Here is a 68,545-nt window from a genome sequence, read left to right on the forward strand (position 1 = left end):
AAGTCATCCAGCTCATGGCTCTCGGTCACGACAGCCACAGGAAACTCATTATGCCTTTGAGAAGTGTGGCCAGTGGGGTGGACGGTGGCGGTCCTGTCTGGGCTGGCAGCTTTGCCCGGTGACAGGAAAGTTGGCTTGCTTCCGTGGCCCTTGCAAAATTTATGAAAAGGAGGATGTCTTGATAGGGAGAGGGAATGTGAGCTGGGCTGTAAGTGATCCTATGGCCATCTGTTCACTCCGATGCCCGCCTGCCCACAGGGTCATGGGGCCATGGGCACCAGCTGGGATGGAGATCAGGGGCTCTGGGCTGCCCAGCATATCCTGACCAGGGTAGGGGCACAGACCCAAGTCCTCACTCACTGGGGGTGAGGACCCCAGCCCCAGCCTGGTCACGGCAGCAGAGCCTTTCCTACATACAGGAAAGCAGCCTTTCTCACCCAGAAGATTCTTTTTGCTCCCCCCCTCCCCCTTGGATACTGGACCATGCCTGAGGACATTTGTGGTTGTCACACTGTGGGTGTTCCTGACACCAGGGGGCCAGGGATGCTGCTCTATATCCCACAAGTGCCCAGGATGTGCCCCCTCCCCCAGAGAGTAACTGCCCAATGTCAGCTGAGTTTAAATAAAGCCCCTGAGTCCTCTGCAGATGACCCCCCCCCCCCCAAGGAGGTCAGGCTGCACAGTGGGGGGACCTGGAATCCTGGTAAAAAGCTAATTCTGGAAGGATCCGGGCACACTGGAGAGAACGTGCCCCCAAGGCAGGCAGATAGGACTCGAGGACACAAGGAAGAGCGGCCCTTGCATTTCATAACAGCTAACATATGACACCCCAGACAGCCAGCCTTCCAGTGGTGACATTGCCGGCATCAATAGTTTATAGCAGGAACGGACACTTGATCTGGAGTCTCGGGCAGTCTGCTTGGATGGCCTCCGGGCCACCTGCCTGGGTAGGCTCCTGAGGACCCACAGGGGGTCAGGACGGACCCTGTCCCTCATCTCGGGCTGAACACACACGCGTGTGGTGCCTGGTTCTACAGAAGCCACCCTTCCCGGAGTGGAGACACTGTCGCCAGCTTGTTTTCATTTGGATGGGCTGAGGGGTGGGGTTGCTTACTTGCTAATCCACAGAAGAGGGAGGAGAAGGGGCCAAGGCCCCTGGCTCCAAGTTCCTCTGCAGTTCTGAACACACGTTTCTGCAGAGAAGATGGACAAATGACCAACAAGGCCATGAGAAGACGCTCAACAACATGAGACCTGGAGGAAATGCTGCCCAAACACACTCAGAGCGAGACGGTGCCTCACACCCACAGGATGGCCACTGTTCACGTGGTGACCACAGGGGTGGACGAGGACTTGGAGAGGTTGGAACCTTAGTGCACAGCTGCTGGGCTGTGAAACGGGCAGCTGCTGTGGAAGACAGTGGCAGTTCTCCTAAAGCAGCAATTCTCAACCTGTGGGTCACGACCCCTTTGGCAGTCGAACGACCCTTTCACAGGGGTCGCCTAAGACCATCCTGCATATCAGATATTTATTTATTTATTTATTTTTAAATATATTTTATTGATTTTTTACAGAAAGGAAGGGAGAGAGATAGAGAGTTAGAAACATCGATGAGAGAGAAACATCGATCAGCTGCCTCCTGCACATCTACTGGGGATATGCCCGCAACCCAGGTACATGCCCTTGACCGGAATCGAACCTGGGACCTTTCAGTCCGCAGGCCGACGCTCTATCCACTGAGCCAAACCGGTTTCGGCAAATATTTAAATGACGATTCATAACAGTACCAACATTACAGTTATGAAGCAGCAACGAAAATAATATTATGGTTGGGTCACAATATGAGGAACTGTATTTAAAGGGCCAGAAGGTTGAGAACCACTGTCTGGAGTTACTGTCTGACCTAGCAATTTCTTCCTAGGAATTTCACTCCAAGAGAAATAAAAACACATCCACATAAAACTTTCCACGGAAACAAGCAAAACACTGTACACAGCAGCATGATCCACAAAAGCCATAATGTGGGAACAACGGGTGTCCATCAACAGATAATTGTGCCCCATCCACACGCTGGAATATTGCTCGGCCGAGAAAAGGAGTGAAGCCCAGATATGTGGATGGGCCTTGAAACCATGATGCTCAGCGAGAGAAGCGACACGGAAAGCCACAGTGTGTGATTCCATTCATGTGGAATGCCCAGAGCAGGCAGATTCAGAGACAGGAAGTGTGTTAGTAGTTGTCAGGGGCTAGGAAGCGGGGTGGGGAGTGGCTGCCGATGGGGGTGGGATTTCTCTTTTTGTTCCTGAGGCTTTTCTGCACTATTTTTCTTACTGAGTTTTAAATGTGGGGATGTTAAATGCTCGTTGTAGCCCTAGCTGGTTTGGCTCAGTGGATAAAGCACTGGCCTGCAAATTGAAGGGTCCCGGGGTTCGATTCAGGTCAAGGACAAATGCTGGGGTTGCGGGCTCGATCCCCTGTAGGGGGCGTGCAGGAGGCAGCCAATCAAGGATTCTCTCTCATCATTGATGTTTCAATCTCTCTCCCTCTCCCTTCCTCTCTGAAATCAATACAAATATTTTTTTAAAATGAAAAGGCAAGTATTTTTTTTTTTTAAAAAAAGCTCACTGTAAACAATTAGGTAACCAAATAGAAGAAAACTAAAAATTACCTGAAACTCCTTTAACCTCGTAGGCCTTCCTTTCAGGTTTCCTATATCTATTTTCCTTTTTGTTTGTTTCCTAATCCTCCCCCGAAGATATTGTTTCCATTGATTTTTTGTTTGTTTGTTAATCCTCACCTGAGGACATTTTTCCATTGACTTTTAGAGAGAGTGGAAAGGAGGGGGAAAGAGTGAGAAACAGCGATGTGAGAGAGACACATCCATTGGTTGCCTCCCACATACGCCCCAACCAGGGGCTGGATCCAGCCTGCAACCGAGGTGCGTGGCCTTGATCGGAAATTGAACCTGCGACTCTTTGGTGCGCAGACTAAGGCTCCAACTGCTGAGTCATGCCTGCCACGGCTATATCTATGTATGTGGTAAGGAAAGTAAGTGGATATATAAATGTAGATATGTGTATACGTATATACACATACATAATGTCTGTATACACATACATAATCCCAATCATGCTAATACTTTCTAAACATTGGTTAAAAACTAAGTATCATAGTAACCAACTCACCCCCCCCCCCAAATAATACAAAATAAACATGCAGAGCTCCTGTGCCCTGTTCCTCGCATATTCCAGCTGCTCCAAGTTCACACTATTTGCTCCCCGACATTTCCAAGGCCCTATTTTCCACCACAAAATCCGAGCGGACATACAGTCGTTTTTTTGTGTTTTGTAAGGTTGGCATCATGCTCCCAACCCCTATGCATCTTCCATCCTTTGAGTTTTAAATGGTCCTCAGGCCATTCACTTTATATAGATCCCCCCATATACTTTATTGATTTCAGAGAGGAAGGAAGAGGGAAAGAGAGATAGAAACATCAATGACGAGAGAAAATCATTGATTAGCTGCCTCCTGCATGCCCCCTACTGGGGATCGAGCTCACAACCCCAGGCATGTGCCCTTGACCCGAATCGAACCCGGGACCCTTCAGTCCGCAGGCCAACACTCTATCCACTGAGCCAAATCAGCTAGGGTGCCATTCATTTTTTCAAGATGCATTTTGCATTTAACAACCAACTCAGTTTCCCATGTTAGTGTAGCAAAAGATTTAAAAATAGAGTAGAAGAGGAAATAAATGCCCCCAGTAATTCGGAGGGAACAACTGCTAGTGTGTTTGAGCAGGGGCTTTGAATTTTATTTTGTAGTTTTATTGTGTTCACCAAAGTGAGACTTGCTTCCTTGTTCCTTTCCCCTTATTTTATATCCTGAAACTTTCCAGGTGATATTAACATTTCCTCTGAAACATCATTTTTTTTAAATTGTAAAATATTTTTTTAAATTAGTTAAAAAAAAAATGTGTAAAATATGCATACCATCACATTTACCCCTTTTACCGTTTTCAATCCTGCAAGTCGGTGGCATCAAGTACATTCACACTGTAGTGCAGCCATCCATCCCCACAACTCTTTCATCTTCCCAAACCAAAATTCTGGAAACATCTTCAACGTTGGCAGGGCTGCCGGTGCTGACAGCCTTACGTCCTCCTCCTGGTCAGCGTTTCTGGGGCTCCCTCCTCACATGGGCAGCACCTCCTTCCCTGGGCTGCTTTAAACGCAGGATGTGCTGGGGGCGCACAGGCAAGTCCAGCCCTAAATCTGGGTGCCCCGTCATTGAGGACAGGGGTCAGGCACAACGTTCCTGGCAGCCCCACCCACATTCCAGAGCAACTGGGAGCCCTCCCCAGCACAGCTGACCTCAGAACACTGCCTGTCCTGGACCTCTGACCAGCCCACGCCCAGGGTCTCCCTATCAGAACAGCACAGTTCAACAAACCACAAAAAAAACCCAGAAAGACAGAGATGATAGCAATTCTTCGTTGCCTAAAATCGACATCTCCTTTTGTTGTTGTTGTTTGGTTAATCCTCACCTGAGGGTATTCTTTCCATTACTTTTTTTAAAAAAATATATTTTGTTGATTTTTGAGAGAGAGGAAGGGAGAGGGATAGAGAGAAACATCGATAAGAGAGAAGCATAAGAGAGAAGCATCGATCAGCTGCCTCCTGCACACCCCCTACATGGGGATGTGCCCGCAACCAAGGTACATGCCCTTGACCGGAATCGAACCCGGGACCCCTGAGGCCGCAGGCCGACGCTCTATCCACTGAGCAAAACTGGTCAGGGCTTTCCATTACTTTTTCAGAGAGAGTGGAAGGAAGGGAGGGTGGGGAGAAAGAGAAGAGAGAGAGAAACATGGATGTGAGAGAGCCACATGACCCGGTGCCTCCCGCACCAGCAAACCACAACCCAAGTACATGCTCTTAACTGGCAATTGAACCCCAGACCCTTCAGTGCTGGGCCCGCGCTCCAACCACTGGGCCACACCGGCCAGGACTACCTCTTTATTCTTTGAAGAAAGCCACATTTCCCTCCCCTGCCCCAGCTTCTCTGTCCAGCTCGCAGTTTGACCTTCCCTCCTCCCCCAGCGTGATCTTGGAGGAAAACTCTAGAATTTGTTGGGCAGGCACAGGCTCCTTCCTTTTTGCTGAAGATAAAACAGATCCAACCATAAAAAACACACACACACATACCAAATGCTGGTGTTTATCTCCAAAGTTGGAATGTTGTGTCATTTCCAGACATTGTATACGGTTCCGGGAGAGGGGCCTCAGCACACCAGGCCAAGGCTTAAGAACACTGCTCCTCAAATGCCCGCCCCCTGTTCCTCCAGCAGCCTGCGAAGTTCATGCTTATTCCTCCCTGCGAAGCTCTCTGGAAGCTTCCACAGGGTTCTTTCACACCCAAGAATTCAAACTCTGAGGGGTCCCCACTCAGATCCCCAAATGCCCCTAGCAATAAACATGCCGGGAGGGAGCAATCGCAACCCCAGTAAAGACAGCAAAATTCCTTAGTGTTAATAATTTTCTTTGTTCCCTCCCACAGAGCACAGAGGCTAAGGGAGCCTGGGTGGCCGCGGGTCCTGAACGGTCAGCCTCAGCCGCACCCGCACCCGCACCCGAAGCCGGAAGGGGACCTGGCCGCATTCCGAGCATTCCTTCCTTTGTCCCCACTTGTTTGTTTGCTTGTTTTACATGAGATGGCCAGGAACTCCTTTTTCTCTTTGTTCTCTGCTGCCGCCAGCATTTAGGGACTTCGCATGTTCATCCAGGAACCACCCTGGGACAAGCTAGCACCCTTCCATGCTGCACCCCCTCCCCCAGAGACACGCACTGGGGTTATTGCGTCTGAGTGTGTGCAGCCGGCCCTCATGCCCTGGGCCACGCAGGCTGGTCTTCCACGGCTCACTGGCCTCAGGCCACGCCCATCAACACTGTCCACTCTGCAGCCAGGACATCCGTGCCTCCCCACACTTAGCCGTTGGGAAGAGGGAGGCGGAAAGAGATTTCAGCCCCTTGCAGACCAGGCTGGGTGGTGGACACAGGCCTGGACTCAGGGGAGTTTCGGATACTGGTTATGAAACCCGACAACCAATGGGTCCCGGCTGCCTGTCAGTAATTGAACCAACTAAGCAGATATAGGGTTGAATCGTACATGAGCGTTTATTCCGATAATGCCAGCAGTATGGAGAGCAGCAGGTCATCCACAAATATCTGTTCTGCACACCCCGCCCCACCCCACCCCATAAGCCAACTGCTTATACTGGATAGAAGGGCAAAGATTACATGGGAAAGTAGGAATGACAGGCATGGGGAAGTGGACAAGGTGTAATGGTTACAGGTCACAGGCCATGCGGGCTGGGGGCGCCCAGGGCTGGTGCCTCCGGGACCACGTTGTTTCAGCAGCAAGGTTGTTAATCTTTCCATGATGACAGGCAGTTCCTGGAAAAGGAGAACGGACTGCATTCCTGTCCCCGGGCATACAGCTCTCTGCCCAGCTAGAATGTGCTTTCTCTAATCAGAACAGAATAATCCTGGTTAACAGAGCATGATTAATATTTCTTATAATTGTAGCTAGTTCCCACTATTCTGTTTCTGCCCCTAACAGTTAGACAGTGGCCAGCCTTGGAGGCCAACCAGATTCCCGGTGGGGAAACTGAGGCAGGGGTTAACATCACTCCACTCCAAAACTAAACTGATGAACAAAATAGACCCAGAGACATAGAAACATGGAACAGACTGACAAATCTCAGAGGAAAGGGGTGGGGCGAGAGGAGATTAACCAGAGAATTTATATGCATTTATGCATAACCCACGGACACAGACAATAGTGTGGTGAAGGCCCGGGGTGGAGGGGATCAATGAGGTGAAAATGGGGGACATCTGTAAGACTTTAAACAATAAAGATAATTTTTTAAAAATATATTTTTTTTATTGACCTCAGAGAGGAAGGAAGAGGGAGAGAGAGAGAGAAACATCCACCATGAGACAGAATCATGGATCGACTGCCTCCTGCAAGTCCCCCACTGGGGATCGAGCCCACAACCTGGGCATGTGCCCTTGACCAGAACTGAACCTGGGAACTTTCAGTTCGCAGGCCAACCCTCTATCCCAGCGGTTCTCAACCTGTGGGTCACAACCCCTTTGGCGGTCGAACAACCCTTTCACAGGGGTCGCCGAAGACCATCCTGCATATCAGATATTTACATGATGATTCATAACAGTAGCAACATTACAGTGATGAAGTAGCAACGAAAATAATTTTATGGTTGGGTCACAATAGGAGGAACTGTATTTAAAGGGCCAGAAGGTTGAGAACCACTGCTCTATCCACTGAGCCAAACCGGCCAGGGCAATAAAGAGAAATTAAAACAAAACAAAATCATTCTCCCAGGTCCTCAGCTGGATCCACACCGATGGAGTGCGTATTTATGTCCCCCATGCCTGGTGCCCGGTGGGCTCGCACTTGGAGGCAGACTGACCTGGGTGGGGTCCTGGGGTGGGGGTGGGGGATTTCAGGAGCTGTCCACCACCCTGCGCCTCCATGTGTCTCTAAAGGAGGGACCAGGGTTGCCCCGTGTGGAGCTGAGGACTGGTCTGTGGAGACCCTTCGACCCTTAGAGAGGAAACCTCCCTCTGTGTGACCGCGACCTCCTCCGGGAAGGAAAGCAGGACAGACCCGCGAGCACAGGCCAGGCCTCCGCAGGGTCCCAGCACTCAGGGGGCTGCAGCTGCTGCAATGGGACTGTTCTCAGGGTACTGGGGCATTGGGATCTGGGCCAGTCCTCACAGGGCTCTCCTCGGGCCTTTACTGTTACACAGGCCCATCACTGCGGCCAGCACCGGGCAGGCACACAGCGGCCATCACAGGGTGTGAACAATCCGGGAGCAAAGCTGCTTTGAGCACGAATCCTTTTTATAAAAAACAGGCTTTCATTGATTTTTTTCAGGGAGAGGAAGGGAGAGAGATAGAAACATCCATCAGCTGCCTCCTGCACACCTCGAACTGGGGATCAAGTCCACCACAGGCATGTGCCCTGACCTCCTGTGCATGAGATTACGTTCAACCAACTGAGCGACACAGGCCAGGCTCCTTTTTTAAAAATTGAAGTGACTGGGGGGTAGGGGAGGCCAGGGGATTGTCAAGGGCTGGGGGAGGGGGGAAGGACACATCTGTAATACCCTTTGTAATACTTTAAGCAATAAAACAATAAAAAAAAATTGAAGTGAAATTCACATAACATAGAATTAATCATTTTAAGTGACATTTACTATATTTTCAATCACCTCTATCTAGTTCCAGAACATTCCAGCACTCTAACAAGAAGCCCTATCCCTATTAGTAGCCGCTCCCCCAACGCCTCCCCAGCCCCTGACACTAACCCACTTCCTGTCTGTGGATGTGCCTGCGCTGCCATTTCACATAAATGGAATCACACGGCGTGGCCTTTTGTCTGGCTTCTCTCACTGAGCATCCTGTGTTCAAAGTCCATCCACGTTGTAGTGAGTGTCAGCGCTTCACTCCCTTTTAAAAAAATTTTCATTGAATTTATTGGGGTGACACTAGTTAATAAAATTATGTAGGTTTCAGGTGTGCAATTCTATAATACAGCATCTGTGTGTTGTATTGGCTTCGCTCCTTTTTATGGCTGAATAGCACTTCAGTGCGTGGCTGAGCCATGTCGTGTTGGTCTGTTCACCTGCTGTTTTGCTTTTTGGCTGTTGTGAATTGTGCTGCTGTGAACAGTCATACACATATTTTGGTTTGAATAGCTGATTTTGTTTATTTGGGGTAGAGACCTAGCAGTGGAATTGCTGGGACAGAGGTAACTAAGTTTGGCTTTTTTTAAAAATATATGTTTTCATTGATTTTTTTAGAGAGAGAGGAAGGGAGAGGGATAGAGAGATGAAAACACTGATGACAAAGAAACATCGATTGGCCGCCTCCTGCATGCACTGAGCCTGGGTCTGTGCCCCGACGGGGAATCAAACTGGGCAGCTCTTGGTTCATGGGTCGATGCTCAACCACTGAGCCATACCAGCTGTGCCGGCTTTTTTATTATCGTTATTTTTAATCCTGAGGATATGATTTTAAAAAAATGTATTTTATTGATCTTAGAGAGGAAGGGAGAGGGAGAGAGAGATAGAAACATGAATGATGAGAGAGAATCATTGATTGGCTGCCTCCTGCACACCTTCTACTGGAGATCGAGCCTGCAACCCAGGCATGTGCCCTTGGCTGGAATCGAACCTGGGACCCTTCAGCCAATGCTCTATCCATTGAGCCAAACCAGCTAGGGCCTGAGGATATGATTTTATTGATTTTAGACAGAGAGGAAGGGGGGGGGAGGAACATTGATGTGAGAGAGATATATCGATAGGTTGCCTCCCGCATGCACGCCAACTGGGATCAAACCCACAATCCGGGTATGTGCCCTGACCAGGAATCAAACTCGTGACCCTTTGGCGTACAGGACGATGCTCCAACCAACTTAGCCGCACCTGCCAGGGCTCCAGGCTTGGCTTTTTGAAGAACTACTGCCCTTTGGCAGTGGCTGGCTGGTCTTCCTTCATTCCCACGGGTGAGCCGGCTCCTTCGTGGTGTGGTGCACACAGAGCCTGGGTCCGAGCTCCTGCTTTTGGGCCCTGAGGCTGCCCTGGCTGGAGAGCCTCGCTTGGTGAGGCTGTGCGTTACACCGAGTTTGCCTTGTTGTCATTTGAGAGCTGGGGGGGAGGGGGGGGACTGGAATGAAGCCCCCTGCATCCTCTCCTGGTGCTCAGGTGTAGGGTGGATCCAGGTGAGGTTGCTGTTGCCCAGCAGACCTGAGGCACCACAAGGCAAGTCATGGAAGCGAGTCTTCTGCCGTTTTACTAGGAAGGGGGAAACCTGGACCAAACCACCCTGACCTAGTTCTTCGAATATTAGACCCCTCGTGTGCAGGGAGACAGCTCATCAGAGAGCACTGCCTGGCCCTCGGCACTAAGGTCCCCTTTCTGTGGAAACCCTCGCGTTGCCCGCTCATCTTCTGCAGATCGGCGCCCCAGCTCTCCTAGGGGAAGGTTCCTGGATGACAGAATCAAGGCTGAGTCCAGCCTGGAGCTGGTCTCCGCCTCCCATCTCTTCTGCTGAACCTCTGTGCTTGGCCCCACCACGATGACGTCACCTAGTTCAGCACTGCACCCGGTTTTCAAAGCGTTCACACACGTCACCTTGTTTGCTCCCGCCACAGAGCTAGCCAGCGATGCAACGGGCTTCTCTTCCCCCTTCCCCCATGGAAGCTCCGTGGCCCACAGGGAGCCCGTGTCTGTGGTGAGCGTGTCCTCCGCCGCCTCCGCCGCCACCGGGTGGTAGTCTTGCGGCACAGGCACGGCTGAGAGGCTTGCTAGCAGCCGGAAGCCCCATCTCCATCAGCACCTTGGTGCCAAGGAATACATACAACTGTTATAGGTCAATCATGCCTCAGTGAAGCTGGGAAAAGGACTGTGGGAAGGGTTTGCTCCTAGAACGATGAACTGGTGGGATAAGTGAAATGGTGAGCAAGGACAGACTTTTTGTTTTGTTTTTTTAATATATCTTTATTGGTTTCAGAGAGAAAGGGAGAGCGAGAGCGAGATAGAAACATCAACGAGGAGAGAGAATCATTGTGCGGCTGCCTACTGCACACTCCTCACTGGGGATCGAGCCCGCAACCCGGGCATATGCCCTGCCTGGGAATTGAACTGTGACCTCCTGGTTCCTAGGTCGACACTCAGTCAATGAGCCACGCCAGCCGGGCTGGAATAGACTTTTTTAGTAAACCCACCTGCGTTGTATAAATTGTACCTGGAAAATATAGATTTTAAAACGACGCAGAGCCCTTGGCCAGGTCAGTTGGTTGGCGCATCGTCCCTACACCAAAAGGTTGTGGGTTCGGCTCCTGGTCAGGGCACTTACCTAGGTTGCAGGTTCGATCTTCGGTAGGGGCTGGGAGGCAACCAATCAATGCTTCTGTATCACATAGATGTTTCTGCCTCTCTTTCTTCCTTCCCCTCTCTCCAAAATCAATCAAAACGTATCCTCAGGTGAGGATTTAAAAACCCCCACCACTATGCAGAAGAAATAAATTATAAAATTCAATGGTTTGTAGTATATTCATAGAATTGTCAAACCATCAATACTATTAATTCCAGAGCATCCTCATCACCTCCCCCCCCAAAAAATCCTTCCCATTACTAGTCACCCCCATCTCCCTCCCCAGCCTCTGATCACTTCCTGTCCCTGTGGGTGTGCCTGTTCTGGGCATTTCACAGAAATGGGATCACACACTGTGTGGCCTTTTGGGTCTGGCCTCTCTCACTGAGCGTCCTGTGTTCAAGGTCCATCCACGTTGTAACGAGTGTCAGCGCTTGCTCCTTTTCAGAGCTGAGTATTATTCCAGTGTGTGGAGGGACCACGCTGTGTTAGTCCATTCACCCATCGACGGACACTTGGGTTGTGTTCACCTTTGGCTGTTGTGAATTGTGCTGCCGTGAATGGCGAGTTGTGAACATGGGTGTACAGGTTGTTGTGTGTTCATATGTTTTCAGTCCTCATCTTCATTTCCACCGAGGAGGGGACTGGCTAGGTCACACAGCGATTCCCTGTTTGAACTTTTGGGGAATGGCCTGGCCAGCAGTTTCGACATCCGACGTGTCTCACCCAGGGCATGGAAAGGGTGAGGCGGCCGCCTCTCTGCTGCACCCTGGGGAGGAATCATTCATCCTGCCAGTGACTTATTGATGAGAGCAGCTCACTGGGACCAGGAGAACTTTCCATGGGTTCCTGTTATCAATAGGGCCGGTGTGAGGGCGCAAGGGGGGAGGGTCCTGGCCCCACTTCAGACCCTGCCTGTGCCACCTTCCAGCCACCTGGAATCAAGAGAGAGGTGTGGTCAGGGCTGACTTGCCCCTCAGGCACCAGCCAATTTTCAATTCTTTTGTGAAAAATTGCAAGACCCCAGCCCAGCTGGCGTGGTTCAGTGGCTGAGCGTCTTACTATGAACCAGGAGGTCACGGTTGGATTCCCCATCAGGGCACATGCCCAGGCTGTGGCCTTGATCCCCAGTGTGGGGCGTGCAGGAGGCAGCCGATTAGTGATTCTCTCTCATCAATGATTCTATCTCTTTCTCCCTCTCTCTTCCTCTCTGAAATCAATAAAAATACTAGAGGCCCAGTGCACATTGAAAGAAAATTAATTAGAAAGTGGCCAGCGGGGTGGGATGGGCGAGAGGGCCAGACACGCCCTGGAGCCAACCTCCCGTGGGTCCCTCCCCGGCCAGCTCCAAGGGCGCCTGCAGAGTGAGCGAGGTCCCTCTGGCAGGTGGGGTCCCTCTGGCAGGTGGGGTCCCTCTGGCAGGTGGGGTCCCTCGGCCTGGCCCGTGAGGATCGGGCTGAAACCAGCTCTCTGACGTCCCCTGAGGGGTCCCAGAGTGTGAGAGGGCACTCTGCAAAGTTGCTTTCGCTCCGCAGCTCCTGCGTTGAGCATTTGCCCCCTGGTGGTCAGTGTGTGTCATACCTACCAGCTGGTCAGATGGTTGGTCAGACGGTCGGTCGGTCGGTCGAACGGTTGGTCGGTCAGACAGTCGCTTAGCCTTTTATATATAGAGATATTTTTTTAAAAAGAAAGAAAAGAATTGCAAGACCCCAGACATTTAATGCCCAGAAAAGCTGGGCACTGATGACCCAGGGTGAACACACAGCTTTCAGCTGCCCGCTCTGGCACCTCCCAGCACCCATGGCCCCTTGGGGGACCTAGAAGTGGACAGGGATGGGGCACATCCTCAGGGAGCCCCTGTGGGTGGCCATGTCCTCATTCCACACCACATAGTTACACAAATGATTGACCTACGAGGCAGCCAGCCAGAGCAGACAAGACATAAATAGTGGCCTTCCGTCTCCAGCCCCTTCCATTACATTTGGCAGGAAATGAGGTTTTGTAACTTGAAACTGGGGGTTTCATGCCAAACCTGCAGATTTGCTAGAAATATACTAACGTGGGCGGCAGCGGTGGCGAGGGGGGCGCCTCTTCCAGAAACATCCGTCCCAGGCTTCTACTCAGATCAGGGGCTGCTGCCTCAGGGGACCCAGGTTAAGTCAGAGTGCTTCTGAGAACCTTGGGCTCTTTGTGAATGAAGCCAACCTCATTTTCTCTGCCCTTCACATGGAAAAGCTGATGCTGCTGTTGGCAGACTATCTCCTCAGTGACTCATCTGCTGAGCCTCCTTGCCTGTAGAATGTATTTCTAATTAAAATATTTACTATTTTATTTTAAACAATTTGGTTTATCCAAATACACCATTAGGGGAGTCAAAAGGCAAAGCACAGGCTGGGAGAAGGTATTTGCAGTGCATAATGCAATGAAGAACTCAGGTCTAACACATGTAAAGAACTCTCACAAATCAATGACCTGAAGTCAGCCAACCCAAGTTAAGAAAATGGGCCAAGGACTTGAAAAGGCGGGTCCTGGGGAAGGACCCCCAAAGGCCATGAGCATGTACTTGACAGCGCCAGTCCACAGGGAAGCGCAGATTAAAATGCCAGGGAGGTGCCGAAGCCGGTTTGGCTCAGTGGATAGAGCGTCGGCCTGCAGACTGAAAGGTCCCAGGTTCGATTCCGGTCAAGGGCATGTATCTGGGTTGCGGGCACATCCCCAGTAGGAGATGTGCAGGAGGCAGCTGATCGATGTTTCTCTCTCATCGATGTTTCTAACTATCTCTCTCCCTTCCTCTCTGTAAAAAATCAATAAAATATATTTAAAAAAAAATGCCAGGAAGGGACCATGGCCATAGGAGAACGGCTAAAACCAAGATCAGTAGTGCCAAGTGCTGGCCAGCACCTGCCAATGGGAACCTCTGATGTCACAGCAGACGCGAATACAAAGGAGGCAGCCGCCTTCAGAAAGTTCTAGAGAGGTCTTCTTTCAATTGAGATGTAATTGCATCCCATACAAATCCACTATTTTAGAGTGGACCATCCAGTGGTTTTTAGTACGTTCACAGACTTGTGCGACCCTCACTACTGTCTAATTCCAGAACATTCTCATCATCTCACAAAGGCCACTCCATGCCAAGTTGTCACTCCTCGCTCAGCAGGTCCCAGGCAGGAAACCCACACAGGAAACCTGGTTTGCAGGAGCAGGACTGGGAGAAATGCATGCATTCTGTTTGGACTATAAATACAAAAATATATATTTAACCCTAAAAATATGCCATGAGGTGTGTGTGTGTGTGTGTGTGTGTGTGTGTGAGAGAGAGTTTGCCATGAGTTTTTTGTTTTTAATATATTTTAATGATTTTTTAACAGAGAGGAAGGGAGAGGGATAGAGACTTAGAAACATCGATGAGAGAGAAACATCGATCAGCTGCCTCCTGCACACCCCCCACTGGGGATGTGCCCACAACCGAGGTACATGCCCTTGACCGGAATTGAACCTGGGACCCTTCAGTCTGCAGGCCGACGCTCTATCCACTGAGCCAAACCGGTCAGGGCTGCCATGAGTTTTTGTTTTTTTTTTTTTTTTTTTTTAAATACGTTTTATTGATTTTTTAGAGAGAGGAAGGGAGAGGGATAGAGAGTTAGAAACATCGATGAGAGAGAAACATCGATCAGCTGCCTCCTGCACACCCCCTACTGGGGATGTGCCCGCAACCAAGGTACATGCCCTTGACCGGAATCGAACCCGGGACCCCCCAGTCCGCAGGCCGACGCTCCATCCACTGAGCCAAACCGGTCAGGGCTGCCATGAGTTTTAATACAGCCTCACTCGAGGATGCTTTATTGATATTGAGAGAGAGAGAGAGAGAGAGAGAGAGAGAGGAACATTGATTGATGTGAGAGAAATATCAATTGGTTGCCTCTTGCATGCACCCCAACTGGGGATTGAACCTGTAACCTAGGTATGCGCCCTGACTGAGAATCAAATCTGCAGCCTTCTGTTGTGTGGGACGCCGCTCCAACCAACTGAGCCACCCAGCGAACACATACTTTCTTAATTTTTCAAAAATTTTCAACTACTTTAATGTGCTGGGGAAGAAATCCATTAAAATGTTTAAATACATTAACATGTATTAGAGGGCGTGCGTTTTTCTCTGTAATATGGCTTGATGGACTCCATCCACCGCCCCTCCCTCTGTTGTTCCCAGCAGCCCAGGGGCCTTTTGCGGGGCTGGGGCTGTGCTTCCTCCAGCCTGGGCGCTAGGCGGCGCTGGGGAGCCTCGGCCAGGGAGAGGACCTGGAACTTGCAAGATGCAGTGGGCAGGCGTCTCTGGGCGGGCGGGAGCGGAGATCACATTGCTGGTGTTTTGCTGCCCTCTGGTGGCAGCATGCAGTTGCTCCTCTCGGCCTCAAATCAGGAAGTTGCTTTAAGTCCGTAGTTGTCTGGTGAGGATTGGTGTATTTACTTACCTATAGCAGCCAGAACCGACATCTATTCAGCACCGACCGACCGCGCGCCAGGTGCCTGGTAACCCTCATAATGCCCCTGGGGGTCAACGAGGCTGGGAGAGGAATGGGCAGTGATGATGGACACCTGAGCCAGCAAGCCAAGGAACCCAGCCAGGGGGCACATGGGCTCCATGTCCAACGTTTGGCCGTTGGGAGCCACTGACAAGCCAGCGTGTCACAGATAAGCGCACGGAGGGCCAGAAACCACTGTATCCACCTACTCGGTCTGTCCTCAGGCCTGCAAAGGCCCTGTCTCCAGTGACATGACATTCGGGAGTTCCGAGTGGACACGAGTTTGGGGGGACCCTGTTTAACACGAGACAGCAATTGCCTTTGCAAAGCAGGGCACCGGGGCCCTGCAAATGACCTCATATTTCAGATCCAGTTTTCACCCCAAGGTAGGTCCTACTGGAAAGACACCTGGAATTTGCTTCAGGGACCGGGCTTAACCCGCTCCCCACCTTACCGTGTATTTTTATTGATCTTAGAGAGGAAGAGAGAAGGAGAGAGATAGAAATATCAATGATGAGAGAGAATCATTGATTGGCTGCCTTCTGCACAGCCCACACTGGGCATCATACGCCCCACACTGGGGACTGAGCTGGCAACATAGGCATGTGCCCTGACCAGGAATCGAACCGTGACCTTCTGGTTCATAGGTCAACGCTCAACCACTGAGCTATGCCGGCCAGGCTAGGAGGATATAGTTTTAAAGAAACTGTTCTCACTAGGCCATTGCTGGTTTTTATCCAATTATAGTTTCTTCGGCCCTCTTGTAAAAGAGGAAATGTGGCAAAAGAGACAGGTGTTCTCCCTCATGGGCCCACTCAGAGCCCACCTGGAGCGAGGTCAGGCGGGACCTCGGGGGCCAGGGGCCTGCCTGTAGCGTGGATGCTGCTCTCCTCTGGCCCAGTGCAGCTCCATAAAGCCCGGCCAGCCTGGCCAGAGCGTGGGGGCTTCTCGAGAGAAGTGAGACATCCAGATTTTAAAATATGTCCTGCTTTTTCACTGTTGGCAACTTCTTTTCTTTTCTTTTTTGGTTAATCCTCACTTGAGGATTTTCCCCTATTTATTTATTTAAAAAATATTTTATTGATTTTTTACAGAGAGGAAAGGAGAGGGATAGAGAGTTAGAAACATCGATGAGAGAGAAACATCGATCAGCTGCCTCCTGCACACTCCCTACTGGGGATGTGCCCGCAACCAAGGTACATGCCCTTGACCAGAATCGACCTGGTGACCCTTCAGTCCACAGGCCGACACTTTATGCACTGAGCCAAACCGGTTAGGGCCCCTCTATTTTATTTTTAAGGAGAGTGGAAAGGAGGGAGGGAGGGAGAGGGAGAGAGAAACATGTGAGAGAGACATATCGATTGGTTGCCTCCCGCACACACCCCAACTGAGGCTGGGATTGAACCTGCAACCCAGGTACCTATCCTTGACCAGCAATCGAACCCATGACCCTTTGGTACGTGGGCCAATGCTCCAACCACCGATCCACACCAGCCAGGGCTGTTGGCAAAATCTTTAAAACAAACAAAAGTAAAACACTGATGGCCGAGGAAGAGAAGTTTGTGTTCTGAATGTCAAGGGCAAGTAACTATCATTCACCTCATTTCATGGACCCATCAGTTCTGTGGGCTAAGGGGTCATCTCCCCTTTGCTGATAGGGAAACTGAGGCTCTGAAGGGGAACATAGCTGGTTAACTTAAGCCAACCCAATGATTAAGCACTAGGGATGCGGTTTGAACCCCATTCACCCCACCAGAGCCCATGCCCCAGCCCCACTTTAGGTCCTCCCAAAATGGCGAGAATTCCGAGGTGGCCCCAAGAATCTGGCCCCCGTGTACACACCCCGTGTAACCCCCTTGAGTGTGTGTAGACCTTATTTGGTAAAAAGTGGAGAGGGCTTTTTCAGATGAAATTAATTTTCCCAAATCAGTTGACTCTGAGTTGACCCAAAAGGAGATTATGGCGGGTGGCTGACCTAATCAGGCAAGCCTTTTGTAACGGCCTGGGGAGCAGCAAACAGCCCTGAGCGAACTGCTCATGGAGCGTGCCATGTGGCAAGAAAACCGGGAGCCACAGGGCCATTGGACCAGGAGGGGTCAACCTTGGGGCTATTTATTCCCTGCCTTCTCTCCACAAACATTTCTCATCCACCTGGGACTCCACCAGGGACCTCCAGGTCTGTCCCCCTATCTAGCTCTGCCCTGTCCTCCACAGTCTGTCCTCCCAAAGTCACCAGAGGGCGCCTGTGAGCACCCACTCTGTTCTGCCCACGGCCTTCATGGCTCCCACAGCCCTGGGGTAAAGGCCAAGTCCTGCCCTATCCATCATCTCCTCCCCATCACCTCCTCCCTCTATCGCCCTCACTCATTCCACTCCAACCACACAGTTCTCCCTGCTGTTCCCCGAACGTGCCGGTCATGGCCCAGCATGAGCTGTGCCTTTGCATGTGCTGTGCCCACTTCCTAGTTATGTTCCTCTGGCTCATTCTTCCACCCGATTCTGGCCTTTGCTCCAAGGTCACGTCTTCCGAGAGGCCTCGCCCGACCGCCCTGATCCAGGAAGCCACCTCATCACTCCCTGCTTACGGTTCTGTTCCTGCTTACAGTTTTCATTACCTTGTTTTATGGCACCAGCCATTACATCACACATCTGTCATTGTTTAATCCCTGTGAGCTCTGCAGCATGGACACCATGCCCCTTGGTCCCGGCTGGGTCGCAGTGATTTGAACAGCACCAGCCACTTAGTAACTGATGAGAAACTGCGATCTTTATTGAGCACCTATGGTTTGCTAGGCGATGGTCTGGGCACTGGGTACATGACAGGGACGAGACAGACACTCCCTTCCCCCTCCAATCAGGTGGCCAGCCTGGTGGGACAATAGATATGAACCAAATGATCACACAACGGTTAATCAGAGCCAACACTGATTTGGCGTTTGTTGTATGTTTACCAGGTAGTAGTACTCTGTTAATCAGTTAGTCCTCACCACTGCCCTGTGAAGGTGATACTATACCATTGATATCCTGTAGTACAAATGGGGAAACTGAGGCACGGGGAGGGTAAGGGTCTCCCCAGGCCCCACAGTCTGATAGATTATTCCAGGAATAGTCCTCGTGGCCTGGCCTCCCATGCTCCTATGTAACCCTCTTGTCCTGACTCAAGCCTGACACATGTCCTGGTCATGTGCCGCATGCAGCTGGAGGGACAGCAGCACGTGTGACACATGCATTTGAAGTGCTCATGTGTCAGGACCTGCCTGCCTGCTGCTCCTGGATGCCCACAGGTCCCTCAGGGGGAGGAGCCGGCCAGTCTGGCAGTCGCCCCGTCAAGGGCAGCCAGATTTAGTAACTACACATACAGGATGGCCAGTTACATTTGAACTTCAGAGGAACAATGAGTGATTTTTTCAAGCATCCATATGTCCCAAATATTGCATGGGATATGCTTATACTAAAAAAGTCATTTGTGCCCTAGCTGGTTTGGCTCAGTGGATAGAGCGTTGGCCTGTGGACTGAAGGGTCCCGGGTTCGATTCTGGCCAAGGGCACATGCCCGGGTTGTGGACTCGAACCCCAGTGGGGAGCGTGCAGGAGGCAGCCGAGCAATGATTCTATTGCATCATTGATGTTTCTATCTTTCTCTCTCCCTCTCCCTTCCTCTCTGAAATCAATAAAAAAAATCTGCTATTATAAAAAATATCATTTGTTATTGGCCTAAAATTTACATTTAACTGGTGTTCTGGGTTTTATCTCACAACCCTGCCCCCTCATCGGATGGCAGCCCTGACTCCACATGCATGAGAGGGGTTCCCTCGAGGCATGACCTCCTGAACACCCCACGACCCTGCAGGAGTCAGTTAAAAAAGAATGATGCTCAGAGGGAAAGGGGGGGTGCTGCAAAAAGTGCTGAGAAGCAGGCCTGGGAGGGAGGGAGGCAGGGTTCTGGCATTTTAGTCAGAAGCTTGGTTTGTATTTCAGCCTTTCTAATGGCCTGGGAGAAAACGCTCCTCCCTTCTCGGATCATAATACAGCGAGCTGGGGGAGCCAGGGAAAAGCATCCACAGCTCCCAGGAATGAGCAAGGGGCAGCCGGGGCCCGCAGACACAGGATCTGAGAAGTGCCTCCCCCTGGGCCGCCCGGTTTCGTTTCACCCTGAGAGTCCCTCCACTTTGCAGACAGACCCGCCCTCCTGTGGGAATTCCACTAAGAATTCATTTAAACCTTTCACCAAATACCTCCTGGGCAGCCAGTCAGGCAGGTGGATAGACTCCTCTCCCTGCTTTCCAAGGGGACTGCCTCATTAAAAGAATTAAAATGAAAAATACATTTGAAAAACAAGACAATTCCAGGGGTCGAACTTCTGGCCTCCTCAGGACATGCCAGTTGGGACAAGTCAAGAGGACACTGCATTTTTAGGGCACTTCAAGTCTGTGGGGTTTTTTAAATCCTCAGCTGAGGACATTCATCCATGGCTTTTAGAGAGAGTGGGAGGGAAGTGTGTGTGTGTGTGTGTGTGTGTAGAGAGAGACAGAGAGAGAGAGAAACATCGATGCCAGAGAAACACATCTATTGGTTGCCTCCTGCATGAGCCCCTACCGGGCCAGGGATCAAACCTGCAACCAACGTACATGCCCTTGACTGGGAATCGAACCTGCGATCCTTTGGTGTGCAGGCTGACACTCTAACCACTAAGCAAACCGGCCAGGGCCACTTCTAATTTTTTAAACCCTCCCTGATGGTTCCCAACAGCCTTCTTATGCCTTCAAGAGAGCCAATACTCCCCCACCGTGTATAGTGGTAAGATACACATAACAGAATTTACTGTCTTAACCATTTCTAAGTGTATGGCTCCATGGCATTAAGCACATTCACACTGCCGTGCAGCCAACCCCACCATCCGTCTCCAGAACTTTCTCATCTTCCCAAACTGACACTTTGACCCCATTAAACACTGACCCCCTCCTCCTCAGCCCACCGCCATCGACTTTCCGGCCCTGTGAATCTCACTCCTCTAGGCGCCCCTGTGAGTGGAATCACACAGCTCTTGCCTTGATCAGCACGGACCGATTGCAGAGCAGTGCCTGACTCAGGGGGATGGGACGGCGTCGAAGGCTGGGCCTGGCGTTCCTGAGGATGGTCACCCCACAAGCACTGATGGGGCACCTACTGCGTGCCACGTGCTGGGGACGCTGTGTGACCCCGACAGCCCCGTGCGGTGGGGTGAAGGCCAGAGGTTCCGGTGGGAGCAGTGAGTGTCACCCAGAGAAATGAACCAGAGGGAGGAGGGTTTATTTCACGGTGGATGTGGACCAGCAGTTTGGGGGGGGAACAGAAGAACCCCTTTTAGCCCACAGATCAAGCCCTTGTTCTGCAGGTCATGTGCTGTCCCCCGGGCTTGGCCGCGCTGGGCGGGGCCTGCAGGGCAGGGCGGAGGCCCTCAGCTGGGCGCTCAGGTTTCCCTCCTCAGACTGGACGGTTTCCCAGGGGTGGGGTGGGGGCGCGTCCCCCTTCTCAGATTGGGACTTAGAGGGGGGCCGAGTGTGCCTCTCCGCAGACCGGCAGCTCCTCCAGGTGCCAGGACCCATGCCTCCCCCCACCCAGCCTCTCCGCCCTCAGGCTAGTGGGAGCAATGACAACTGGAGTGGGGGAGGGGAGCGGGTCTCCTTTCTTCTCGGACCAAGAGCGTTTGGCAAAGTCCTAGAAGCAGGAAGAATTGACAGAGGTCCCGTTTCATCCCCAGCTTTAGACCCAGAAAAAGCAGAACAATTTCTCTAGGAAAATAAAATCAGGAAAGAAAGCCCTCGGGTCAGGGCGCACACCCACACTGGGGATTGTGGGCATGTCATTGTGGTCCTCGGATGGTGGGTTTGAATGGGGGCCTGTTTCCTAAAGCGGGGGGCCTAGGGGATGGTCTTGGCAGTTCCCGTAGGGTCAAGGTGCCCCCGTCTGCAGGCTCAGTCCTCATCCTCACTGGCATAGACTCCGGCTTCCCAGCGTTCAGCCATCGCGTTCTTGTGGCGGGTCACCCGCGTGGCTTCCAGGACCTGCAAGAGGAGGTACAGAGTCCCCATCAGAATCCTACCCCCCCACCCCCGCCAACTCATAGCCTAGGCTTAGAACAGGGGCAAAGCAGGGCCACCCCCTCCTCTGTTTCGACCTTCAACTCCTACTAATAGCACCAAGGGATGTGCTAACCCGTCGGAGCTCCATGGCAGGGGAAATATCTGGGTCTGGCTTCGCAGGCTCAGCTCCAAGATGGCCCCAAATATGTCCCACAAACCCACTGAGGTAGCGGGCCTTCTCCACACTCTCAGATGAACCCCTCCCTCAAAGAAAACGCCCTTGCCTTGGGCCCAATCTGTTCCAAAACCTTCATCATTTGACAAAGAAGCTGCAAGTGCACCCATTTTGCACCATCTGTGCCCATGCAGGCATCACAAGCAGATCCAAGCAAAATCCACCTCGGGAAGACACTGCCAATCAAGGAGCTACCCAGTGATGTTTTCACATCCCAAAGAAAAGCTTTTGATGGCCCTGGTGCCATGGGGCAGGGGGCTCAGACAGGGGAGGAAAAGACAGTCCTGGCCCCCAGGAGCACACTCACCTCCGAGTTGACGTGGTCCAAGGGGTTGATGCCGGCATACTACAGGAAAGGAACATGCGTCAGCGCTGGCCTTCTGGCCCTGCCCCACCCCAGAGCCCGCCTGGAACTCAATGCAAAGTCCGCTCAGTCACCCCTTGAGGCAGGAGGGAAGGTTTCCATGCCCACATGGTCCTCCTGAGTGCCCCTCGATGACCACAGTGCAGCCATCCACCATGCTGTTCCCCCCAGTGCAGCCTCAGGCTACCCCTTGCAGTTTTTTTTCTCTTTCTGTCAACTTCAGCATAATAAAGACAGTCACTATTGATGGAACCCATCCCATGGCCCGGCCCTGCTGTAAGGCTCGGAGATGGCTCATCTCATGGTAATTTCACAAAGGAGGAGATGGAGGATCAGAGAGGGGCAGGGACTTGTCCAACATCACACAGCAGCCAAGTGGCAGAGCTGAGCATTGAACCCAGTTCACGGTGCCCAAACCCATGAGGCCAAGCTGTGAGTTCCAGGTGGGTGAGGCTGGAGTTGGTATTATTCTCCACAGTGTCCCTGGTCCTCCACTCAGGGAGGAGGTGGCCTCATAGTTACAAATGTGTGGCATGGATTCAGGCCTGGGTGCAAGTCCCGTCCCAGCTCAGGAGCTCAGGGGCCATGTGACCTTTGACAAGTCTCACTCCACCTTCCTGTAGGCGGTGTCAGGACTCAGCCAGGCCTCCAGGGGGATGGCCAGGGTTCTAGACTCACCCACTGCTCCTTCTTCTTTCTCTGCCCAGGAGCAGCCTCAGCAGGGGCCTCTGCTGTCCACACCAGGCCCGAGTGCAGGCGGATGGGGGTGAAGACGTGTGACTCTGACACTGAGTAGCTGCCTGTGGTGCCTGCGGGGTCAGGGGGAAGGACGGAGCATCAGGGAGCGTGCCATAGTCCCTTGAGGGCAGAACATCTATCAGACCAAGGCCTGGGAGACACAGACTATCTGGGCCACGTAAGGAGGCAGGTGAGTGAACAGACGTGCAGAGCAGAGAGCTTGCCAGGAAAACTGATAGAATGACCAAAACAGCCTTAGCCGGTTTGGCTCAGTGGATGGAGTGTTGGCCTGCGAACTGAAGGGTCCCAGGTTCGATTCCGGTCAAGGGCACATGCCCCGGTTGTGGGCTCGATCCCCAGTGGGGGCCTTACAGAAGGCAGCCGACCCATGATTCACTCTCATCGTGGATGTTTCTCTCTCTCCCTCTTCCTTCCTCTCTGAAATCAATAAAAAAATATATATTAAAAAAGAAAAGAAAATGAAAAGAATGACCAAAACAGCAAGTCAGAAAGAACTGGGTCGATGGATGGGTGAGATCTCATGCCAGGTGAAAACATTAAAAGTGACACAGGAGATCTTTCATAACAAAGAGGAGCAATTGACCAAGAGGGTGCAGCATCTGTAAACCTTTTATGAGCCTAATAACAAAACCTTCAAACCCATAAAGCAAACGCCGCAGTGCAAAGTGGACATCTCTCTCCAAAGTCTACTGTTTACGGAAACATACAGGCAGAGAGACCAGCCAGTCCTCCAGACGTCCCTCCACGCTCAGTCCCTCTCGATACCCCCAACTCCACCTCCCCACCCTTCTCTGCTCCAGTCTCCGGGGCCAGACCCCAGCAGCCCTTCCCGCCCGGCCCTTCCTCACCCGAAGCCCGGGAGGAGCTCCTGGAGTCGGGGTCACCGTCCAGCGGCGGGGAGAAGACCTCCGGGAAGAGGGCATTGCGTCGTTCCTCCGCCACCTCTTGCTCCCGCCTCAGGACGCTCTCCACCTCCCGCTCCAGCAGCTCAGAGGACTGGGACCTTTGGAGCCTCAGAGGGGGGGCCCCAGCCACTTCCCAGCCCCAGGTTCGGGGCGTCTCGGCCTTCTGGGGCACGTCTGGGACCCTGAACCGCAGGGGACGCAGGCGGAAGTACTCCCATCGCACGACACCCCTGTTGGCTGGTGGGGGTGCCCCCGAGGGCTTCCAGGACTCCTGCTTTGTGCCTGAGGGTTTTCTGGAGGATTCCGAGAGACGCCTCTGAGACCCTGTGGCCTTTGCCACCGCCTTGGCCTCGTCTGCAGCGAGACCGCCAGGCTTGCCCCGTGCGTGGAAGGCTGGGGACCTTGGCTGGGGGGTCCCGGGGCTCAGGTAGGGCTGGTAGGCGTCAGGGGGGATGCGGTTCACCTTCCTCAGCTCTGGAGTGGGGTCGGCCGCCCTGGTGTCTGGGGCCAGGCCAAGGATGGAGTCTGAGCTCAGGGCTCTCCTGAGTCCCGGCTGGGGGCCCCCGGAGAGGCAGCCGGGCTTGGACACCCAGCCCCCCTGCAGGCCCTCCCGCCGGTGGTCCTCCTCGCGCTGCGTCTCCTGGGCAATGTCACGCTGCACATAGAGCGAAGGGCGCCCCCTGTCCCGCCGAGGGGCCGCCGGCAGGCTCAGCTTGGTCAGCAGGGGCCGGGTGGGTATCTCCACCAACTCCTGGGGGCCCGCCGCCGCCCGCAGCCCCCTCTGCTCGCGCAGAGCGGCCTCGCGCTCCTGGGCCACTCGGATCTCCCGCTCGATGGGTGTCTCCTTGGGGGCCTCCGGTGACTCCGCTGGGGACCGGGCACCAGGGTCTCCCATGGCCTGGGCACCAGGCCCCGAGGGCAAACCGCGGACCCTCTTCTCTTCCATGGCCACCTCCTTCACCTGGGGCTTGACCGAGACGGCATAGCCGTTGGCGAGGGGCGGTGTGTTCGGGGCCTGGGGGGCCTGGCTGATCCGGGGTGGGGCACACTCTGGGGCCACCCAGGCTGGCGGGGTCGGAGGGACCCTGGCGTTTGCCTGCTCCAGGCTCAGGAACTGCTGCCTCGCTGCCAGGAAGTTGATCTGCTCCCTGTCGACCACGTTTTCCTCCAGGGGGATGAGCTGAGCTCGTCCGGGGGTCCTGGGGCCCCCGTTGTCAGGGGTGCCATGGAGCGTGGCCACCGTGCCGCTCTTCCTCACCGCTTGGCCCTGGATGACTGCCCAGCGCTCTCGCTCCAGGTCTGGCGGCCGCCTGAGCAGGGTGTCCCTGGTGTCCAGGTGGTAGGCCTTCATCACCTCATCCTCATCGTCCTCCAGCTGCAGGGACGGCTGGCTGAGGAAGGTGCGCAGGCTGCAAGACGCCCCTGTCCTCAGCACGCCCGGCGGGGCCCGGCGGTCACCCACCCACACTACAGTCTGGTCCTGGCCCCAGCTGCTGTCTGAGGGCTCCACATTCACCAGCTGGTATGTGTAACTGGTGTCCCCATTGAGAGCCAGGCCGGCCATGCCTGGGGAGTGGGGGATGCTGAAGATGGGGTATCTGGTCACTCGGTCCATGTTCTGGGGTTTCAGCCACCACAAGTTCTGGGGTGGAGGCGCTCCCAGCTCCCTGAGGATGAGAAGGAAGCACACCATCAGGTAAGAGCACTTGGGGAGGGGCACAATGTCCAGTTCCTCCAAGGGCAAAGTCCTGCCCAAGAGGCCTCTGTGATTGGTTCAGAGATAGAGAAGTGACTCCGCCTGGCCAATCAGAGCACCCCCTCCCCCTGGCCTCTGTGCTTGGTTCCTGGATGGACATAGGACTCAACCTGGTCAATGACATGAAATCCTGGCATTTGACTGTGGAAATTGTACCCTCTTCCTGTGAGGCTTGTTAGGTTGGGGGAATGAAACTGATCAATTCTGGGGGCCACACATGCCCCCTTGTGGACACAGCCTGTTCAAGAGCAACCCCAACCCCAACACAACATCCTAAAAATGTTGTTTGAACTCCTGGATCCAGCCACACGTGAATCTCCCCTGCACTGATCCAACGACTTGCCTCATGCATATCTGCCATTTGCAGGCACCCCTGCTCGTCATCTCCCAGACACTGCACATCCAGTCTTGGGGATCCCCTGCTGCCCTAACCCTACTCCTCCCCTCTTTCACTCAGTTCACCTTGTCTGGACCCAAAACCATCCCTGGGCAACCTCTCTGGGCCCCACCAGGCCCCCTGCCAGTACCTGTCTCTACCTCTCTCCCAGGGCACACACATTCTGAAGTTCTCTCTGTGGTAGTTGTTGTTTTTAAAATATATATTTTATTGATTTCAGAGAGGAAGGGAGAAGGAGAGGGAGAAATAGAAACATTAATGATCGAGCCCACAACCCCGGCATATGCCCTTGACCGAAATCAAACCTGGGACCCTTCAGTTCGCAGGCCGAAGCTCTATCCACTGAGCCAAACCGGCTAGCCCAGTGATGGCGAACCTTTAGAGCTCGGCATGTCAGCATTTTGAAAACCCTAACTTAACTCTGGTGCCGTGTCACATATAGAAAATTTTTGATATTTGCAACCATATAAACCAAAGATTTATATTTTTGATATTTATTTTATATATTTAAATGCCATTTAACAAAGAAAAATCAACCAAAAATGTCATAGGTTCGCCATCACTGGGCTAGGGCTTGATTGCTGTTTTTAATTGATTTCAGAGAGAGAGAGAGAGAGAGAGAGAGAGAGAGAAAGAGAGATTGAGTTGTTGTTCTACTTATTTATGCATTCATTGGTTAATTCTTGTTTGTGCCCTGACCAGGGATCAAAACACAACCTTAGTGTATCAGGATGATGCTCTCTAATCAACTGAGCTACCTGGCCAGGGCCCTGTTGCTGGGGTCCAACCCCAGCAGGTCCAGGGGTCCCCAAAGGTGTCTAGGTTCTGTGTAGGTTCTATGTCTAGGTTCTGAGTCTTGTTGTCTTGTTACATCTGTATTTATACCAGTTGATTCCAATCCTATCAATCTCTATTCCAAAGGTTAGGGCGTTTCTTATCTCCATTCCAGGGAGTAAAGATTATGTAGCTTAAGCATGATTGTTTGTAGTTAAAGTGATTAATTACCCGCCTGGCACTTAGTTAAGGTGTTTTATTCCCTCCCTAACTTCAGGGGGAAATCCCTACCTGGGGAAACAACCTTTCTCAGAGAGGTGACCTTGGTTAAAACACACAGCGCCAAGAAGGTGAGCAAACATATTAAGAACCGTATGCCATATATGCCAGGGCCCTTGAAACAGCAAGGATGGACCGGCTCCCGGCACCCTGTGATTGTTTTTGTGTGTTTTTTTTAAATAAATTGGCATTTATTTTATTTTATTATTATTATATTTTGTTAGTCCTCATCTGAGGATATTTTCCACCCATTGATTTTTAGAGAGAGTGGAAGGAAGGGGGAGAGACAGAAAGAGAGATACATCGATGTGAGAGAGACACATCGATTGGTTGCCTCCCACATGAGACAGGGATCGAGCTTGCAACCAAGGTACATGCCCTTGACCGGAATCGAACCCAGGACCCTTCAGTCCGCAGGTCGATGCTCTATCTGCTGAGCCAAGCTGGCCAGGGCTCTGTGATTGTTTTCATCTGACATTTACAGATGGTTCCAGCAGGCCTGCCTCTCGCGGAAGGATGTCCAGTGGGAAAACTGAGGCCCAGAGCGGGCAGCAACTGGCAGAGACTTCAGCTTCCCAGACGCCACATCCTGGTTCTCTCCTGCACCTTGTCCCGTCCCAGACAACCCAACCCCACCGCACCTCAGCCACATAAAGCCAGGGTAGGCTAGGAATGCCTGGACCTTATCCTGCTAGGCCAGGCCACACCCAAACCCAGTGCCCCAGGGAGGCCCAGAGCCGCCTCCCCCTCCCCCAGTGTCCAGGAGCTTTCTACAAGGTCACACACCGATCTCACATCTCTGTGGTTCCTGGGATCTCCATGGTTCAGTTCTCACTGCTTTCCCCAGGTGCTCCAGGCCTCCATCTGACCTCAGCACAAATTCCCAAACTCTGTAGGTGCTTCCACCTCAAATCTGAACCGCCTCATCCCCCTGAAGCTCCCTTTGCCTGAAGGCCCATCATTTCTGCACCTCCACAGCCTCCTTAGCAGCAGTCCACAGGACACCTCCTCCAGGGAGCCCCCCAGATTGCCCCATTGTTGGCGCTATCATCTAAACCTGGCCCAGCACCTAATGTTAGGCATCGCCTTTTTACAGCTGAGAAAAGGAAGACAGGCTGTTCCCAACTCCTCAAGCAGCTCTTGTTCTCTGCCCTGGACCCTGGTTCCACCAGAGCTGCTATGCACGTCCACTACCTTTTTATACCAACTTGCTGGTAACGCTAAGTGTGGTTCTAAAAGGAAAAACACAGCATGTCCTTGAACTGGGGAAGTGTTACCAAGCAACCTAAAATCGATCATGGGAACAGTGTTACGACTAACAAGGTTATCGATCATGCAATTTTTGTATCCATCAATTGTTGAAACTATAATTAGAAAAACAATGTTTAAAACAGCGGCTTGGACAGTAAATCCCAAGACACTGGCTGAGCCACTGTTCCAATGACGGAGCAGTCGCCCACAGAGATTTTCTCTTTGGAAGTTATTGGGGGTAAATGTGTCTTTGAAAGGGGAATGAGTTGACTTAAGGCCTGTCTTCTCCCACCTCTTGGCCCAGGACCCTCTCTCTCAGGGCCCCCGGTGGGCGAGCACCTCTCCTGCAGCCCAGCCAGAGTCCGGTATTCAGCAGGAATTTAATAATGGCTGGCTGACAGGTTCTGGTCTCTGCAAACAGTACTCACGCCAGGTTCTCAGGATGTGGGGGTTGGGTTGTTTTAGCTGCAGACCTGGCTGCCCCTCTGGGGCTCCCCTGTAGACCACAGCTTGCCCTCTGGGTCAGCTCTGTCCCCATGCCCTGGGGCTCCCTGGGAAGGACAGGCGTGGCAGGGGTGACTCAGAGTGTTTGCTGAGTGAATAGCTAGATGTTCGTTCACCAGGATTTATAACCCACAGGGCACATTCATTCTTGGAAAAGAGAGCTGAGTCTCTCCTCCGGGTGAGGGGAGGGTGGGGCACCCATCCTCCTAGGCCCACTTCTCCCAGGCGATTCACTGAGGACAACAAGGGGTGGGACTCAGTCTGGGTCTTGGGTTCAAGGCCCCAGGGCCCCACTCACCTATGACCTTGGGCAAGTCTCAGCTCACCCCTCATCGTATTTGCTCCTCACAAGATCCTGTGATGAGGGGACCATTCTTGTCCCCAATTTGCAGCAGAGGGAACCAAGGCCCAGAGAGGAGAAGTGGCTCACCTCAGGTCACACAGGAGTGACAGGGAAACAGGTCCTGAAGTTCAAACCCTCACTCCCAGTGGGTCGCTCTCCTTCAGGAAGCCCTCCTGGATTGCTCCTTCCCAGCCCCACCTCCACACCCATGTCAATACAAAACCAAAACGGGGTTTATGGCCCCTGGGGCCACACATTTGCTTGCTCATCACCGAAACTGGCCTCCTGCCATCAGGGCAAAGGCCTGCTGGAGAGGCTGTGACTCAGACAGGGAAGGTCACATAGCAGGAAGGGGCTCGCCTTCTGTCAATCAAGGCTGCAGCCTCCCAGGCCCTGGCTGGGCAGAGCCTCCATCCCTTTGATACACAACTGAGTCTCTGTGTCTCCTGCTGGACAGAGCCTCTATGCTGACAGGAACACACTGCCCCCCCATCCCTCCTCCCCAGTGCCCCCCCCTCCCAGCCAAGTCCCGGACCCCGTGGAGTTGTTATATGCTGTGCCCCAAGCGAGGCTCTGGCTGGTGCTAAGTGCCTCCCCATCGGCCTCCAGGGTTCTCAGAACCCACAGGCGGAGGGGGACGGGGGCCTCTCTGGCCTCTGGCCATGGTGCCAGGCAGGCCCCTCTCTTGGAGGCTCAGGGCTCAAGGTTCTTAGATTTGAGGCCAGAAGCCCAGAGTGGAGATTGCGACCTTAGCAAGGCTCAGGGATGAGCTCTCTGCTCCCTGGGGCAGGGGAAGCAGGGGAGGGGGGGGGGAGGGGGGCGGGGGGGGCAGGAAGGACACAGACCTCAATATTTCAGAGCAACGGGATTGAAGAACAATGGGAGAACCCCACCAGCCCCTGGGACCCCAGCTGGGTCCAGAGGGGTATGGGGTGAGAATGGAGTGCCTCTCCCCCTGCTTCCCCAGGGCCCCACCGATGAGTGGATGATGCCAACTGACACAGGAATCCCCGTTCCAAAAACTGACCCACCCCATGCGGGACCCACCCCACCGTCGCTTTGGGTGCATCCTGCCCCCCCCACCCCACCCCCCGTCTCACCTGCCAGCTCCAGGCCCCCAGCAGCCTCCCAGCCTCGGCTCCACTCTGGCGGCACCGCCCTCCCTTCAGGTTGCCAGGGGAAGGCCCCACCCAAGGGAGGCAGGTGCACTCCCTCCTCCCCGGCCCCACCCGGGATCAGGAAACAAAGGTCGGAGGAGGAGGGAGAAAGCGGACACCCAGGCACCCTGCCCACTGCACTCTGCCCCCAGCCCAGCCCCGGCCCCAGGGCCTCCAGCCCCTGGAGCTGGAATTCACCCGAAACCGCCCTCTAGCTGCCACCTGGCTTTCCCACACCCTCAGTGCCACGCAGAGAGGGGACATTGTACCCGGGGCCACACAGCAGGCACGGGAACCAGCTGCCCATTTGTGGGGGTCTGAGTCCCATACATCCATGGTGCCACCTGGCTCCACCCACCTTGGGGGCTACTCCCCCAGAGTCCTTTTCTGGGACAAGCTCGGCTGGCCGGCGTCTGGGGGAGTCAGCGGGTCCGGGTTCAAATCCCCGCAGCCTCTCTGAGCCCGTTTCCTTCTCATGAAACGGGCCTCACACAGCGGGGAGGATGCCCCGGGCCACTCGGGTCGGACATGAAGAGCCGACTGAAGACCCAAGTGGCAGGAATGGTGGTGAGTGGGCACGGCCAGGTCCCACTGCCACACGGAGCACAGAGGCCCTAACTGGGCGGCGGGTCCTCCCAGGTGCTCAGCTGTCCCGCCCGATTCTTGGTTGAGGTGCAGAGCCTGGCCAGGGCGGCCAGGAAAGTCAGGGCACTGGGACCAGTGGCCAGTCTATGGGGCCGGGGACACAGGAGGTTGGGCTGGGGCTGTGTCCTGCCCTTGGCTGGCTGCAGGGTCCCTCTCAACCTGTCTCTTCTTCCGTCGAGTGGGCCTGAGCCCCACACCGGGCTGGCCTGCCTGGGATGAGGGTGTGAGGCAGGTCCAGACACAGGGCAGCTTGAGCGTTCCACATGGGCCAGTTCTGGCGAAACCTGGGGCGGACAGCCTTGCTGTCTTCCCTCCGCACCACTCACTGCGCGTCCTCCTGTCTGTTCTGCAGCCACAGAAACTGAAGCCAGCGGCTCCCAGGCCGAAGGGCCCAGTGCTGGTGGTGGGGCTGGGATTGGAACCTCCCCACCATCCTTACCGCCCTGTTGGGGAAACTGAGGCCCCGAACGGCAGAGACTGTCACCCGGTGTGCTGGGGGCACTGTGGGGACAAGCACCCAAGGTCCTGCTCCCAGGCGGGGGGCCCACTCAGGGTCCAAAGCATTGAACAGGTGGGCAAACTGAGGCCCAGGGGCACAGCGACTTTCCCAGCCAGTGAGGTCAAATGGGGTGGCAGCCCCCATAAACGCGTCCCCCCCAAGGCCCCATCTATTTTTTCAGGGGCCGGTTCTCTACAGAACTCGGGGGTGTCTATGGGATCCTTTCAGTTTCTTGGGGTGCTGCGTGCCAGCAAGGGGCAGCCTCCCCGCCAAGGGATGAGAGGGGCAGGGCGGGTCTGGAATGTAGGCCTCCGCAGGAAACAGAAAGCAAGTCCTGCCACTGGCTGCTGCCCCTTTACCTCCAGGTCTTACCTGCCCAGGTGCTGCTCAGGTGTGTTCAAGCGTAGGTGTGGCCTCCACCAATGTCCCCACCTCAGTACCAGGTGAGCTGGAGGAGTGCAGGGCCCCACGCAGCCTCCCTTTAAGGCCACCCAGGCGGGCCCCACCCACCCCCTGGCTGGCCACATCCTCCCGGCCCCAGAGAAATCAAGAACTCCAGGACCCAGGGCGTTCACGGGGTTTATTTGCTTCTCTGGGAAAGTCAGGAACACGGGCCTGTCACACATCGAAAGCAGAGGGGGCAGCAAGGGCACTTCAGCGTAGGCTCTCGGCTCCAGGACTTGGCGGCTTGAGGAGGGAGGGGGTCCATGCCACTGCTGGGGGCCGCCTCAGAGAGGGCCTCTCCTCCCACCCCCAAGGGGCAGAGCTGAGACAGGCCGGGCTGGTTTCAGGCAGCCCTTGCATGGCTCCTCGGAGGCAGTGGTGAGGGGGCTGCCTCAGCCTGGGCACCAGGAGTGGGGGCCCAGGGGAGGGGCCCAAGATGGGGCCTGGTCATCCTACAGCCTACACAGGAGAGGGTGCGTAAGCGTGGGCATGAATGTGCCTCTGAGGATGAGTGTGGCTGCAACCTGGGAGAGGTGTGTGCACACCTGGGTGTCCGCTACCCAGAGGCGAGTCCCTCACCCCTCACCCCTTCCAACGAGGTGGGGGGAGGCTCACACTGGGCTGGGTAGCCAATGGGGGTCTCCTGCTGCAACCAGGGGACGCTCCCTGCCCCAGGCTGTGGGCCCCTCCGCTGCCCAGAATGTGCCAAGCCTAGCAGAGCCGGCAGTCGGCCTGACCTCTGGGGTATGGTTAGGGAGACCCAGGACTCTGGCCCAAGTAGGCTGGAGAATGGGCTGGGGCAGCCCCCCAGGGTCCTCAAATTAGCACCAGGAGGAAGGAGGGCCCAGTGAGGGTGGGAGCTCAGGACAAGAAGTGGCTCACATGGCCCTGCCCTGTGCAGGGTGCAACTCGAAGACCCTCACCAGCCCCATCCAGAAGACAGCACAGGGGTCAGAGACTCCCCCAGGTGGGGTGTGCGTCCTCTGGGCTCCCCCTTCCCAGGCCCCATCGTGCACTGGTCACGCCCATGGAGAGCATCAAGGGAAGGGCACATTGGGCTGGGGTGCCGGAGGGGCCCCCGCTTTATTCTAAGAACCGGAGCCTGGCCTCCGACTGAGGCTCCCCCATGAGGCACAGCCTCACCCCAACTGCCCAAGATCCCGACACCAGCGCCTTTGCCGGGGAACCCCACTTCCAGGGGCTGAGTGGGGATAGAAGAGGCGCCCAGGACCCCTGGCTCTCCAGTCCCTCTCTGCGATGTCCCCTCGGAGACCTCACCGGAGGCAGCAGAAAGGCACAGGCAGGAGGCCCGGAGGGTAGCGGGCTTGCCTGGGGCGGCAGAGGCCTGGGTCCCACCAGCCAGGAACTCTGTGGGCAAAAGCCCGTCTGTGGAGCTGCCGTGACACGTGGGGGATCCTCGCTTTGGGAGAAATGGGTCTGTCCGTGTCTCTGTCCTACCAGGCACACAGCTCAGTGGTTTAGGGTGTGTCGGGGTGGGAATGGGCACGGGACCCCTGACCCTCTCTTTCCTGTTCTCAGAAGGAAGATGTGACAACATAGCATGTCCTGGGGTCCATGACTGTGGGTGGAGGGTGGGCAGGCCCCGGGGCCGGGCTGTGGGTCTCTGTGGTGTGGAGGGTGGGGCCGGGGTCTGGGGCCTGCGGCTCACATGATGGAGCAGCATTTACAACGCTGCTTCTTCATGTCAAGGTCCTGGGTGTCGCTGGCAGGGGCCTCAGGCCCCACCTGGTTCTCCTCCCTGGAGCCTGAAGTGGTCGGGGGCTCGGCCGCACTGCCGTTGGGTGGGGCGGCCTCCTTGGGCTCGGCCTCGTCCTCGATGACCACCAGCTCCGCCGTGATGGTGTCCTGCAGCCCCAGCACTTTCTGGCTTTCTGCCTCATCCTCCACATTCTGGTACCCCATGAAGATCATGGTGACCGGGGGCTCCTGGCCAGGCTGGATGCCCGGTGGGCCGGACGTGGCCTCGCCAGGCTGCGCCTGGACTCCGGTGATCTCCCGCCTGGAGGGTGTGGTGGTCCGGACGGCCTCCTCCGACGTCCCCCCGGTCTCTGCTGCCCCAGCCGCGGGCCCTGCCTCACTCAGCGTGACTTCATCTGCCTTGTGGATGAGATCGTCCACCTCCGAGGAGCTCAGTGGCTGGATCCCGTTCACCGCGGTGCCGTCCACGGCATGGACCACTGGCGGGGTGAAGAGAGAGAGTGAGACCTGAGACCGGAGGGAAGGCCTGGCAGGCCTGCGAGCCACACTCCAGGCTAAAGAGAAAATCATAGCCCGGCCGGTGTGGCTCAGTAGTTGGGCATTGACCTCTGAACCAGGAGGTCATGGTTCGATTCCTGTCAGGGCACATGCCCAGGTTGCAGGCTCAATCTCCAGTAGGGGGTGTGCAGGAGGCAGCTGATCAATGATTCTCTCTCATCACTGATGTTTCTATCTCTTTCTCCCTCTCCTGTCCTCTCTGAAATCATAAAAATATATATTTTTAAAAGAGAGAAAACCATAAACCAAATTAGACGGACATCTAAGCTCCCTGTTGGGATCTGTGGGCACAGCCAAACTGCAGTACACAGGAAAATTCCTGGGCACAAAAGCGCTTGTTATAAACAAAGAAAGACTGGAATTCAATGAATTGGGATGTTATTGTCTTGCATTTTAAACTATTTGTGCTTCTGTTTTTTGTTTTGTTTTGTTTTCTATTGAAAAGATGGTAGAAACAGAAGTTCAGAGAAGGGAAGTAATTAGCAGGAGGCTACATAGCTGTTTAGGTGGCCCCTGACCCTGGTCCAGGTCTGTTTCCTGGCCCTGAGGAGTTGCAGGGATCCTTTCTCCCTTCCTCTGGTTTATGTGGTTGATCCTGAATTAATTTTAGTTCATTCACCCAGTCTTTCTTGTTTTCCTGTAAATGCCCAAAGGCTATACCTCTCCTCTGAGTTCAGCTTTGGCTGCAGCCCATGTATTAAATTACTTTGTCCTTTTTCAAGTTTAAATATCTTTATAACTTCCATTTTGACTGATTGTCTCTCTAAGCCAAGATTTATTACAAAAGATATTATAAACATTGGGGAGTGAGGGACTGTGGACTGGGGATACAGAGCAGAAGATATTACCGACACCTTCGCAGTTCAGAACAGGCCACTTTCTGAAAATGCTTTACCTGTGTTTGACAAGAACATTCATTCTCCATGGGGCAGAGTTTTATTCCTGCAGTCAATCTTTTTCCCCCAACGCCCGCCATCAATCTGTTAAAAGCATTTTCAAAATCTCTCCAACCGTCCTGCTCCGTGTCTCTCTGATCTGTCGCTTTCTGAACTGTGTTGCAGTCTCTAAGGATGGGGTTTCAGCACCAAGAGGAGTCTCGGCCAGTTTGACACCAGCCCCAGAAGCACAGCTGCCTGGCTGCCTGGGGAAGAGGGAGGGGCTTACAGAGCCTGAGGACTCACTCCTCCCTGGCCAAGGGTCAGGGCTCCGATTTCTGGCTTCTGGCCAGAAGAAAAGTGCTCTCTACTTTCAGTTTCGGGGGGGGGGGGGGGGGGGGGAGGTCCATGCTTCAAGGCTTCAAAGTGACTTTGAGCTGGAGGCCCAGAGGATGGGTATGCCCAGGTAATAAAGAATCCAGCTGAGTATTTCCCAATGGCCATTGCCCCAAGATAGGAATCTGAGCCCTCAGCTGCCATGGAAGTGGATCACCTTCCCATTGCTAAGCAACCAGAGTCCAGTCTGGAGGGTCCTGACTCCCCAGGGGCGGGGCCGGGCTGGGCAGAGGGGCCATGGTGAGGACCTTTTGCCAGCACAGAAATCTCTGCCACTCAGCCTCATGCGGTCATTTCTGCCAAGACCACACAGCTGATGAGAACTGGACCAGAATCCTACCTGGGTCTATGCTCTAAAGCAGTGGTCGCCAGCCTTTCGGACCTCACGGGCCACCGGGTGGCGACCGCTGCTAAAGCACAGCAGAGCTGGGCTACAGCGGGACCCCCATAATAGCATTCTGGGCACCCCAGAGACTCAAATAACAACTAAGAACAGGAGGCTTTGGAAATCAAAACCACAGTGGAATGTCACTTCACATCCAACAGGATGGCTATACTAACAAAGAAAAAACCCCACATTAACATGTCAAGGATGCGGAGAAATTGGACCCCTCATGCACTGCTGGTGGGAAAATAACATGGTACAGCCACTGTGGAAAACACCCCGGCAATTCCTCATGCGGTTAAAGAGTCCCCATATGACCCAGCAATTCCACTCCTAGGTATTTGCCCAAGAAAAATGGAACATTCACTCACACAAACTTATAAAACCATAGGGTGGAAACAACCTAAATGCCCATCAACAGATGGCGGGATAAACATAATGTGGTCCATGCAAACAACAGAATACAATCCAGTCATAAGATGTGAACATGGATGGACCCTAAACACATGACGCTCGGTAAGAAGCCACGCAGCGTGCGATCCCATTTGTGTGAAATGTCCAGGACAGGAAGCAGGTCAGTGTCGTTAAGGGCTGGGGGCTGGGGGGGGGGGGGGGGGCGATGATGGGGTTTTATTTGGGGAACAAAAATGTTCTGGAAGTAGCTAGTGAGGGTGTACAATGTGGTGAACACACCCAAACCCACAGAATTGTGCACTGAGCACCTTCTATCATTTCCTTACAAGGGAAATGTTGTGGATGTGCTAATGGGCTCTGGAGCTGAATTGTATTCACCTTTTACTTGACTCAGGGGACTGGTCCTGTGAACTCCATTCCATCAAGAAAGCTAATGTTTGCCTTGAGATATATATATAAATAAAATATGGAATGCTTCACAAATTTGTGTGTCATCCTTGCACAGGGGCCATAATCTTCTCTGTATCGGTCCAATTAAAAAAAAATTTTTTTTTAGTATATGTGCTGCCGAAGCGAACGCTGCTTGATTTTTTAATGTACCTTTTAACATGTCTTCTTAAAACATATTTTGTTTACTAAAGTGGATTTATTTTCTTTTACTAGTATCACAAAAATGTTGCCAGAACTCCGCCTCCCCAGGGTCCTTTAAGTATATCCTACCGCTCATGCCAAAAGTGAACAAAGATGTTTATGGCCTGACCAGGTGGTTGAGCATCAATCTATGAACCAGGAGGCTGCGGTTCAATTCCCAGTAAGGGCACATGCCTGGGTTGCAGGGATCAATCCCCAGAAGGGGGTGTGCAAGAGGCAGCTGATCAATGATTCTCTCTCATCATTGATATTTCTCTCTTTCTCTCTTTCTCTCTCTCTCTCTCTCTCTCTCTCTCCCCCCCCCCTTCTCTCTTCCTCTCTCTGAAGTCAATAAAATATACTTTTTTTAAAAAAAGAAACTTCTCCGTAAATACTGATGGAGTGTACAGTTTAAATAAACATGTTTCTTATTTAAATAAGAGTGAATTTGCCAGAACCGGTTTGGCTCAGTGGATAGAGCGTCGGCCTGCGGACTGAGGGGTCCCAGGTTCGATTCTGGTCGGGGGTGTGTGCCTGGGTTGCGGGCACATCCCCGGTGGGAGATGTGCGGGAGGCGGCTGATCGGTGTTTCTCTCTCATCGATGTTTCTGGCTCTCTGTCTCTCTCCCTTCCTCTCTGTGAAAAATCAATAAAATATATTAAATAAATAAATAAATAAATAAATAAATAAATAAATAAATAAGAGTGAATTTGATGGTATATGAATTATATTTACACACACACGCGCACACACACACACACAGACTTAGGCCTTTTGCCCCAGCTCCCCTGCTCCTCTGTATTCCAGTCTTCCTAGTTGGGTGTCTCCCACAGCCTGTTCCCCTCCCAGTCACCAGGAGAACCCTAGAAAACCAATCAGATATCATTGCCTGCTCACCCCTCCCCAAGTTCTCTAGTTTCCTCCCTCCACTCTGTATCAGTCCACAGGCTCTTCTCAGTTCCTCCAGTCCAGCAAACTCCATCCCACCTCAGGGCCTTTGCACGTGCTGTGGCCTCTGACAGGTGCACTGTTCCCCTACACGGTGCTGTCATCCAATAAGCTCCTGTTTACCTCCCCTGAGGATCCGTCCCTAGCCCCCTCCTGCCTGACCAGCTCGTGGCCCCCCTATCTTTGGGACTTTTTGTAGCCTCTATCACAACAGTCATTATTTCAACAAGTTATTTGTGAGCTCAGGGCTGAAGAAGGGCTTGGCTCACTGGCCAGGGAGTCCCACTGGGGATTTGCTTCCCGGCCCCGGCTGGCACCTGGAGCTTAGCCAGCCTTCAAGGCAAGTGCCTGGAATGTAAGGAGGACTGGGCCACGGGTTCAAGCTCTAAGCAACGGAGCGGGCTGAGGCCCTGTCCCTGAAAGGCATCCCTGTCAGGTCAGATGGGGTCAGGCTCTGGCTCAGGCAGCGAGAGGGGTTTGGGGCAGGGAGTGGGGGTCTCGTACCTTTGGTCTCGTCCTCGTAGACCTTGACGCCCTGAAGGAGCGGCTCCCGAGGGAGCAAGGTGGTGCTGGACAGCACCCGGGTCTCCCCGGTCACCTTGTCCTTCTCCACCGTGATCTCAACCGAGTACATGGCTGGCACGAGAGGCACGGGTTACGCCATGGCCACCCGCCCAAGTGCCCCCCGCTGGGCTGCAGCCAAGCCAGGGAGGGGAGCTGGCAGCACAGAGCCAAGCAGCGGGGACACCTTAAGCGCAGACCTCCCCAGCTCAACATCCTTCTGTGGCTCCCCGGTGCCCTGGCCGCAGGTCTGTATTCCTCTGCTCCACACGAGGCCCATCCTCGCCACCCACCCTATGTGGGAAGCCTTAAACTATCCCACTTGCTCCGAGAGAGAGTGTGTAGAAGGAGGGCTGCCTTGCCCATGGCCACAGCTACCATCGGAACTTGGGTTAACAGGCCAGACGCCCGCATTATCTGTCCACACCTCTCTTTAGTCGACTATGGAGTCTGTCCTCATCCACCTCTATGAAGAATGGATAATTTCCTCTCAAAACAAGTGACTGTCATTACCCCTTAGGGCCACTATTCCATGCCCAGCTTCTCATCCACGTTCTGTAGAAATCATTACCACAACACTACACGGGGAGACCGAGTCCTGGCACTGACCCCCAAGGACCCCACCCCAAATTCCAGTATCACACTGCCTCCCTCCACCCTACCATGGGAACCCCCACATCACCACGTCCAAGAGCCCCTCCCAATCTGCCCCTCCTGGGTCTTGCTGCCCCAGTAAGAGCAGCTCCCACCTCTCCCTCTACTCTGTCCATCAGAACACCCTGAACCCAGTACACTCCTCAGCCCGTCTGCCCCCCACGGTCTGTTCTCCCTAAAGCCGCTAGAGGGCACCTGTGAGAACTCGCGTCAGGATTGGCCCTGGCCTCCCACTGCTTGTTTTCCCTCAGCCACCAGAGGACGCCGGTGAGCACATCCCTGCTCGGCCCAGGCCCTCGCTGGCTCCCAGGCCTAGGGGACCCTGCAAGACCATGACTTCAGTGCGTCCCTCTCCCTCACTTATTCTGCCACAACACGGCATACCCGTCTCAGGGCCTTGGCATGCGCAGCGCCCTCCACCAGGCCCTCATTTAGCCCCGATGTCTGCACGCCTTGCTCCCTCACTTCTTTTGGGTCCTTGCTCGAATGTCACCTAACTTTGGCCTCTCCTGAACCCTCTTATTAAAATTGTCCCCCCTTCAACTCCTCAGGGTCTGCCTTTTCTCCGTAAGTTAATTTTATGGGCTGTGGGCCCATCAGAATACCAGCTCCCCCAAGCTGTGTCACTCAGCAGGGGCTCAATAAGCACTTGTTGAAAGAATGACTCCATGTTATTTAATCTCATGTCCCTACACAGCCTAACACCCCCATCTGCAGACACAGAGTTGGACGGGACGTACACTGCACGAGGTTGCCAACTGAGGGGACAAGTGCTGGCCTCGGGGTGGTCTAACTGGCACAGGAGCCCTGAAGAGGCCCCCCTTCTTCTCTGGAAATAGTACCCCTGCCTCCTGCCCGCCGGGCAGAACTCGGAGACCCTGGGCCTCTCTGCTGCCTTTGCCTCCCGAGTGCTGTCAAGTCCCAGCCACCCTGCCCCTAAGAGGGTCTTCACCCCCTTCTCACCCCAATAACAGCAGGAGTAGCAGGAAGGTTCTGTGACTTTTATGGCTCTCTGCGAGGCCTTAGGTGTGAGGTCTGCAATTCCACCCCTCCCGCAGCTGGAGACTCAGGTGCCAGGTGCTGGGGGCAGAGCAGGGATTTGAACCTGACCTCGTAGAATGCTTAGCACTAACCCTGTCTCTTCCTGCTTCCTAGAAGGAATGCCTGAGGCCCAGCTTGGTCACCGCCAGGGACAGGGCCCTCACGCGCCCTCCTGAGGCAGCCCGAGTGTGGAGGAGGGGGGTTGACAGTGTGCGCCACCCCCTCGGGGCTCCAGGAGCGAGCGAGTGGCGTGGTTAAGGGGATGGAAGCTGTGAGAAAGTGATGGGTTAGAGCAGCCATGCAAGGGGGCCCATCTTCTTGGGGAAGTTGGACCGGCGTGTGACCAAGGAGCCAAAGCACAGGCATCGGCCAGGCCCTACCCCAGGCTTGGAGCTTCAGCCTTGGTCCGGCCGCCACCCCCATTACCACAGGCTCCCCAGGGCCGACACTCGGCCCAGGACAGCAGCTGGACACGGGGGCCGAGGCGGGGGGCTGACCTACCTGCCTTCATCATGGGGGAGCCTTCCACCGTCCTCACGGGGGTGTTGGAGGCTGGCTTCGCTGCTTCGGGAGCAAAGAGTGAAGAGAGAGATGAGGGTCAGAGGAGAGAGGAGACAGAATCCCCAGACACCGGGACAACCACCCAGACGTCCCCCATCACATGGACACCTCCGAGGCACACTTGCCCAGACACGGGGCCCCTCCCCTAGCATGCGCACGCCCCCATCTCCCAGACACACATGGAACCCCTCCCCTCACAGAACACACATGGGCCCACAGTCCATTTCCTGTCTCTCGGCCCAAGTGATTTTCACAAAATCCCTGAGAAGCCTGCGTAGATTTTTTTCAATTATAAATTTTTAATTCCCCAGTAAGACAAGGAGACTCTCCTTATGAATAATTAACACAAAAGAAATCAGGCCAAGACACTTCTGGCCACCACCTTCATTTCTAGCTGGTGACTCTCCTTCCATACTCCCCATTGGAAAGTAGACAAGTTTAAGGTATATTTTAAAAATATAATTTACATTAAATAATTTTAATATAATGAATATATTTAATTAACGATTATATTTATACCTAAGCATATACATTTAAATGTCCTATATACATGTGAAATATTTGCAAATGTGTATACTATACCTCTAATAATTTGGGGGGGAATAAAATGGGTCCCAGAGTTCAAATTTTGGTTGTTTTTTTTTTTTTTTTTTAATCTGTTTCCTTGACTCTTGTTCTTTTAAATGGTGCCTGATCTCCAGGAGAGTGGGGACCTTGTTCTCCCCACCAGCCCCTCTGAACTCTCATCCCCACAGACCCGGTTTTATAGATGTGAAAACCAAGGCACCCCCCCCACACACACACACACCACCTGCCCAGGAGCTCAGAGCAAGTGGACAGAGAGGGTCAGCCAAGGCCAGGCACCCTCAAGTGGGCAGGACGGACCCAGAGCCTCAACTCCTCACCCAGTCACACCCCTGCAAGGCCTCGGTTTCCTCGTCTATGACGGGGTGCGTGTGGGGAGTACTGCAGCAACCCCGCCCCAGGGATGTTGTGAAAACTAAATACAATGATGATGAGGGCTTGGGGCCGGGCTCCAAGTCGGGCTCCTTGGGAACAGTAACAATAACAGTCCTGCTGCCATTATTGTTACTTATTAGCAACAAGGCACTCTCCCCACGATCACCATCCCCACTCTGGGCACCCAGTGCGCTGAGGCCCAGCCAGTCCCTTCCAGAAGCATACCTTTGGGTGTGCCCACTGGGGTCTGTAAGAAAGAACAGAGGGGTTAGTGGTGGTCATGTCCCCCTCCCATTAACCAGGGCCCCGCCCATGGGGGTAGGAGCCTGGGAAGGTCTGACTCAGCCGTGACCCCACCCCTAGCCGTGACAGCCCGGTGTCCCTGCCCGGCTCAGCAGCATCAGTGGCTCCCTGGTGCCCCAGAATCCTTTTGGACAATGCCCTGGGCTCTGTGTAAGCAGACCCCTGCCCACCAGCCTCTCCTTCCTCCGCTGGCTTCCTGGCCTCCTCACTGTTCCTTGAACACATTCCTGTTCTAGGGAGGGCCTCTGTGTGCCCCTCTGCCTAGGAAGGCTGTTCCCTGGATTTCTCTTGTCTGGCTCCTCTCTCAGCCCCCTGACCACCCAATCCAAAGGCAGCCCCCCAAACACTGCAATCTCTCAAGTTAGTTACTACTGCATAGTATCTGTTCAGCCAGTGTTTCTTTTTTTTCTTTTTCCAGCCAGTGTTTCTGTCTCTGTCCCCTCCTCCCCCCAGAATATGGACATCATGAAGGCAGGGATCATGCCAACAATCTACACTCAATCCGTCTCACTGAAAGCCCTCTCTCATCTTGAGTCTGCACCTGGAGAACTCCTACTCAACCTTCAAAACCCACGTCCTTCCCAGAAGCTTGCCCAGCCCTCCCATGAATCAGATGCCTCCTTGGGGTGGCAAGGATTGGTAGAGGGAAAGGAAGCGGGTCCCATAGGCCCCTGGAGTCCTAAGCACAAGTGTGGTCGGGAGGCTCCTGGATTTGCGTGAATGTACTGTGGTGACCACAAGCTTGGGGCCCATTGTTCCAGGGTCTGGGATCAATAGAGCCTGCTATAGACATCAGGCCCTAAAATCAATAGCTAAGTCCAACAAAGACCACACTTCACCGTATGGCCTTGAACCCCTCTCTCAATCTCTCTGGGCCTCAGTTTTTGTCTTCCGTCAAATGGACCAAGCACGCACAGTGCTCAGTAAAAGTAATGACAAAGACGAGAAGGGGTGGCAGTCGTGGAAAGCTCCTTAAGTGTCAGGTCTTGTATGAAGTGCTGGTCGTCCATGGATTCATTTAACCCTCGTGACATCCCCAGCACATGGACGCTCTTATGGCTGGGGAAACTGAGGCCCAGAGAGGCGAAGCCAGGTGTCCCAGGTCCCATGGCTGGGAAGTGGCAGGCCGAGATTTGTTTGTGGTTGTTGTTGTTTTTAGTCCTCACCCGAGGATCTTTTCCCGTTGATTTTTAGAGAGTGGAAGAGAGAGGGAAAGACAGAGAGACATATCCATGTGAGAGAAACACGTCGATTGGTTGCCTCCTGCACATGCTCCGACGAGGGCCAGGCCAGGGAGGAGCAACCGAGGTACTTGCCCTTGACGAGTATCGAACCCAGGACCCTTCGGTCCACAGGCCGACACCCTATCCACTGAGCCAAACTGGCCAGGGCGTGAGGTGTGAATGCAAGCGCTGAATCTGGCCCCCGCAGGGGTGGGGTTTCACTCCGGGGCCGGCAGGGGTGGGGCCCTTGGGACCTCCTTACCTGCTGAGAATTCAGTACCACTTCTGCCTTCTGGGTCTGTTTGGCCGGGCTGGGGGCGGCCACGTTCTCCTTGGCGACGGCTGGCCGTGTGTCTGCGTTCTCCAGCACCTCGATCTCCTGCTCCAGCCTGGGGAGAGGGCGCAGTGCCAGCCTCACCAGGCCCTTCCGCACGCCCAGCACCATTCTGGGCACTTTCCATTGGGGACCCCTTGACTTTGATGTTTCCTAACACTTTGTGAGGTATTCCTGTCACTTCCCCTCGTGATTGGGGAAACTGAGGCAGAGTGAAGACTGCACGTAGCCAGCAAGTAGCAGAGCTGGAACCTGAACCCAGGCTGCTTGGTCCCTTCACCACCCATGCCATTGCTGACTTCATTTGCTTCCAACTGACTCTCCTTTTTCCCCCACTCAAATACATTTATTTTTACAGGAAGCTTTATCTCTACAGGAAAATTGGAAAAAACATGTCACTTTCCAAGTATCAGAAGATAACTAAACATAAACCTGTGAAAACAAAACTGGTATATTAAATCCTGCCCAGCTGCCCCTACCCAGAGGGACAGACAAGGATGAGTCTGCAGCTCTCTAACAAAATGAGCCATGTCAACAGGATGGACACAGCTTGGGTCAGCCTGGAGGGCTTCCTGGAGGAGGTGTCCACTCAGGGGACACCGAATGGGCAAAATTCAGCTGGTAGAGCCACCGTGGAGCTACTCTGAGAAGGAGAAAGCCCAGGCCCCTCCACAGCACTCAGCATGTGCTAAACTCACAGTAGGGTTCAAGCAAGCCCTTCCTTACCCCAGGGCCGCACCCAACAAGGTGTGATGTAAAGAAGTTCACCTTGTCCAGCCAGTAATTCGTGGCCAGTAATTTCCACTGACGTTCCACCCCACCCAGCAAGTGCTGCTCTGTCTGGTCAGTCCTGACTGTCTCTACGTAGGCCCGTCTCAGCCCTCAGCTTAATGTCTGTTAGACTTAAGATGCACAGCCTGGCTGGGATAGCTCAGTGGTTGAGCACTGACCTATGAAACAGAAGGTCAGGGTTCAATTCCTGGTCAGGGCACATGCCCAGGTTGTGGGCTCAATCCCCAGTGGGGGTGTGCAGGAGGCAGCCAATCCATGATTCTCTCTCATCATTGATGTTTCTATCTATCTCTCCCTCTCCCTTCCTCTCTGAAATCAATAAAAATATATTTTAAAGGGGGAATTAAGATGCACAGCCCTAGCTGGTTTGGCTCAATGGATAGAGCGTCAGCCTGCGGACTGGGGGGTGCCGGGTTGGATTCCGGCCAAGGGCACATGCCTGGGTTGCGGGCTCAATCCCCAGTCGGGGGCGTGCAGGAGGCAGCCAATCAATGATTCTCTCTCATCATTGATGTTTCTCTCTCCCCCTCTCATTTCCTCTCTAAAATCAATAAAATAATATTAAAAAAAAAAAAAAAAAAAGATGCACAGAAGGACTTCTGCCTTCTCTGTTCACAGGCAGGAAACTGAGGCCAGGGAGGGAAATTCCAGCCCACTTTCTTCCAAACCAAACACATCAGGACAGGATTCTAAGTCCCCACCATAGGGCCAGCCTCTGTGGGGCGATGGCCCAGTGTGCGATGGGGCCTGGGCAGGTCTCATGCCTCTCAGGCCTTTCCTTGGCCAAGTGGACATTTGGAATGTTGGCTGTCATTTCCCTCCACCCTGACCCTGCTACCCTGGAGCTGAGCCTGGGCCTCTCGCCTGCCCGGAAATTCTGGGCCTTTTGTCCCAGCCCAGGGGGATGGTCACTTTCCCCAGCCTGCCCCTCCCAGCCTTCCTGCAGGCCCAGCTGCCAGTGCCTCTGTGGCCTCCATTAAAACGTAGCTGGGAAGAGCTCGTCAGCTGGGCTGGCGCCAGGAAGCCCCTGGGGAGGCCACTGCTGGCAACTCCCATCCTCAGGGACTCAGGGATCTGCCCTGACTCCCCGTACCTCCTGCACCTGCTTTGCTGGAGTGTCAACAGAAGGGAGGGGTCGAGCAGGGCAGCCGATGCCCCCGACAGCCCACATTGCCTCCCTCGGCCACCTTAAGCCCGGTTACACGTCCCCATTAAAGCACTGAGCTGTGGCATCCAAGCCTGTGCACCCCCATTTCCAGCATGTGGAGGTCTCCCTGCTCCCGTCACACACACACACACACACACACACACACACACACACACACACACACACACGGAGCAAGGCGGCCAAACCCCATCCCAGCCCACAGGGCCCACGGCTCGGGGTTCCCACACCCAGACTTCGTGCAGGTCTGTGTGGCTCCCCACCCACCTGGAGATGGACTCCTCCAGGTGCCGGGCCTTCTGCTCATCCTCCTGCATCTGCCTCCTCATGTCCTTGTCGCCCTCTGAGGCCGAGGACGGAGTCCCCTCCAGCAGCCACCGTTCCCGCAACGCCTTGGACTGGGGGCAGCAGGAGGCGGGGTCAAAATCAGGGTCGGAGTCTGGATCAGGGTCCCCAGCCCCATACCCGACTGAGACTCGGGGCCTCTGGGCACTGCCGCCCGCTCCCGCCCCTCTGCCGAGGCCGGGCCCTGGAGGGGGAGCCCGACGCCGGTACCTTCAGATGCTGCAGCTGCCGCCGGTCGTCCTCCAGCTGCCGCCGCTTGTTCTCGATCTCTGCCTGCTTCTTCCGTTTCTCCTGATGGACAGACGGCCGGGAGGGGGTCAGGGTCAGGCGGGGGCACCACGAAGACCTCACCCACCCACCCAAGGCTCTGGCCACAGCGAGCCTGCTTTTTTCTGTAAATGGCACCCACTTGGGCCACTGGCCTCCGACCTGCCCCCCGACCAGCCCATTCCCCCAGCCGGGGCATCAATAAGGGCAGGATTCTACCATGCCTCAGTTTCCCCACCTTTAAGGGGCTCTAAGAGGGCTAGTGGTCTAAGGTTCCACATTCCAAGGATTAAAGAGGACTTTATCTGTGGGGAAGCACCAGCAGGCACCCCTGAGTCACAGGGTCCCTGTGCTGAGTGAGTGAGGAACCCGTGAGACCCAGGTCCCCCCACTGGCCACACCATCCAAGGGGTAGGAAGAACTCACTGCAATGGCCTGCAGCCGCTCCTGCTGGAATGTGGTCTCCCCTGCCAGGACCCTGCGGGGGGAGGGGGAGGTGTAGACAGACAAGGTCAAGCCAGAGGTCCACCCCACCCCTACTTTCAGCAGATCTGGTTCAAACCCCCGGGCTGTCTTCCAGCTGGGTGATGGTGGCCAAGGGTGCTGGTGGCCAAGGGTGCTGGTGGCCAAGGGTGCTGGTGGCCAGAGGCTTGGCCGGCCTTCCCGAGTCTCCCTTCTGTAAAGCGGGACCTGCCCGCCTCGGAGGCAGCACCATTCTCCCGATCCAGCCTTATTACCTCATTAATTCTCCCCACAGATCCTCCTGCCTTCCCTTCAGGGCAGTACCAAGAGAGGGGAGGGGGTGTCGAGGCTCTGCCTAAAGCCCCAGGAAGGGTTTGGGGAGGCTGGGCTGTAAAGGACAGATCGGGGTCCACCAGGAATCAAAGGCTGAAGGATGTGTCAAGACAAGCTGTCTCACCTCCTTGCCCAGACGGGGAGACAGATCAGGACAGCCCCTGCTCACCCTCCCGCCTAGGGAGCATTCTCCAGGCCTGGGGTGGGGGTGGGTCCTGACCTCTGCCCCAAATCCCAAATGATCCCAGGGCCCCTCTGGGAGGCGTGGACAGGAGGCCCAGTCTTGCTGGGCCAGGGCCGGAGCCAGGGCCAGGGCCAGCTGGCACAGTGGTGGCGGTGGGATCTGTCCCCCTTCCCTGCCCAAAGCCCCTTATCTTCACAGGGACTGAAATTACAGACCGTTCTTTGGTTCTACCGCCACCCCAACACCCCGTGGCCTTGTATCAGAGCCCAGAACCACCCTGTGGTCTCCAAAGACCATCTGCCCCTCTGGGCCTCAGTTTACCCACATGGACAGTTGGAGCAGACACCCAGCTCTATATCCTCCCTGTTAAGCCGCCCCCTCCCCTTGTGGCTCAGCAGGAAAACAGGCTCAAATCACACAGTGTACTGGGCGCACCCTGGGCCAAAGCCCCGCCCCGGCCCCGCCCAGGTGCCCTTGGGGTGATCTACCCTGGACCACAGCGCCCCAGCCGCCAGTCCGACTCAGCTTCAGTTTCCTGGCCTCACCGAGACCTCTGAAGTCATCTGGCTCCCACGCCCCAGCCAGGTGACCCCACTCAACTCTTCCCTTCCTGGCGGGTGGCACCTGCCCCCCCCTGCGCCTCCGAGGGCCCCAGCAGCACCAGCTGCACCCTCTGCGACTTCCCTCTCTCCTTTCTCAGGAAAGCTGCTTTGGCTGAATGGAGTTCAGGAAAAGCTGGGTCCACCTACTCAGCTCACAGGCCCTTCCTGCAGGGCCAGGTCAGCTAGGCTTCTGGGTCTGCCCATCGCCCTGTGTGAGGAGGCCGGGTGCCACCCTGTGTTCCCATCCCCTCACTTCTCACAAACCCCACATCTCCCACCACAGCCCAGGACTCGACCACTACCTGCCAGCTCCCTGGCCCCTGACAGCCTCTCTCCGCCCCCCAACCAGAGGCAGCACCTCAAAAGGAGAATCAGACCCTGTCACACTCCTGCTCTAAGTCTCCCTGGCTCCCATCACCCCTGGAGAGAAATGATGAAACCAGCATAACCCAACCCCCACCCACTGGCCTGCCCTCACCCCCTCCTCTCCTTCCTCACTCTGTTCCAGCCAGCAGGACCTCTTGGCCGTGCCTCGTCTACACCAAGGTCCTTCCTCCCTCAGGGCCTCTGCACGTGTTGTTCCCTCTGCCTGGTATGCTCTTCCCATGGCTGGGAACTAAGCCCAGAGAGGGCAAGTTCTTTGCCCAAAGTCACACAGCTAGGAAGGGGAACAGCGGCCCAGCTCTGGACCACACACAGGCCGGCCATCCCTTTCCCAGCTCCAATCAAGCCCCCAGGGGTCCCCCAGGAAGGAGGCGGAGCGGGGGAGGGGTCATATAGCAGCTGAGACCCCAGTGCGCGCAGGGCCCGCTGGGCAGAGGGACCAGCCACCTAATGCCATGTTTCTACCATGGTGGGCAGGTGGTCATTCAGACCGGACACGGGGACACAGGGACGGCTCCACGGGCTGCAGACAAGGCGGGCGGTGTCCTGCCTTAGGCGGCCTGTCCCTGCTGGCCGAGCCAGGGCAGGGGAAGGGCAGGTGGGCCGCAAGAGAATTCTCATCCCTCCCCATTCCCGTCCCTGTCACAGCCCAAGGGGCGCAGGCTGTGCACCCTTCTCATGGCCCCTCCCCAGGCCTGGGGGCGCCTCTGCCTCCTGGTGATGGATGGCAGGCCCGTGGAAGGCGGTTGCCCTGGCAACCGCGCCATCCCCAAGGCAACTCGGAGGCCTGCACGAGGGTGTGGGCCCCGCTACGCAGCTCCCGCCCCCAGCCCAGTGCTGGGGGCAGGGGCTTCAGGGGCCTAAAAAGGATGGGAGGCGGAGGTAACTGGTCTACCCCGCCCCCCACTGCTTGGGGGTGGAGTCCCCTCTGGGGTCCAGGGGCACCCGCCCAGGGAGGGACTCCTACTCTGGATCCACCCTGGCGCGAGGTGGCCAAGTTTAAGCCAAGATAACGTTCAGCATCATAAATGAGAGCAATAAAGCACAGTAGGGCCGCTGAACTCTCCGTGAAACAGCTATAAATAAGAACCCCTTCCCCGGCGCTCCCCACCTTCCAGGCCGGTCCCAGCCTCGTTTTACAGGAGGGGAAACTGAGGCTGGGGAGGAGGGAAGTCTGTAAATGACACATGCTCAGTGTCCATCCTCCTGATGGCCCTTAGACCCATGTCATCAGTGGATGAAAGGAGGCTGCTCGGTGGGGGCGGTGGGACCTGCTCGGACAGGCGCAAAGAGGAGGGGGTGTCCCCAGGTCTGGCAGGGCAGGGCTGGGCCAGTGGGATGGATGGAATGCGCTCTGGGGCTCGTGAGGAAAGCAGAGGCCAGATCACAAAAGATCTGACAGGCTGGCTGGAGAAGCTCAGTTTTGGCTAAAACACAAGGGGAGGATTTAGAACTGCGTGGCAGCTGGCCCCCTGGCTTCACACGGTGGGGGGGGGGGGGGGCGGGAGGAGTCGCTGGCGGCTCTGCGGCTCCACTGACTGGCTTCGCCATGGGCCGCCGCTAGCAACTGCTGGTGGAGGGGCACGCCCGCTCCGGGACGCCCACCCTCCGCGCGGCAAAGCCTCCAGTCCTTGCGCGATTATTTTTATGGCGCTTGGAGCAAATTCTGGGCTCCAGAGGCAATGTGGGCGGCTCAGGACGAGGAGAGGGTGTCGGCCGTCAGCGCGTGAGATAATCCTGGCCCCAGAGGATGAGCTAATGAGGCCCAAACCCAACGCGCCCGGCGGAGGCCCCAGCTTTGCCGGGCGTTTATTTTTTAAAGACCAGAGAGGTTATGCAACGGGCCCAAGGTCACCCAGCGGGCAGAACAGGCGGCCCGAGGCGGGTGTGGGGATCGCACTCGTTCTTCCAAGAGCCTACGCCTGGGCAGCTCCAGCCAGAATGAGGGGGTCCTGGCCCAGGCAGGCTCGGAGCCCAGCGCTGGAACATTCCTGTGTTAATTGAAAGGAAACAGCTGACAACGACCTTGGCCATGAGGGGAGGGTGGGGCCGAGTCACGCGGGCTGGGAGGTGGGGGTGAGAGAGGGAGTCCCGTGGCCCAGTGGGCCCTTTCCCTCCTTGGAGGAGGGGGATGTAGAGGGGGGAAGTCCCCATGCCACTCGCTGGTTCCCAGCTTCCTGGGGGTCCTTTGTCTGCCCAGCGCCTTCCTGTCTCCCAACCCTCCACAGCTCTGTCACCCTGAGAACACCTCCGCCTCCCAGCCCTCCAGTTTCCCGTCACCCTTCACCAGCTCCCTCGGCCTCCCTTTCCCTCCTCCACCTCCAAGCTCTGCTCAAGTGCAGTCCCCTCCTCCAGCAAGCCTTCCTGGCTGGGCTCTCCTCCCCTCCCCCGTGACTCCCAGGACCTCGACTGTCACTAATGAGGTGGACAGCCCATGAGGCATTAGCTGCCTAGGAGGTTCAAGGCAGAGAGAGACATCACCCGATGGTGGAGACTGAGGTCAGAGCAGGACACAGACCTAGAGGAGCAAACCTGTTGCCTATTAACCTGGGCAGAGAGCAGGAAGAGCTGGACCCTGCCCTGGGCCCTTCAACAGGAGGGCAGTGGAGCGTGAATGGAGGCAATGTAGACAGAGGCCTTCCCCAGGGGCCAAGGCAGATCCAGCTGCAGAGACCCACCCCAAAGACCCATGGTTCCTGCCCACCCCTCACTCCACCCCAGCCGCACTCAGACGGCCAAAGCACGTTACGACCCAAGGCTTTGCACTGGCTGTGTCCGCGCTGCCTGGTGCATCCGCAGGCCTCACTAGTTCCCATAGGGCAGTGGTTCTCAACCTTCCTAAGGCCGCGACCCTTTAATACAGTTCCTCATGTTGTGGTGACCCCCAATTTCATTGTTACAAATTGAACATAATTAAAGCATAGTGATTAATCATAACAATATGTAATTATATATGTGTTTTCCGATGGTCTTAGGCGACCCCTGTGAAAGGGTCGTTCGACCCCCAGCCACAGGTTGAGAACCGCTGCCCTAGGGCTTTCCTCAGTCACCACCTCCTTATCTAGGCTTCCTCTGATCTCCCTACTTAAGTTTCAGCCCCTGCACCCCCCAATGCCCCCGCCAGCTCTCACCCTCATGCAACACCCCGGACCTTTACTTACTGTGTTTCTTATTTCCTCACAAAGACAGTAACTGTCTCTTTTTGTCGCTGCCATGTACCCAGCACCCAGGATACAGCAGGTTCTCAATAAATATTCACTGTGCCAGCAAGTCAATTAGGGTATTTCCATTTTTAGAGGCGGCTCCACCTAAAGGTTCCTCTCCCCTCTTCACATTCCTGCTACCCCCTGGACTGACCACCTGTCTTATGATCACCTGCATTTTTTCCTTTTAAAGAAACACTGTTGCCCTAGCCAGTTTGGCTCAGTGGATAGAGCATCAGCCTGTGAACTGAAAGGTCCCAGGTTCGACTCCGGACAAGAGCACATGCTCGGGTTGGGGGCTCGATCCCCAGTGGGGGACGTGCGGGAGGCAGCCAATCCATCATGATTCTCTCTCATGGATGTTTCTGTCTCTCTCTCCCTCTTCCTTTCTCTCTGAAGTCAATTAAAATATATTAAAAAAAAAAAAAAGAAAGAAAAGAAAAGAAAGAAACACTGTCACATTGATCTAAAACAGGATCTGGGTTGCCCACATCCAGCAAGGGACAGGCCCCGACTACCTTGGAAGTGACTGTACAAATTAATCTAGAAAACAACCCAAACGTCCATCAACCATGAGTGGATAAACACAATATGGTCCATCCATTCAATGGAATATGACTCAGCCATGAAAAGAAGTGAAGCACTGATTCTTGCTACAATGTGGATGAACCTTGAACACATGATGCTCAGTGAGAGAAGCCAGACACAAAAGGCCACACAGTATGTGATTCCATTTATGTGAAATGTCCAGGACAGGCACATTCCAGAGACAGAGTGGGGTTAGTGGTTGCCAGGGGCTGGGGGGGCGGGAATGAGGGTGCCTGCAAAAGGGGATGGGGCCTGTTTTAGGGCTGATGGAATGTTCTGGAATTAGAGGTGATGGTTGTACAGCTGTGTGGGTGGATTGTGTGGTGTATGAATGACATCTCAATAAAACTGGTAAAAATAAATGTATACCTTTATAGAGCAGAAATGCTGACCCCCTCACCAAGGGCCAGGCCAGGGTCAGAGTACGGGTCCTGCCCTACTGGCCCTGCCCTGAGACCCTCCATGATCAAAAAGATTTGAACACAAACTGACTAGCACATCACCTTTTCATTCCCTGCAAGCCCTCTGCCAAGGCCCTTCCCTTCACTCAGCCTTCAAGGCCCCCACATCACTGACCCCCACCCCCTCTGCTCACCCAAGCCGGGCTCCGAGGCGTGGCCCCGTCCCACCACTGCCCTTGTCCATGCAGTGACCCCCACGCAGCCTGGCCTCGCTTTGGTCCTTACCTAATCTGCCCACCACAAGGCCTGGCTTGGTTTCTACCTCTCAATTTTCAGCCCAATCCATACTGTCCCAGAGACGGGCTTTGACTGTCCCTGAATTCTTGCTTGAAACCTGTGGGCAGGAGACAGGCATCCCAGCCCGATTTCACACTCGTTAGACTCAAGACCTCTACTTAGCCATCTGATGCCGCACAGAGACCCTTTGGCGGCGTGGCCAGGGCACCTCCCAGCCTCTCGGTGCGTCCAGGGACTGGGCCATCTCTCTCTGACCAGGACAGCCTGGCCCTGTGCATGGCTCTGGCACCACAAAACTCTGAAATCAGGTCTATGCCCACCCAGACTTTGGGTCCTGCTCCCCTGACTTTGGCACTCGTCTCTGAGCTGCCCCCACCTGCCCCGTCTAGGCTAGACCCTGACTAGCTCCTCACCAATCTGGCTCCTCACCTGCAAGAATCTCTTCTAGCCCTAGCTGGTTTGGCTCAATGGATAGAGTGTCGGCCTGAGGACTGAAGGGACCCGGGTTCAATTCCAGTCAAGGGCACATGCCCAGGTTGTGGGCTCAATCCCCAGTGGGGGGTGTGTAGGAGGCATCCGGTCAGTGATTCTCTCTCATTGATGTTTCTATCTCTCTCTCCCTCTCCCTTTTCTCTCTGAATTCAATAAAAATATATATATATATATTTTTTAAAAGAGTCTCTTCTGGTGCCTGGCATCAGCTCTCACTGCTCCCCTGCTCAGATACCACCCATGGCTCCCCATGGCCCCAGCTGGGCACTCGAGGTCTGTAAGGACCTAGCCCCAGGAGCGCAAACCAGAGTGCTCCCTCTCCCATTCCTGCCTCTAGCAGAAATGCACAGGCCATTCTTCCTACCAGGTGCTCCCTTCTGTCTACTGTGTCAACCCTTAAATATCTTTCACAGAAAAGGTCCATGATGGACAGGACTAAAAACCTTACTCTCCACCTCGTCCTTTGAGGCCTTCTGACCCAGCATGGGGCTAGGATGGTCAGGAGGGAGTGTTTCTCAAATGCATGGATAAGACACTTCCTTGGTGGAGGAAGGATGGACGGGAGCAGGGTCCCAGACTTGGAAAGAGGGAATGTGATTTTTTTTTTTTTTTTCCTGGAGCATCAACCCATTTCCCAGCATCAAAATCTGAGACCCTTCATTGATTGTTATCTTACTGGTTTTGGAAGCACATTCTTCTGTACCTGGGAAACAGGACAGCGCAATTATCCTAGGTCATTTTAGTGACCACAGATAATGCATTCCAGTTGACTCAGTGGTCCCAAGGCCAGGGCAGCACAATTACTCTAAATTTAATAAATTCCTGGCAACTCACTGGTCTCAAGACCCGAGGACTCTAGATAAGGTGTTTCTGTCAATTCAGTAACCCAGAGACCCAGGACTATAATTGACATGCTTGGTTCTGCTTCTGTAAACTGTTCTTTTGTGAACCAGGTTCCTCATTCCAAACCCTGGGATGTAATCAATACCTTTATGACTTTTGTGTTCATGATATGTAAATGTTATACTAGATGCAGAAAAGCAAAATTTAAGACAAACAGCAAAAAGACTCGGATCATGATGGCTCAAAAATTAGAAATGATCCAGAATACTTTTTAGCAAGGACGTATAGGACCTGACTGCCTCCCATTTACCTGCCCTTTTTTAAATAATAATAATTTGACCTTAAATGCCATCTAAGGTTACGGTCTTGCCCCATCCCCAATGGTCCACCTGTTCAGAAGACATGCTGACATTGAGACATCCTAGGAATGAGCCTCCATTATCCAACCAAAGGTTGGTCATCAAATGCATCCTTTGGATTGATTTATGACCAAAAGGGGGATGTGTGGACGAAAGGGGCCACACGCTGAACTGACAAGCTCAGGGAAGGCCTGCGTGGCAGCCTAGCAGACTCAGAGACCTAAAATAACCACAAAGGATGGTCTGAAATTAAACTTTAACTAAAAGCAGTTATGGTGGGCAGTTATGTCCTAGGCCAGTATCTTCACTGACAAGATCAACTTTGATCCTTACTGAGCCCATTTGCCTTCTTGCCTTTAAGATAACATACCTTTGAGGTGTCTGGGTAACTTGTAACTTCCCTTTTTCTGGAGCCCCTGGGGCACAACCAAATGTTCTGGGCGCCAGGACAGATACTACAAATTCCTTCATTATCATGTTAATTGATCCTGCACCCACCTAAGTATGTGTCCATCATTTTACTTTATCCTATCACAGAGGTTCCCCCCCCTCCCCCGCTTCGATTAATCCCACCTCCTTAAATCTGTCACCAATGAATTTCATGTATAAATACGGATGTAACCCTGCCATTCTCCGGAGCACTATCTCAATTCATTGAGGTTCTGCTTCCCGGCATATGTCGACAGTTTGGCTCAAATAAACTCACAAAAATTCTTAAAAAAAAAAAATCTGAGACCCTTGAGGGTGGATCTCGCTTGGGGTTGGTATTACAAGATCCAAGTCCATATGGCACCCACTCCTCTTCTAACTGTGCCTCACCTGGGAGGGGGCTAGCTAGGTTCATGTCTCCACTCACCAAATGTGAAAAGTGCGGCCCAGGGAGGATGAGTGACATACCCATTCTCATAAGGAGTCAGGACACTCCTTTTCCATGCCCTACTCTCAAATTAGCAGTCACAGAAGAGGTCTGGGGCGGGGCGGGGCGGGGGGGGGGGCGGTCCGCAGGGGCAGATGCCCCCAGGGGCCAAGGCTACCAACCAGGTTGGAAAGCTGATGCCAGAATACCTAGGAACCCTGTAGACCAAAGTCCCTGAGACATAGGAAGGTACAGATTCCCTTCCCACCCTGGCCGCTATGAGGAAAGCCCAGCAAACCCAAGCCCTCCTCCTTATCAGCTGTGGCCTCCAGCATGTCAGATCATCTCTCCATGCCTCAGTTTCCCCACCTTACAGGGCTGCTGTAAAGATCAAGAGAATTAATTCCCAGGGACAAAGCGCTCCGAACAGGTGTAGAGCAAGTGCTCACTAAATGATTGTAAAGCAAATAAGTGATGCCAGCACTTCTCGAACCACATTCCCATGTTCCTGCCTCTACCTCTAGTATTATCTGCTTGTTCCTTCCCTTCACATCACTCACTGTTTGAATCGAACCCCCTGGTTTTAGAAGGAAACATTTCATTGTTATCAAGACTGGGAAAACAAGAAGCCTCGGCCACAGAGTAAAAACACTGAAAAATAGACACAATGAAAAGGAGAGCTTGTTATTCAATTATCACTGGGTACTGCTGCCTTTTAACTGGCTGTGCCTCTCATTAAAAAGGGAGATTAGCAAGTGTGAAAGAAACATTAAGGATCCAGTTAGCACCCAACAGAGACTTCTTAAAGATGTCCAGGCCTGAGGGTGGGAAGAAATCTGGGCAGATCCTGCCCCAGCTCCGCTCTCTAGCTCCTATCCCAGGGCTGGAGCCCTGCCTTCAACCAGGATACAGCTTGGGCATTTGAGAATGGCTGCCCTCAGCTAAAATATCGTTACTTTACCAGCCAGACCCTGAGGCTCCTAGAGGAGCAGTGCCTCACGGGGGCCCACACCGCAAGTCCTCCCAGGGCAGGACTGGCATCCAGCTCTCCCCACCAGGAGAGTGTCCCTGCTCTGCCACCCCCACCCTTGTCCCATCTTTGCAGCATCAGCCATCTATCCCGACAGCGCGGTGATCAGTTGCTGCTTTTCAATAAATCCTTAAAGTCTTAAACTAATGAAAATATGTTTAATCCTTAAATTCTTAAACGAAGGAAAACTTGTTTAATCCTTTAACAACATTTTGTGAAATTCTTAAATTTATTTTTTCAGGTTCTCTTTTTAAAATTTTATTTTTAAAAGAAAATTCCCAGCACCACCACAAGCCTTACAACCATCTCCTGTGACTCTGATGGCAAAATCCACGGAAACGGAATGAGGTGAGTGACTTGTTCTAGGGGCTGTTGCCTCTGTGCCTGGAGCCTGCTCTGCCCTCATGGGGAAGGACCATGAGCAAGGATTGAGCGAGGGGCAGGTGTTCCAGTCAGGGCAGCACCAGTGCAGCCTCTCCTCACCATCGTCAACCCAAGCTTTCTCTCATGCCTATTTGAGCCAGGTAATGCCAAGTCCCACCCCACATGTGTACCCAGAAAAGCCAGTGATCCACCTAATGGGGGCGGGGGGGGGGCGGCATGGCACCATATCTGACCTGTGACCAAGAAGGTACAGGACAGGGCACCCTACTTGTGCTGTGTGACCCCGGGGCAGTACTGCCCCCCCCCCCCCGCCCCTCTCAGTATCCACACTGAGAAAGAAAGGAGTGGTGGGGAAGGAAACAATGAGATCCGATCAAAACATCCCTCATCGCTCTGCTCTGGGTGGGCATTTTCCTAGATTCTCACCTCTCATTCTCCAAGGCAGCCGCCTCCCCAAGGCCACACCCCGCCCAGGGTCTGCTGTCAGGAGGCCTAGAGGCTCCCCCTGGTCCCAGGGAGCAGAGCAGGTAAACAAGTGGGGGATCGTAGTGCAGACAAGTCTGGGCCCTGGCTCCCCTGAGCCCCTGGCTGGGCTCCCAGGGCGGGTTGGGGAGCAGCTAGGCCTTTGTCTGGGTTTTCAAAAGCAGAGGACACTGGGTGTCACATTCCGAGGAGGGCAGGAGGCGGGGGCTCCCACCCCGCTGAGGGTGTGGTGGGTCACGGGTGAATCCCTGGAGGAAAGTTGTATGTTCAGAAAACACACCCAGTGGGAAGGGCAGGGGAGCTGGACTGGCCAGACCTACAAGTCCAGGCCCCCTGCCCCATGGGGACCTGACCCAGAGCAGGATAACAGCTGTCCCCCCCACACACATAGTGAGCAGGCTGCGGGGACCCCAGACACCTGCTTCCCACTCCGTGCCCCGGCCAACACACAGTACAACCTCCCGGCGCCCACCTGTGGGAGTGGGGGCGTGGGGCCACCCCGACGCCAGAAAGCAGGACTCTGTCTTAAATGACCGTGCACACTCATTCAGCACCTGCTTGTGCAAGAACCCTGGCCCAGGAACTCTTCGCCTCACCCTCCACAGACCCAGGCCACCCATTCCATTGCAGGCAGGGGTCAGTGCCCTCTTGGCTACACCATCTGGGGCCCTATGTAGGGGGCACTTTCCCGGAGGGGATCAACTCCATGCTCCCCTGTCGGAAGGCACCTGGACCTCCAGTCTCACACACCCCAGACCGGAAGCCTGGAGAGAAGGCCCCTCCCTCCAGTGGTAACTCGGGGCAACATCTGGCTACCGACCCCCCCACCCCCCAGGCCCCAGCCTTAACAGGGGCTCTAGACAGCACTCGAGGCCGGTGGGGAGGGCAGCCAGACGGAGGGAGGATTGACCCGTGGGCGCGTCCAGGGCGCAGCGAGCAGCGAGCTCAGGCTGGGGAGTGAGGGGGTGAGGGTGGGGAGGGTGAGCTCAAGGCCTGACCTGTGCAATGGGGAGGGGTCGCTCCATCACCCCAGGGGGCCCACTCAGGAGCCCACAGGTGGCCGAGGCTAGCCCAGGGGGTGCGGGCCGGGCGCGGACAGAAACACGCGCCTCCCCCTCCCAGTGTCCTGGGCTGCCCCCCAGCCGCTCACGCCGGAGTCTCTGTGAGCCCGTGCGCCGCCGGGGTGGGGTAGGGGGAGGTCTCCGGGCCGGCGCTGCCCAGCCCGAGTCTTTCCGGAGCTGAGCTGGGGTCCCGGAAGCCCCTCGCCACCCTCCTCTCCACGCGGGGGCCGCGACGCTCCCGATGGGGGGCGGTAGAAGAGGCCTCGCCCCTTGCTGGGCCCCCGCCCACAGCCCCCGGCCCCGGCCCGGGCGCGCCTACTCACTCCATTTCCCCGCGGAGGTCCGATTGGGTCGGCGATGCTGAGCCGGGGCGAACTCGGTGGGCGCGCAGGGCGGGAGGAGGGCGGTGGGCTAAGGCCAAGCGACCCGGGCTGCGCGGCGCGGGGGCGTAGGCACCGGCTCCGGCATCGCCCCGCGCGCGGCTGTTTATTGTCCGGGCGGCGGCGGGCGCGGGGGGTGGGCTGAGCGCGCGCGCCGTCGCCGCCGCCACCGCGTTTCTCTGTCGCTCCCCTCCCCGCTCGGTCCCCTCCCACCTCCGGGCGCCGCGGTCGGCGCTGCGCCTCCTGCCGGCCGCCGGCGTTGCCGCAGCGCCCCCATCCCCGCGCGCGGGCTGTGCCCGCAGCCTCCCCGCCGGCGGTGGGCCTGGCCTGGCACCTCCCTAGAGCTGCGCCGCACCCCCCGCCCGGAGTCATTCATCCCTTGTCCTAGGGTTCGGTGCTGGCGGCCAGGCTGGGTCTGTGCGCTAGCCCTAGATTGACCTGGACAAAATCCTGTCCCTCCCAGCGCCCGTTCCAGAAGGGAAGCGGGGGAGGGGAAGCAGGGGGCAAAGGACCAGTGGGACCCCGGGGGCGGGGGGGGGGGGGGAGGGGGGAGTCCGGAGGCCGCTCCGAGGAGCTGACGCCTCTGCTGCAGCCTGGCGGTCTGGAAGAGGAGCGTTCAGGTGGAGGGCACTGCAAGTGCAAAGGCGGGGCCGTGGGACCAAGCCAGGCCCGGCTGAGGAGGAATGATAATAACACAGCAATTCCTTAAGCTTCTGAGCACTTGCTGGGCGCTGGTCCTGGAGTTGGAGTTGGAGGAGGGTAAATGATTTAAATCTGCCTCAGCTCTCACAGCACACGCTGCAGGCCTCTGTAGCCAGGATGAGTGAGGTGGCTAGAGGAGGGAGCAAGGAGAGCTCAGGCTTTGTCTTGAGGGCACTAGGGAGCCACAGCAGAGTTTAGAGCAGGAGAGGGACCAGCCTGATTTATTTTTGTGGTGGCCCCTCTGGCTGCCAGGTGGGGAGTGAATTAACAAGGGCAAAGCGGAGAGGCTTGGAGGCCTGGCAGAGGCTGAACTGGGACCCCCCTCAGGCTGAATAAGATTGAGAGGCAGGAGGATTGTGGACGGATCTTGAAGGGAGAGCTGACAGGATTGCTACCGACAGGTTGTGGGATGACAGGCATTGGGGTCTCCCCATTTCCAGATTGAGCCACTGGAAGGGACATGTTAACGTGATGGGGTTGGGAGGGACAACAAAGGGTGACGTTGGGTGGGCAGCTGGCCGTCCAGGTTTAGGGTGAGGCCCGGGCTGAGCTAGGGGAAGTCTGGACAAGATCATGTGAGAAGCAGGCACAGGCAAAAGACAGAGGCAACCGGTTCCCCTGCCTTCCCCTTGATTCCTTGCAGGCTAGCTTGAGTCCTTCATGCTGCATGTGTCACGGTGTGAATCCCACAGACTAGGAGAGAGGCAGGACCTGTCACTGCCAACATGTAGACTGCGGCCCTGACTTCCCAGGTTCTTATAAGAACTCTAGTCCCCTGGCCCCAAACACACTTACTTACTGGGGTCTGGCTGGGGGGAGGGCAGGGAAGAGAGATTCTTCTAAAACCCTCCTAAACTATTTTCCTTTAAGTAAAATAGTTCTACTCAGCAGGTGCTTAATAAACAGAGGTGTGTGCAAAGGGAAATAGCTTTGGATGGGCCCTAGAGAAGCATTAGGCTCACCCCAGAGGGGACAGGGACACTGCCACCTCTTTGTTTATAGGCCTTTTCATCTCCTCCTTTTTACAATAAATGTGCATTCATTTAGCATTAAAATAATGAGATAAATTAGCAAACTTAAAAAAAAAAAAGACCCAGAGAAACATCAGGGGCCCTGGGCTTGAGTCCCAGCTCAGAGCCTCATGTGCTGTGTGACCCTGGGTCTGTTTCTTAACCTCTCTGAGCCTCATTTCTCCATCTTCTACGGCAGCTGGGAGGGTTAACAGAGTGAACACACAGGAAGGGCTTGGGACAGGGTCTAGCGCACAGTAGCACAGGGTTTGGTAAACTATTCCTATAAAGGGCCAGATAATAAATATTTTCAGCCTTGCAGCCGCAGGTCTTCCATTGCAACACGAAAGCAGCCAGAGGCAATATTTAGTACATGTATTGCTCAGCAAAAGGAAGCTGTGAGTAATTCCATCGCTGCCCCTCTGTCTCTGTGTTCATTCAGGCCAAAAGATTTATTGAGCACCTACTGTGTACCCAGCAGTGTTAGGTGCCAGATATGCAGGAATCTTATCCTCAGAGAAATGGCATTTTTTGGTCTACTAAGTAAATGATTCAAGGTTTTAGGGATGCTGGATGCATTTTGTTTAAAAATAGGAAGAAGAGTGCTGGCTTTGGCAACACATATACTAAAATTGGAAGGTTACAGAGAAAATTAGCATGGCCCCTGTGCAAGGATGACAAGTAAATTCATGAAGTATTTTTTTTAAAAAGGAGCCCGTCAGGTGTGGCTCAGTGATTGAGCATTGACCTATGAACCAGGAGGTCATGGTTAGGGCACATGCCCGGGTTGCCCAGTAGGGGGCGTGCAAGAAGCAGCATATCAAAGATTCTCTCGCATCACTGAGGTTTCTAGCTCTCCCTCTCCCTTCCTCTCTGAAATCAATACAAATATTTTTTTTTAAATATATTTTATTGATTTTTCACAGAGAGGAAGGGAGAGAGAGATAGAGAGAGTTAGAAACATCGATGAGAGAGAAACATCGATCAGCTGCCTCTTGCACATCCCCCACCGGGGATGTGCCCGCAACCCAGGTACACGCCCCTGACCGGAATCGAACCCGGGACCTCTCAGTCCGCAGGCTGACGCTCTATCCACTGAGCCAAACCGGTTTCGGCCAAATATTTTTTTTAAAGAAAGAAAATAGGAGGATGGAGAGGGACTGTTGGCAGCATCTCCCCTCCCACAAAACATATACACCTTTCTCAGCCTTAAACTTTCCAAGGCTCCCATCTCCTTTACATCAAAAGTCAAATTCCTTCCCACAACTCTCAAGGCCCTGCCTGGGAGCCCCAAGACCCCAATATCCACACCCCAGACTCAGGCATGCAGGCAGTTGCTTCCTAGAGGTAGTGACACATGAGCTGGGGAAATCAAGTCAGGCAGAGATGGTCGGGAGAAGCAGCCCAAGTAGCAGGGACAGCCCCCCAAAAGATGGGACAAGGCAGGGTGTGTCCTGAACTAGCGCACTGGGCTTGAGTTGACCTTTCACCCTCCAGAGAGGCGACCACATCACCCAGTCCTCAATCCTCTGCTCAGTGTGCTGCAGCTCCCATCCCGCTGGGGCCACGCCCCCTTCCTGTACCACTTGCAACCACGACTGCCATGATGATGCCTCTTCTCCTTCCGCCTCCTTAGCCACCTCTGCCCAGCACCCCTGCCCCTGCTTTGAACCCACCTCACAGCTTGGCTGCTCCGGGACATCCTCTGGGGCCCTTGGACTCCAGGGGAAGTTTCACACTGGGCTCTGTGCAGACCCCAAAAGCCCACTCCTCCTCTATCCCTGAGTCATAGATCCCTTTCCCTCCCTCTAGCCCTGACCTCAGCTCAGGCCTGTGTCTCCCACCCAGAAGGGGCCAAGGAGGTGTAAGCTAAACATGAGAGGGACTGTATCCCAGAAAAAAAGAGGCTCGAGCTTCCCCACCCCAGCTGTATAACCCCAACCCTCGGGCCCAGCTAGGTCAGGCCCTTTACAGAGCAGCATGCCAGAGCCCCGACTCCTGCTGTCTTCCTGGCCTGTTCCATGGCCCTGGGATCCCCAGCCTTCACAGGTAAGGGGAATGGGGACCTGATGGGGCTACCCAGCTCTGGCTGGTTCAGCATTGGTCCATCTACAGATCAGCAGAACCCAAACTCACTCCCCAGGAGGGCTTGTGTCCTCTGCACCTGGGAACTCTCAGAAAAGAAATTAATATGACCATGAGTCAATCTCCTCAACATATAAAGAGCTCTAACAAATTAATAATAAAAGTAGAGCCCTAGCTGGTTTGGCTCAGTGGATAGAGCATCGGCCTGCAGTCTGAAGGGCCCTGGGTTCATTCCGGTTAAGTGCACATGCCCAGGTTGCGGGCTGGATCCCCAGTAGGGGGCATGCAGGATGCGGCCCATCAATGATTCTCTCTCATCATTGATGTTTCTATCTCTCTCTCCCTCTTCTTTCCTCTCTGAAATCAATAAAAATATTTTTTTATTGGGGAGAGAGAGATAGAAACATCAATGATGAGAGAGAATCATTGATCGGCTGCCTCCTGCATGCCCCTTACTGGGGATCGAGCCCGCAGCCTAGGCATGTGCCCTTGGCTGGAATCGAACCTGGGACCCTTCAGTCTGCTGGCCAATGCTCTACCCATTGAGCCAAACCAGCTAGGGCAATAAAAATATTTTTTTATAAAAAAATAATAAAAGTAAGTGTTTGGTAAAGGGCGCCATTATTATCATTATTGTTATCATCATTGTCACTGCTGTTGTTGCGTCTGCTCTGACTGAGAAAGCCACCCAAGTCCTCCATGGGAAGAACAGTCAAGGACTATAGCCCAAGAGTTCTGGGCTCACGACCACCTTCCAGGCAGCCCCAAACAAACCAGACTCCCCTCTCTGCACCTCAGGTTGGAAAATGGAAATATCGACCCCCATCCAGCCCATTTTGCAGGGCTTCTGGGAACTTGGTTAGTGGGGACCATGAAGGACAGTTGTCTGTTTCACAACTGCTCATCAGATGGGAAGGAAATGGGCCTGGCTGTGGGTAGAACTGGCCCCTGGCAGGAGCAGTAGAAGCTGTCCTGAGGCTGCAACCCTGGCCTCTCACTCCCTCTCTGTGCCTCAGTTTCCCCATCTGTAACATGGGGATACAAACAATACCAACATTCTCAGGTCACTCCAGAACTAAATGAGGTTCCACACACCTGCAGCTTCAGTGATGCTTATGCCAACCCCCTCAAGGGTGTGTGGTTGGGGGAACTGACCAAGGTCTGGGGACAGATGCTGGATAAACTGAAGCACAGAGAGGGTAAGTGACCTCCAGGGCCCCAGGGACTGGTGGAGCCAGGGTATGCCTGGGCAGGCAGCCCCCTGCTCCCCCCACTGCTGTTTCCTCCTGTGCAATTATGATCAACAACCCCAAGGCCGTCAAATCATCGGTTTCCCACTATCACCAGCTCAGATCTGAGCGTTGCTGGTGGGGCCTGAAGGGGCCTCCAACCACAGACCACAGCTGAGTTCCCCCTTTCCAGGCCGTTGGGTGAGGGTAGGTGCCTTGGTCCTCAAAGCTCTCAGGGCGACTTCAGCCTTGAGAAGTCTGGGGCCATGGGGCCTGGGGCAGAGGGCTGGGACCAACTTTTGCTGACTATGGCCACTGCTCTGATGATGTCCATGAGGCTTCCAGGTAAGGACCCCCAGGAGTCCCCATATAGAGGCCCCATCAGGAACTCCCCAGGTACCCCAAGGGCCCCTCCCAGGCCCACCCCAGAAAATGCTGAGGTACCCCACACACGGGCCCTGACTTGGTTCAGCTACACAACCCCTCGCTGCTCTCCCTCTAGGGCCTCTCCAGGCAATGGGGTGGGAGGCCCAGCTGAGATCTTGCCCAGGTGCAGGTGCAGGCCCAAGCCCAAGTTTTCTGGGGTCCGGTCCTCCTCCTGGCACATTCAAGGGCCTTCTCTGGGCTCCTTGTCACACACTCTGTGTCCTTTTGCGTCTCTCTTTCTATCTCTGTCTCTCTCTATCTCTGACTCTTTCTCCCTCAACTTGACCCCCATTCTACTCAGTGCCTAAGCTGCCCCCACTAACCCATCTTCTGCCCCTCCCAACATACCCCTCCTCCCCTCTGCAGGCTCCTGGGGGGCTAGGATCATTGGGGGCAGAGAGGTGACCCCGCACTCCCGTCCCTACATGGCATCGGTGAGCTTTGAGGGCCAGCATCACTGCGGTGGCTTCCTGCTCCGTGCCCGCTGGGTGGTCTCAGCTGCCCACTGCCTCATCGACAGGTGAGCCCACCTGGGGGTCCCCCTCCTGCTTGCTGCCACTGGGGGCCCCAGAATGCTCTGGCTGTATTTTAGGGGTGGGAGTGGGGAGGGGTGTTCCTGGTGTGGGCATTGCTACATTCCAGATGGGGGGAAGGGTTGGGATGGCCAGACCCCACCCCCTTCCCTGGGGGTCTCTTGCAGGAGGAGGCATCTCTGGGGCCAGCTTTATGGGACAACAAAGGGGAAAAGTGGGACTACGCCCACCTTGTCAAGGATCCTCCATGATAATAAGTAGATGTTATCATCGCTGTGCTGGGTTTATAATCTATCTATATATATAAAAGCCTAAGTGACCAAACGACCTGTCGCCTGGTCGCTATGACATGCACTGACCACCAGGGGGCAGATGCTCAATGCAGGAGCTGCCCCCTAGTGGTCAATGTGCTCCCACAATGGGAGCACCACTCAGCTGACCCATGGGTGCCAGAAGCAGGGCTCACGGATGGGGACTGACTGGGCTTGAGCCGGTGGCAGGCACGGGGGGCCAGGATGAGTGGGAGTGGGCAGGCAGGAGCGGCAGATGGCGTTGGACTGCCAGTTTTGGCACAATCCCCACAGCCTACAGCGAGGACCCCACCAATGCACGAATCCGTGCACCGGACCCCTAGTAATTAATCACATTAAAATTGAAATTATTGAATAAAGAAAATTTCCTCCACCTTTTTAGGTTCTTCCAGATGGCCTGATAATTAAATCTACATGAGACAGTTTAACAAAGGAAAATAACCAAATTTAATGCATACATACATGTGGATGACCCACTTACATGAGGAAGTCAGAGACCCCCACATCCATGAGAGGTTCAGGAACAGAAAGGACAGATGAGGTATCTATGTCACCTGAGCTAGGGATGAGGCATCAGAGGGAAGAAGGGTCATCCTCAAGAGCTTCAGTAATTAGAAGCTTGCCCTGACCTCTAGATAGGTCATAAAACGTTATCTTTGGTGGTAACTCTCATTATGGGCCAGGCCCCCAATTTATTTATTTATTTATTTTTAATATATTTTATTGGTTTTTTACAGAGAGGAAGGGAGAGAGATAGAGAGTCAGAAACATCGATGAGAGAGAAACATCGATCAGCTGCCTCCCGCACATCTCCCACTGGGGATATGCCCACAACCCAGGCACATGCCCCCGACCGGAATCAAACCTGGGACCCTTCAGTCCGCAGGCTGACGCTCCATCCACTGAGCCAAACCGGTTTCGGCCAGGCCCCCAATTTAGACTCATGTAGGTGGTTAAGCAAGAGGTAGAAGTTTCTTGTGAGCCCAGAGGGTCTTGATGGCCTTCAGCTCAAAATAATCCACATGTCAGCCTGGCCAGTGTGGCTTAGTGGTCGAGCTTCGATCTATGAACCAGGAGGTCATGGTTGGATCCCCAGCCAGGCACATATCTGGGTTGCAGGCTCGATATCCAGTAGGGGGTGTGCAGGAGGCAGTCGATCAATGATTCTCTCTCATCGTTGATGTCTCTCTCTCTCCCTCTCCCTTCTTCTCTCTGAAATCAATTAAAAAAAAAAAAAATCCCGCCCTGACTGGTTTGGCTCAGTGGATAGAGCGTCGGCCTGCGGGCTCAAGGGTTCCAGGTTCGATTCCGGTCAAGGGCATGTAGCTTGGTTGCGGGCACATCCCCAGTAGGAGGTGTGCAGGAGGCAGCTGGTCGATGTTTCTCTCTCATCGATGTTTCTAACTCTCTATCCTTCTCCCTTCCTCTCTAAAAAAATCAATAAAATATATTTAAAAAAATCCCAATGCTAAAGGGGCACATCTTGGGGAGGCATGTCCTGAACCTCCTCAGAGATAATGTTATAATTGAGGTGGGAATTATAATAAATATAAAAATATTCAATTCGTCCTAAATATAGCTTAGTTATTATAATTAGTATTGCAATATTAGCATTAATACTGTAATTGAGGTGGGAATGAAACAAACATAATTATTATCACAGGGTTGACATCAAGGTTAAGTGGGTTGCTGTGCACCCGTTTTGCCAATGGGGCTACCAAAGCCTGTGCTAGGCAGCCTTACCCCAGTCTCCCTCACTACCCCTCCCCACTGCAGAGACCCACGAACAGTCCGGGTGGTGCTGGGGGCTCACAACATTCGCACCTCGGAGCCCACCCAGCAGGTGTTCAGCGTCTCAGCTGTCGTCAGGCACCCTGACTACCAGCCCACAACCCACGCCAATGACATCTGCCTGCTGCAGGTGAGCTTCGGGGGGAGGAACACTGGATGTAAGTCTGACCTGTCCCCGCTACTCCCATGATGACTGAACCTGTTTTAAAATAGCTGAAGGATCCTGAAACACCTGAGTCAGGTGAAGTCTTTGCTCAAATGTCCCCTTCTCGGGAGACCTTCTTTGATGACCCCCTCATCCTGCAACCTGCCCCTGCCCTGCTGTCCTTTCTCCCGTTCCACCTTTCTTATGTCCAGCACGACTGTCACCTGCCAGCAGCACCTGCACATTTGCTACTTCACCATTGTTCACTGCCTCCTCTGGACCTGAGGGCAGGGATTTTTGCCTCGTTTATGATCGTTTATGGCTCACAGCAGGTGCTCAATGTTCAGGCTGGCAGGGGGAACAAACGGGGACTAGGGCCACGAAAGACCTCAAGTCCCTGCTACTTGGGCCCTTCCTGGGGCTTTCTGGCCAGGAAGTGGCTTCACCCATAAATGTGAATTTCCCTCTGCTTCCCCATGGGGTGTGTCCTTTACAACTACCCCCCTGCAGTTCCCACCCAGGTACCCCAAATTCAACTCCAGGAACCCCCAGGGCCTCTGTTTCAAAGGGAGAATGCCCCAAACTTGCCCTCCAAATGTGTTGAAAAGTTAAAAGGGGGAGATACTCAATATGACTGGATGGGTCCCTGGGAACAGGAAGGTCAGGAGTATGGGGTTCTCTTGGCAAATAAAAGGGGGGCAGTGGATGTCAGCAGCCAACGCCTGGATTTTACTCACCTGTGGAACCCCAAAGCTCGGAACCCACTGCTCTGAGTCACCCATCCCATTGTGCAGATGGGGAAACTGAGGTTGGGGTGGTCAGCGATGTGCCCAAGGTCAGGGGGTGTGTACCAAAATTAGGGGCCCACGTCATTCATTCCAAAACTGTTGATTGAGTGCCAGCTGTGTGCCCGTCAGCAGGGACACAGCCAGGAACAAGCCATGGGGCTGACCCCCTTAAAGCCTTCAGTCTAACCGGGTGGCAGCTGGGTATCTGGCCATGACAGGGGCACATGGCTGCCCAGAGGAGGCACCGGGCCTAGCCTGGGAGTCTTGGAGAGCTTCCTGGAGAAGGTGGTGTCTAAGCTGAGACCTGAAAGCTGGATAGGAAAGGTGCTCCAGGTGGGGGATACAGTATGAGCAAAGGTGTGGGGGTGGGCCCAGGACATGGCAGTAAATTTATTCTGGCTAGAGGGGGGAATTAATGGGGGGGCAAGCATTTTATTCCAAGGGCAATAAAGGAGCAATGGGAGGGCTTAGAGCAGGGAAGGAGATGCTGTTTAGAAAGACCATTTGGGTTGAGTGGGTAAGGGCTGATGGACAGGGGGCATGTGGTGGCAAAAGCAGTGGGCCTTCTGACAGCCATTGCTTTCTCTCCATAAGGCCAAGAGATCAGGTGTCACAGGTGGGTAAACTGAGGCAGGAACAGTGGTGATGGTTTGGGTGGTCCAAAACTCAGTGTTCTCCCCGTAGCTGAACAGCTCTGCCATCCTGGGTCCTGCAGTGGGGCTGCTGAGGCTGCCCCAAAGGGGCACCAGGCCACCCAGGGCCGGGACGAGGTGCCATGTGGCCGGCTGGGGCTCTGTGTCCAACTTTGAAGACTTGCCACCTGGGCTGATGGAGGCCGAGGTCCGCGTGCTGGACCTGGACGTCTGCAATAGCTCCTGGAAGGGCCAGCTCAGCCCTGCCATGGTCTGCACCCAGAGTGGGGACCGACGGCGGCGAGGCTTCTGCTCGGTAAGATATTCATTGTCCGTCCCTCCCACTTACCACATGGGGGGACCAAGGCTCACAGAGAAGGGTCGGAGCAGGGCAGAGCCTTGGGAACCAAGTCCAGCTTACCCTAGACCAGACCATGTATGGCTGTGCCGTGCACAAACATTTGTGTATTTATAAACAGGATCCAGTACAGGCGGTGACAGATCTCCAGGAAGGAGCTCCTGCTCCAAATACCCTGGCTCTGGTGCAGAGGAAGAAACTCAGCC

The 68,545-nt window shown here is 54.5% G+C and overlaps 3 protein-coding genes, 1 non-coding gene and 2 pseudogenes across 7 annotated transcripts in view; 2 read left to right on the forward strand and 4 right to left on the reverse strand.

Moving 5' to 3' along the window:
• Nucleotides 1–9,580: 9,580 nt before the first annotated feature.
• On the reverse strand, nucleotides 9,581–15,453 carry LOC132236092 (exosome complex component RRP4-like; annotated as a pseudogene).
• A 5,296-nt stretch (nucleotides 15,454–20,749) lies between these two features.
• Nucleotides 20,750–31,940, reverse strand: MISP (mitotic spindle positioning). 2 transcript variants are annotated; one of them, XM_059697433.1, is made up of 5 exons: nucleotides 31,784–31,940; nucleotides 23,750–25,473; nucleotides 22,821–22,951; nucleotides 22,086–22,124; nucleotides 20,750–21,525 (listed from the first exon to the last, which is right to left on the reverse strand). In XM_059697433.1, the coding sequence occupies exons 1-5, from the start codon at nucleotides 31,936–31,938 to the stop codon at nucleotides 21,436–21,438; spliced, it is 2,139 nt and encodes a 712-aa protein (XP_059553416.1). In that variant the 5' UTR covers nucleotides 31,939–31,940; the 3' UTR covers nucleotides 20,750–21,435. The 2 variants fall into 2 exon arrangements, with proteins under 2 accessions (XP_059553416.1, XP_059553417.1); XM_059697434.1 differs by lacking the exon at nucleotides 31,784–31,940 and adding an exon at nucleotides 30,211–30,343.
• A 34-nt stretch (nucleotides 31,941–31,974) lies between these two features.
• PALM (paralemmin) lies at nucleotides 31,975–58,651 on the reverse strand. Of its 3 annotated transcripts, none has more exons than XM_059697437.1 (9): nucleotides 58,273–58,651; nucleotides 46,414–46,465; nucleotides 45,931–46,011; nucleotides 45,643–45,773; nucleotides 43,347–43,473; nucleotides 41,784–41,805; nucleotides 40,539–40,601; nucleotides 38,286–38,417; nucleotides 31,975–34,053 (listed from the first exon to the last, which is right to left on the reverse strand). In XM_059697437.1, exons 1-9 carry the CDS (start codon nucleotides 58,275–58,277, stop codon nucleotides 33,521–33,523), a joined length of 1,146 nt encoding a protein of 381 aa, XP_059553420.1. In that variant the 5' UTR covers nucleotides 58,278–58,651; the 3' UTR covers nucleotides 31,975–33,520. The 3 variants fall into 3 exon arrangements, with proteins under 3 accessions (XP_059553420.1, XP_059553418.1, XP_059553419.1); XM_059697435.1 differs by lacking the exon at nucleotides 58,273–58,651 and adding an exon at nucleotides 47,292–47,313; XM_059697436.1 differs by lacking the exon at nucleotides 38,286–38,417 and having other exon boundaries at nucleotides 58,273–58,541.
• On the reverse strand, nucleotides 36,663–36,763 carry LOC132236247 (U6 spliceosomal RNA; annotated as a pseudogene).
• Nucleotides 58,652–60,643: 1,992 nt separating the features above from the next.
• On the forward strand, nucleotides 60,644–60,746 carry LOC132236233 (U6 spliceosomal RNA). The gene has a single exon (XR_009453198.1). It is a non-coding gene; the product is annotated as a U6 spliceosomal RNA (small nuclear RNA).
• A 2,875-nt stretch (nucleotides 60,747–63,621) lies between these two features.
• Nucleotides 63,622–68,545, forward strand: part of PRSS57 (serine protease 57) — a 5,960-nt gene continuing 1,036 nt past the window's right edge. Inside the window, exons 1-4 of the mRNA XM_059697440.1 lie at nucleotides 63,622–63,700; nucleotides 64,148–64,301; nucleotides 66,402–66,546; nucleotides 68,034–68,297. Of these exons, the coding sequence (XP_059553423.1) occupies nucleotides 63,622–63,700; nucleotides 64,148–64,301; nucleotides 66,402–66,546; nucleotides 68,034–68,297 (642 nt within the window). The remainder of the gene's footprint in view (nucleotides 63,701–64,147; nucleotides 64,302–66,401; nucleotides 66,547–68,033; nucleotides 68,298–68,545) is intronic.

Source organism: Myotis daubentonii, chromosome 5 (genome assembly GCF_963259705.1).
Source record: "Myotis daubentonii chromosome 5, mMyoDau2.1, whole genome shotgun sequence".
Lineage (NCBI taxonomy): Eukaryota > Metazoa > Chordata > Mammalia > Chiroptera > Vespertilionidae > Myotis > Myotis daubentonii.

Excerpts from the sequence above, each read along its gene's own strand:
- MISP (XM_059697433.1), bottom strand. The coding sequence starts at position 31,938 with ATGTGGCCAGCCAGGGGGTGGGTGGGGCCCGCCTGGGTGGCCTTAAAG. Across the intron at positions 22,125-22,820 it reads GAAAGAAGAAGGAGCAGTGG|TATGCCGGCATCAACCCCTT; the intron begins GTGAGTCTAGAA and ends CCTTTCCTGTAG. Across the intron at positions 21,526-22,085 it reads TGGACCACGTCAACTCGGAG|GTCCTGGAAGCCACGCGGGT; the intron begins GTGAGTGTGCTC and ends CTCCTCTTGCAG.
- PALM (XM_059697437.1), bottom strand. Across the intron at positions 40,602-41,783 it reads CCCAGTGGGCACACCCAAAG|CAGCGAAGCCAGCCTCCAAC; the intron begins GTATGCTTCTGG and ends TTGCTCCCGAAG. Across the intron at positions 34,054-38,285 it reads CTACGAGGACGAGACCAAAG|TGGTCCATGCCGTGGACGGC; the intron begins GTACGAGACCCC and ends TCACCCCGCCAG.